The 72089-nt window shown below is 37.4% G+C and overlaps 2 non-coding genes across 2 annotated transcripts; both read right to left on the reverse strand.

Annotated features, from left to right (window-relative positions):
* Positions 1-36534: 36534 nt before the first annotated feature.
* On the reverse strand, positions 36535-36608 carry TRNAI-AAU (transfer RNA isoleucine (anticodon AAU)). The gene has a single exon. It is a non-coding gene; the product is annotated as a tRNA-Ile (tRNA).
* A 28041-nt stretch (positions 36609-64649) lies between these two features.
* On the reverse strand, positions 64650-64723 carry TRNAI-AAU (transfer RNA isoleucine (anticodon AAU)). Its single transcript has one exon. It is a non-coding gene; the product is annotated as a tRNA-Ile (tRNA).
* Between the last annotated feature and the right edge of the window lie 7366 nt (positions 64724-72089).

Raw genomic sequence — 72089 nt, forward strand, 5'->3', positions numbered from 1 at the left:
ATAGCTAGAATCAATATATAAATAATTAACAAATCAATTTAAAATAGAGCGATATATTCAATGTCTTTGCTTGTGAGAAAATAAAAGTACGCGAATTAGGAAAATTAGAAAAAAAATTCTTTGAACATATAAGAAATTTTGTTTAGTTGGTGTGCACTAAAGAATATGATACAAATTTCGCACCTCAAATTATATTTGAGAGCTTTGCATATTATGTTCAAAAGTGATAGAATATCCAGCTCATTTGCGAAGGTTAAAATGTAAAAGGAGAACGTTATGGTGAACAATGCTTAAGATACCAAAGAACTTCCCATTTGCTTTTGCCGACTTCACCCATGGAATATCAAGTTACAATGCATAGAAGAAAACGTTTCATATTTTTCTAACTTTATACCCATGATTTTGATGCCTAATGTGCTAGCAAAACAACAAATATAGCATAGTTATGGTTCACAAATATGAAGTTGTTAAGAAGAAAATGAAATTCGACAAGAATTTTGTTATTACATTTGAAAAAGTTTGTGGCAACTAACTTAACTATAATGATAGATTTTTGGTACGAAGATATCTAAAATTTGAAGTTGTAAGGGTAATGTGTGCTAAATCTTGTACTAAAAAAATACCAATATTACCCCTTGGATTGGATAATTAGCTCTTGTTTTCTCTATGACATTAGAACAGAGACCAAATTTTGATTAGAAAGAATGCCACAAAGCCTTTGCATGGTCAAAAAATGGTTGTTTAAGTTGAATTCTAAAGTCAACGAATGATCGGAACTAAAACTTGGGGTTGAATTCAACCACAATTGAAGTCATCTTTTTATTGTCTTTCTTGGCATTGTTGGTTGATGCATTAAAGCATGCTATGTTTATAAACAATTAACAGAGAGTAAAATTATGTTTTCTTTTTCTGTTTGTCTTTATTTAATATTTATCTCTTTCAACAGGTAAGAAGACAATTTTTTGAGTGATATATTTAACTAATAAAACTGGAATAATCTAAAAATCTTACTTTATTTGATGACATAGTAAAATCCAAACTGCTCCATATAATTCCACATGAAATCTACTTATGAAAGAGATTAAGATTAGAAAGTTTTATAATCTATCCTTCACTATGAATGCATCGAGATATTTAAAAAAATTGGCAAGAGCTTAACTTTCATTTGGATTTTGATTTATGGCCCTGTTAGCAATAAAAGAAGTATGGGATGTAATTGTTACGTCGGTAACATAAAGAGTATACATTTCAAAACACTAATCTAAGTAAATTTTGCAAGAAGTTTTGCTCTTTTTACTAAGGTAAAGAACTTGTCAAATACATGTACTTTTGGGTATTAGGGATAGAGCTTCCATCATTTCCTTACATGTTCCAGCAAACTTTTTTCATAGGAAGAAAATTATGTAGTAGCATAACAAGTGCTATAATTTACTCCATATACATATTGTATGGTAGAAATATGTTTCAAAAACTTTTATTATATCGTTGTTAAGGTTTTATACGCAATTCAATTTCTTTCTTGGAACAAAAACTTATAAAAGATAAAAAGGAACATATCAACACTCGTCGACATGGATAGGTGACGATGAGAGATTCTTGTGTATAGTTTGGAATCAATGGAATAAAAGCATCAATTCGTCGGTAGCATAGTCCAAACCAACAAGAATTCTCACTATCAAATATTAAATTCAAAACATATAAACTGAGAGTAATTAAACCTCGGGTCGTTCTCCCTAGGAGTTGCAATTAAAGTGCTATATTATTGGCTATAAGAGAAATGGGGGTTGGATGATAGCAATTGGCAAGAAATTAAAATTTAAGAAGGTAACCTAACATGCAAGAAATTAAATGAAGGCAAGTAAAGGCAATGAAAATGGAAATTGAAAGCTAAAAAGGACTCTTGGCAAGAAGTGGGTAATTAAGGATTCATATCCTAGTTGTGGACTACAAACATGGTAATTGTGTGTGAATTAATCCCAATTAGTCAACCCTACATCGAGGACAAGTCAACTAAGCATAATTAATCTCAATCCCTAAGTCCTAAGTCAACACTAGTGGGTCGCTTAGAGTCAAGGAAAACCAAATTAATTAACAACCCTCACACAATGTGGAATAGACATCTACCACTCATGTTTGCCCAAACACCCAATTTCTCAACCAAGAGTGTGAAAAACTATGTAAAATCCCAACCAAGTATTTTGTCAAACACTTGGTGGGCATGTAAAGAAAGCATGGTAAAATGACAAGAAATAATAAATGCTACAACTACCAAGCAACAAAAGTAAAGATAGCAACTCAATTAAGCAATAAATGACATGAAACATAAATTGCATTAAATGTAAATTAAAAGAACAAGAGTGTGCTTAAACAAAAGAATAACCGAAATGAGAAATTATCAAGATAAACTAAGGACATTAAAACAATAAAGTAAAGAAAGGTAGAAGAAACTAGATCAAAACAAGAATCAAACATAGAAATTACAAGGGAATTAAACTAAAAACTCTAGGTTCTAGAGAGAAGGGAGAGTTTCTCTCTCTAGAAAATGAACTACATGACTACAATCTAACCCTAATTGCTCCCCCCTTTCACATGGAGTGAAGCCTTATCTAATATAGGAAGAATCAGCTTCAGAGGGTCCAAAAATTGGGCTCTGGAGGCCCAGAAATCACCCCCAGCAATTTGAATTAATGAGGCCACGCGCTGGTACCTGTGCGTACGCACACATGCTGATTTTCTTCTTGTGCGTACGCACAGGTGGTTGTGCACACACACACTCCAATGTGTGCTTCTCCTTTGTTTTTTTCATGTTTTCTCCCTTTGTTCATGCTTCCTTCATCTTTTGCCTTGCCAAACTTGCCTCTAGGACCTAAAATCACTCAACAAACATGTCATGGCACCGAATAGCATAAAAGTGTGATTAACATGATTAAAATAGGCACAAAATAGCATATTTTCGCAATTAGGCATAATTTGGAGAGAAAACATAAAAGCATGCTATTTACATGAATAAATGTGGGTTTATGTGATGAAATCTACTCAAATCAAACCAAAATATATCGTCAAATATAGATTCATCAATTCTCCCACACTTAAACAATAGCATGTCTTCATGCTAATCACAATCAAAGGAGAAGGATAAAGTGGGAAGGCAATTCATTCAATACAACTAACTACATGCATACAACTTCACTAAATGCTATCTATATATATGTACACTATGGTTCCTATTAAATTTGGCAAAAACGAACAAAAGAACCTCAATCAATATAAAGTAGAAACTTAGGGCCAAGACAAAGCAAATATAGTAATATCATCAATGTCCAAAGATTTGATTTGAAATTTTCAAAATTCATTTCAACAACTTGCAAGAAGAAATAAGATAGGCAATGAAAACATAGAATTGAGCAATTGAAACCCTCACCGGATGTGTTTACACTCTAATCGCTCAGTGTGTAGGGTTTAATCACTCAATCCTCTTTCAATCATATTTCTCAAAGATTTGCAAGTCGTCTAACAATCAACTAATATTTGATGCATGAATGCAAATATCATGAGGACTTATCCATGGGTTGTAATGGGGCTAGGGTCAAGGTAGGATGCATATGGTCAAGTGAGCTTGAAATTTGAATCTTTGATTAATCTAAGCTTCCCACCTAACCTATGACAACCTATAGAATTCAAATGCAAACCTAACTACCATTCTTCACTTTTTCACACACTCATTTATTCTCATTTTGATCATCACACATATGCATTGATTCTTATTGACTTCACTTTGGGGCATTTTGTCCGCTTTTTATTACTTTTCTTTTTTCTTTTCTTTTCTATTCTTTTTCTTTTATTTATTTTTCTCATCATCATTTTTTTCTTTTTCAAACTAAAATATATACAAGAACATCAATGCATATGGTTTAACATAATTCATACATGAGTATGTACCCAATTCTCAATATTTTGACAAAAATATAAAAACACCCTTGTATCCCAACCAATATTCCCAAACTTCCCAAACTTAAATGATAAACACACTCACTAGCCTAAGCTAATCAAAGATCCAAACAAGGGACATTTATTATTTTCCGCTTGAGGCTTATGATGTGCTAAAATTAAGAACAAATGGGTTTGGCATAGGCTCAAAGTTGGCTAACAATGGAAGATAAAGGGTAGGCTATTTGGGTAAGTGAGTTATTTGAAACAATGGCCTCAATCATATATATGCATTCATACACAAAATAATGGACATATAGAATCATGCAAATCAAAGATCACAATCATAAAAGGAGTTTATCATACAAGAACAAACTTTATGGTTGAAGATGTGCAACCATACAATTAGGGCTCAAATCTCACAAGGTATGTTGTTCTAGCTCTTTTCTATGTTCTATGAAAAATATTTCAAGCAAGTTTGAAAAATAATTTCTCAATTCAACCAATGGCATGCCCTAAAAATGATTTCATGAAAATATCTTGTTATTTTTACCAAAATTATTTCCTATATGTATGTATGATGTGATGAATGCAATTCTATTCCTAATTTTCAACATCCAAAAATTAACATGAACAATTAGGACAAAATTGAACTAAGCACTATACTATTCACATCATCCAATCACAACTTCTATCTATAAATAAATAATTAAACAAAACTTAAGCTAAATTACCAAAATTAAATAAAGAAAACGAAAATCGAACAAGCAACTATGCATAGAAAGAAAATTAAAGTTAAAATAAGAAAATTAAAAATATGAAGAATAGAAAAGAAAGGGATAGGCAACCAGTGGCACTTGTGTTAGCCACTGTGAGGCTCACGGCGGCAGAACTTTGCCGGAGAAAAGAAGAAAGAAAGAAGAAAAAGAAGAAAGAAAGAAGAAAGAAGAAGAAAAGAGAAGAAAGAGAGGGGGAGAGATAAAGAGATAGTGGCAGTGGTGGTTCCGACGACGGCGGTGGTTGGACGGTGATAGTGGTGGTCGCCAGAAGGATGGGTCGGGTAGCTGGGTCGGGATGAGGGGGTAGAAGAAGAAAGAAGGAAAGAAGAAAAGAGGTGAGGAGTGGCGCAACAGGGCACCATTCCTTACTATTACCCAGACCGCGACCCGTGCGTACGCACAAAGATGTGTGCATACGCACACCAGCCAGAATTGTGGGGCGTTCAGACGCACAAGACGTGCGAGCAGTACTGGCAGAGAGGGTCTAAAGATGTGTGTATGCGCACGCACAGAACACTTTTTTTTGTTGGATCATGTGTGCGTGCGCACACAGGTCCGTGTGCGCGCACAAGAACATAAAGGCCAGGAGTTCACACACACAGGCTGTGCCAACGCTTCCACCAGAGGGGTTGCAAGTTGGTGTGCGGACGCACAAGCCTGTGCGGCCACACAGATAGTGCGAAAAAGGGCATGTGTGCGCACGCACAGGTCGCAGAAAACGGGGGAATGCGTGCGCACAAGGCGTGCTGGCGCTGCGAACAGAGGGCATAAAAGCTTGTGTGTGTACGCACAGGTGGGTGCGTACACACAGGAAGTAAAAAATTGTTGTTGTGTGCGTGCGCACAAGGGTGTGCGCATGCACATGCCCTATTTTTCCCAAAAAAATTTTCTTAAAAAATCTAAGGCACCAAGCCTTAGCTCAATCAAAACTCAACACAAAAACATGCAAGAACCCATAAATTCATGATCCAAACTAAAATTAACTTACAAATTTCAAAATTAAACTAATTCTAAGGTAACAAAGCAAACAAACATGTAATAAATCAAAATATATACAAAAAGAGAAGAGTTAGAACAACGTTACCAAACACTTTTATTTAATGTCTTTAAGTTAGACAATTGGGAGAGCCCTTGCTATGGTGGCTTGTGCTTGATTTCCCCACCAATGCTAGAATGTCCAATGTCCTCCGAGATCCCAATCCTAACCATCAACAAAGACAATCAAAAAGCAAGCTATTTACATTTTAACAAATATACAATAGCCAACGACAACATCATTGCAACTCCCCAACAACGGCGCCAAATTTGACGATGAGAGATTCTTGTGTATAGTTTGGAATCAATGGAATAAAAGCATCAATTCTTTGGTAGCATAGTCCAAACCAACAAGAACTCTCACTATCAAATATTAAATTCAAAACATATAAACTGAGAGTAATTAAACCTCGGGTCGTTCTCCATAAGAGTTGCAATTAAAGTGCTCATATATTGGCTATGAGAGAAATAGGGGTTGGATGATAGCAATTGGCAAGAAATTAAAATATAAGAAGGTAATTTAACATGCAAAAAATTAAATGAAGGTAAGTAAAGGCAATGAAAATGGAAATTGAAAGCCAAAAAGGACTCCTGGTAAGAAGTGGGTAATTAAAGATTCTTATCCTAGTTGTGGACCACAAACATGGTAATTGTGTGTGAATTAATCCCAATTAGTCAACCCTACATCGAGGACAAGTCAACTAGGCATAATTAATCTCAATCCCTAAGTCCTAAGTTAACACTAGTGGGTCACTTAGAGTCAAGGGAAACCAAATTAATTAACAACCCTCACACAATGTGTAATGGACATCCACCCCTCAAGTTCACCCAAACACCCAATTTCTCAACCAAGAGTGTGAAAAAATAGGTAAAAGCCTAACCAAGCATTTTGTCAAACACATGGTGGGCATGTAAAGAAAGCATGGTAAAATGACAAGAAATAATAAATGCTACAACTACCAAGCAAAAAAAGTAAAGACAGAAACTCAATTAAGTAATAAATGACATGAAACATAAATTGCATTAAATGTAAATTAAAATAACAAGAGTGTGCTTAAACATAAGAATAACCAAAATGAGAAATTAACAAGATAAACTAAGGAGATTAAAACAATAAAGTAAAGAAAGGTGGAAGAAACTTGATCAAAACAAGAATCAAACATAGAAATTACAAGGGAATTAAACTAAAAACCCTAGGTTCTAGAGAGAAGGGGGAGCTTCTCTCTTTAGAAAATGAACTACATGACTAAAATCTAACCCAAATTGCTTCCCCCTTCACATGGAGTGAGGCCTTGTCTAATATCGGAAGAATCAGCTTTAGAGGGTCCAAAATTTGGGCTCTAGAGACCCAATAATCCCCCCCAGTGATTTGCATTAATGAGATCACGTGCTGGTACCTGTGCGTACGCACAGGTGTGTGCGTACGCACACATGCTGATTTTCTTCTTGTGTGTGCACACAGGATGTCATGTGTACGTCCACAGGGTTTTGTGGCTTTTGTGCGTACGCACAGGTGGTTGTGCACACGCACACTCCAACGTATACTTCTCCTTTGTTTTCTTCATGTTTTTTCCCTTTGTTCATGCTTCCTTCCACTTTTTCCATGCCAAACTTGCCTCTAGAACCTAAAATCACTCAACAAATATGCCATGGCACCGAATAGCATAAAAGTGGGATTAACCTGATTAAAATAGGCACAAAATAGTATATTTTCGTAATTAGTCACAATTTGGAGAGAAAACACAAAAGCATGCTATTTTCATGAATAAATGTGGGTTTATGTGATGAAATCCACTCAAATCAAACCAAAATATATCGTCAAATATGGATTCATCAATTTCCCCACAATTAAACAATAGCATGTCCTCATGCTAATCACAATCAAAGGAGAAGGATAAAGGGGGGAGGCAATTTATTCAATACAACTAACTATATGCATGCAACTACACTAAATGCTATCTATATATATGTACACTATGGTTCCTATTAAGTTTGGCAAAAACAAGCAAAAGAATCTCAATCAATCCAAAGTAGAAACTTAGGGTCAAGACAAAGCAAATATAGCAATATCATCAATGTCCAAAGATTTGATTTGAAATTTTCAAAATTTATTTCAACAACTTGCAAGAAGATAAGATAGGCAATGGAAACATAGAATTGAGCAATTGAAACCCTCACCGGATGTGTTTACACTCTAATCGCTCAGTGTGTAGGGTTTAATCACTCAATCCTCCTTTAGTCGTGTTTATCAAATATTTGCAAGTTGTCTAATAATCAACTAATATTTGATGCATGAATGCAAATATCATGAGGATTTATCCATGGGTTGTAAGGGGCTAGGGTCAAGGTAGGATACATATGGTCAAGTGAACTTGAAATTTGAATCTATGATTAACCTAAGCTTCCCACCTAACCTATGATAACCTATACAATTCTAATGCAAACCTAATTATCATTCTTCACTTTTTCACACACTCGTGTATTCTCTTTTTGATCACCACACATATGCATTGATTCTTATCGACTTCACTTTGGGGCATTTTGTCCCCTTTTTATTACTTTTCTTTTTTCTTTTCTTTTCTATTTTTTTCTTTTATTTATTTTTCTCATCATCATTTTTTTCTTTTTCAAACTAAATTATATACAAGAACATCAATGCATATGGTTTAACATAATTAATAGATGAGTTTGTACCCAATTCCCAATATTTTGACAAAAATATAAAAATACCCTTTTATCACAACCAATGTTCCCAAACTTTCCAAACTTAAATGATAAACACATTCACTAGCCTAAGCTAATCAAAGATCCAAATAAGGGACAATTATTATTTTTCTCTTAAGGCTTATGATGTGCTAAAATTAAGAACAAATGGGTTTGGCATAGGCTCAAAGTTGGCTAACAATGGAAGATAAAGGGTAGGCTATTTGGGTAAGTGAGCTATTTGAAACAATGGCCTCACTCATATACATACATTCATACACAAAATAATGGACATATAGAATCATGCAAATCAAATATCACAATCATAAAAGGAGTTTATCATATAAGAATAAACTTTATGGTTGAAGATGTGCAACCATACAATTAGGGCTCAAATCTCACAAGGTATGTTGTTCTAGCTCTTTTCTATGTTCTATGAAAAATACTTCAAGCAAGTTTGAAAAATAATTTCTCAATTCAACCAATGGCATGACCTAAAAATGATTTCATGAAAATTTCTTGTTGTTTTTACCAAAATTATTTCATATATGTATGTATGATGTGATGGATGCAATTCTATTCCTAATTTTCAACATCCAAAAATTAACATGAACAATTAGGACAAAATTGAACTAGGCACTATACTATTCACATCATCCCATCACAACTTCTATCTATAAACTATATAGCATGCAAAAATGCATAATACAATAGATATGGATTAACTAAAATGTATATATATACTAAATGCAATACAACAGTCAAAAACACCCCAAATATCTACAAGAGACATAGTAAAAAGAAACAAAAATAAAGTAAAATACAGAGTGTTTGGAAAGAAAGTTTACGCCCCAAAAATGATGAATCCTCTCCCACAATTAAGCAGTGCACGGTTCTCCGTGCACGAACATAATCCGGGGAGAATGTCTCCCAAGTGCTTCCATCTTCGGTTGGTGGATACAGGGGCTCGGGTTGTGTGGAAACCGCCAATGTCCAATGCATTCTTGGCATCTCCATCCTCCGTGTTCTCCTCCTCTCCCGGCTCCTTGCCTCATGTCTCATCCTTAAAAAGAATGAATAAAGTATAATTAAGAATCATAGGGCAAGTGGCACAAAAGGGTAAATGGAGTGAGCAAATAAGCATCTAATTGAGGAAGTTTGCATAGTGGTGTGGAATACACACAACGGCAGGTTAAAGTGGCATCCACACAATAAAAAAGTAAGCATGAGTTTCTCAATTAAATGGCCTAAGATGCAAGAAATAGATGAGCATCAATTAAGGACAAGCAAACTTAAGCAACTACCAACAAGAGCGAATTGAATGTATGAATTATTGGATATTGAAGTTGTGCAAGTGAAAGAGCAAAATTGATATAAAATAGAACAACAAAAAATAACCAATGCAATGATGAGGAGAAACTACTTATTCATCCTTGAGAACAATCAAATAATCACATGGGAAGGTGCTTGCTACAAAAAGTGACAAGTCTTGATAAGAATCAAGTCAAGTTAACTCAAACAAATGCAAAGTATTAACAAGGAGCAAATACCTTGTGATGTGATTATATTGACTTAAAAACCATGATGAACAAGCAATTCCATTCAATTCACTAAACTCAATACGTGCTTGTTAAAAATTGCACCAAATAAGAGACAAAAAGTCAATTTCTAAATCAATTTGGTGTTAGCAACTCAAAGCATTAAACAAGTACATTATTGAAATTTCAATCTCAAATAACATCATCATCATTCAAAAGTGCACAATTCTTGATTAGAATGCCAAACAAGGATATAGTCTAACACATGTGGTCATGACAACATATGAATTAAACAAAAAGTTCATTCAGGAATTATGTCAAACACATAGTATGCAGTGCACATATTCAATAATTCAAGCTAAAATTTCAAGCATAAACAACCCATAAGTCAAAATTGAACACTTGCGAAGCAGCAAACAAAGAATTAAACAAAACTTAAGCTAAATTACCAAAATTAAATAAAGAAAATGAAAATCAAACAAGCAACTATGCATAGAAAGAAAATTAAAGTTAAATTAAGAAAATTGAAAAGATGAAGAATAGAAAAGAAAGGGATAGGCAACAATGGCACTTGTGTTAGCCACTGTGAGGCTCACGGCGGCGGAACTTCGCCAGAGAAAAGAAGAAAGAAAGAAGAAAAAGAAGAAAGAAAAAAGAGAGAAGAAGAAAAGAGAAAAAAGAGAGGGGGAGAAATAGAGAGAGATGGTGGCAGTGGTGGTTCCGGCGGTGGCGGTGGTCGGACGGTGATGGTGGAGGTCGCCGGAAGGATGGGTCGGGTGGCTGGGTCGGGATGAGGGGGTAGAAGAAGAAAGAAGGAAAGAAGAAAAGAGGTGAGGAGTGGCGCAACAGGGCACCCATCCTTATTATTACCCAGACCGCGACCCGTGCGTACGCACAAAGATGTGTGCATACGCACACTAGCCAGAATTGTGGGGCGTTCAGACGCACAAGACATGCGAGCACTACTGGCAGAGAGGGTCTAAAGACTTGTGCATGCACACAGAGCTATGCGCAGCACAGAACACTTTTTTTTGGTTGGATCATGTGTGCGTGCACACACAGGTCCGTGCATGCGCACAAGAACATAAGGGGCAGGGGTTCACATGCACAGGCTATGCCAACGCTCCCCCTAGAGTGGTTGCAAGTTGGCGTGTAGATGCACAAGCCTGTGCGGCCGTACAGATAGTGCGATAAAGGGCATGTGTGCGCATGCACAGGTCACAGAAAACAGGGGAATGCGTGCGCACAAGGCGTGCTGGCGCTGCGAACAGAGGGCATAAAAGCTTGTGTGTGTACGCACATGTGGGTGCGTATGCACAGGTGGGTGCATATGCATTGGAAGTGAAAAATTGTTGTTGTGTGCGTGCGCACAAGGGTCTGCGCATGCACATGCCCTGTTTTTCCCAAAAAATTTTCTTAAAACATCTAAGGCACCATGCCTTAGCTCAATCAAAACTCAACACCAAAACATGCAAGACCCCGTAAATTCATGATCCAAACTAAAATTAACCTACAAATTTCAAAATTAAACTAATTCTAAGGTAACAAAGCAAACAAACATGCAATAAACCAAAATATATACAAAAAGAGAAGAGTTAGAACAATGTTACCAAACACTTTTATTATCTTTAAGTTAGACAATTGGGAGAGCCCTTGCTATGGTGGCTTGTGCTTGATTTCCCCACCAATGCTAGAATGTCCAATGTCCTCTGGGATCCCAATCCTAACCATCAACAAAGACAATAAAAAAGCAAGCTATTTACATATTAACATATATACAAAAGCCAACAACAACACCATTGCAACTCCCCGGCAACGGGGCCAAATTTGACGATGAGAGATTCTTGTGTATAGTTTGGAATCAATGGAATAAAAGCATCAATTCGTTGGTAGCATAGTCCAAACCAACAATAATTCTCACTATCAAATATTAAATTCAAAACATATAAACCGAGAGTAATTAAACCTCGGGTCATACTCCCTAGGAGTTGCAATTAAAGTGCTCATATATTGGCTATGAGAGAAATGGGGTTTTGATGATAGCAATTGGCAAGAAATTAAAATGTAAGAAGGTAACTTAACATGCAAGAAATTAAATGAAGGCAAGTAAAGGCAATGAAAATGGAAATTGAAAGCTAAAAAAGACTCTTGGCAAGAAGTGGGTAATTAAGGATTCTTATCCTAGTTGTGGACCACAAACATGGTAATTATTTGTGAATTAATTCCAATTAGTCAACCCTACATCGAGGACAAGTCAACTAGGCATAATTAATCTCAATCCCTAAGTCCTAAGTCAACAATAGTTGGTTACTTAGAGTCAAGGGAAACCAAATTAATTTAACAACACTCACACAATGTGGAATGGATATCCACTACTCAAGTTCACCCAAACACCCAATTTCTCAACCAAGAGTGTGAAAAACTAGGTAAAAGCCCAACCAAGCATTTTGTCAAACACTTGGTGGGCATGTAAAGAAAGCATGGTAAAATGACAAGAAATAATAAATGCTACAATTACCAAGAAAGGAAAGTAAAGATAGAAACTCAATTAAGCAATAAATGACATGAAACATAAATTGCATTAAATGTAAATTAAAATAATAAGAGTGTGCTTAAACATAAGAATAACCAAAATGAGAAATTAACAAGATAAACTAAGGAGATTAAAAAAATAAAGTAAAGAAACGTAGAAGAAAATAGATCAAAACAAGAATCAAACATAGAAATTACAAGGGAATTAAACTAAAAACCCTAGGTTCTAGAGAGAAGGGGGAGCTTCTCTCTCTAGAAAATGAACTACAAGACTAAAATCTAACCCTAATTGTTCCCCCTTCACATGGAGTGAGGCCTTTTCTAATATAGGAAGAATCAGCTTCAGAGGGTCCAAAAATTGGGCTCTGGAGGTCCAGAAATCGCCCCTAGCAATTTGGATTAATGAGGTCACGCGCTGGTACCGGTGCGCGTTGGTACCTGTGCGTACGAACAGGTATGTGCGTACGCACACATGCTGATTTTCTTTTTGTGCGTAGGCACAGGATGTCGTGCGTATGCACCGATGGTTTTGTGGCTCTTGTGCGTACGCACAGGTGGTTGTGCACACACACACTCCAATGTGTGCTTCTCCTTTGTTTTCTTCATGTTTTCTCCCTTTGTTCATGCCTCCTTCCACTTTTTCCTTGCCAAACTTGCCTCTAGAACCTAAAATCACTCAACAAATATGTCATGGCACCGAATAGCATAAAAGTGGGATTAACATGATTAAAATAGGCACAAAATAGCATATTTTCGCAATTAGGCACAATTTGGAGAGAAAACACAAAAGCATGCTATTTACATGAATAAATGTGGGTTTATGTGATGATATCCACTCAAATCAAACCAAAATATATCGTCAAATATGGATTCATCAATTCCCCCACACTTAAACAATAGCATGTCCTCATGCTAATCACAATCAAAGGAGAAGGATAAAGGGGAAAGGCAATTTATTCAATACAACTAACTACATGCATGCAACTACACTAAATGCTATCTATATATATGTACACTATGGTTCCTATTAAGTTTGGCAAAAATAAACAAAAGAATCTCAATCAATCCAAAGTTGAAACTTAGGGTCAAGACAAAGCAATTATAGCAATATCATCAATGTCCAAAGATTTGATTTGAAATTTTCAAAATTCATTTCAACAACTTGCAAGAAGATATAAGATAGTCAATGGAAACATAGAATTGAGCAATTGAAACCCTCACCGGACGTGTTTACACTCTAATCGCTCAGTGTGTAGGGTTTAATCACTCAATCCTCCTTTAATCATGTTTCTCAAAGATTTGCAAGTCGTCTAACAATCAACTAATATTTGATGCATGAATGCAAATATCATGAGGACTTATCCGTGGGTTGTAATGGGGCTAGGGTCAAGGTAGGATGCATATGGTCAAGTGAGCTTGAAATTTGAATCTTTGATTAACCTAAGCTTCCCACCTAACCTATGACAACCTATACAATTCTAATGCAAACCTAACTACCATTCTTCACTTTTTCACACACTCATGTATTCTCTTTTTGATCATCACACATATGCATTGATTCTTATTGACTTCACTTTGGGGTATTTTGTCCCATTTTTATTACTGTTCTTTTTTTTCTTTTCTATTTTTTTCTTTTATTTATTTTTCTCATCATTATTTTTTTTCTTTTTCAAACTTAATTATATACAAGAACATCAATGCATATGGTTTAACATAATTCATATATGAGTATGTACCCAATTTCCAATATTTTGACAAAAATATAAAAACACCCTTTTATCACAATCAATCTTCCCAAACTTTCCAAACTTAAATGATAAACACATTCACTAGCCTAGGCTAATCAAAGACCCAAACAAAGGACATTTATTATTTTTCACTTAAGGCTTATGATGTGCTAAAATTAAGAACAAATGGGTTTGGCATAGGCTCAAATTTGGCTAACAATGGAAGATAAAGGGTAGGCTATTTGAGTAAGTGAGCTATTTGAACAATGGCCTCAATCATATACATGCATTCCTACACAAAATAATGGACATATAGAATCATGCAAATCAAATATCACAATCATAAAAGGAGTTTACCATACAAGAACAAACTTTATGGTTGAAGATGTGCAACCATACAATTAGGGCTCAAATCTCACAAGGTATGTTGTTCTAGCTCTTTTCTATGTTCTATGAAAAATACTTCAAGCAAGTTTGAAAAATAATTTCTCAATTCAACCAATGGCATGCCCTAAAAATAATTTCATGAAAATTTCTTGTTGTTTTTACCAAAATAATTTCCTATATGTATGTATGATGTGATGGATGCAATTCTATTCCTAATTTTTAACATCCAAAAATTAACATGAATAATTAAGACAAAATTGAACTAGGCACTATACTATTCACATCATCCAATCACAACTTCTATCCATAAACTATATAGCATGCAAAAATGCATAATACAATAGCTATGGATGAACTAAAATGTATATATCACTGCAAGAAAAACACCCATTCAGGTACACTTGAAAAGTTTAGCCAAAAGTGCAAAAAAATGATGCCTTAGGCTACAGCTACGCTTTCTGGGCTACGGCTACGCTTTTTGGGGTGATTCCTATTCGACCGTTGCCTATTCTCAAAGCCTACGCTTTTCTACACCAAGGGCTACGCTTTTGGCATTTGTGAATAGGGTGCACTTTTCAAGTGATGCTGTCTAGGACCAAAGGCTACGCTTTTCAGCTTCCATTTTTACCAGAATAGGCTACACTTTCCAATGCTATTGCATCACCTGTAAAACGTAGCCACATTGTACACCATAGCTACTCTATATAAGTGTAACCTTAGGTCCCTTATTATTTTTTTTATTTTCTGTATAACCATAGCTACTCTATATAAGTGTAGCCTTAGGTCCCTCATTTTTTAATTTTTTTAATTTTCTGTGTGTATATAATATTTTAATAATTTTTTATACAACATAATATTTAATAATATTATTACATATATAATTCTACATTTTTAATTAAATGAGTTAAATATTATAAAATAAAATTAAACACATAATTATACTAAATAATTTCTTTAAATAATAAAAATTATCCTTACACAATTCAAAGATATAATCTTAAGAAGCAATTAACAATCAAAATATAACTTAAGATAATTTAAGTCACATGAAACTTGTATCACATATCAATTAAAATGAAAAGTTTGCACTCTATATCCGAAAAGAGTTTAACAAACAGAAAATCATTAATCTTCTAATCCTGGCATAACGACTAAAAATGTTCTGAAGCACCTTCAGATTCTACTCAAACACATCTTTTTCATACTGATCTTCATCACTATCAAGAAAACTCTTGGCCTTAATAATTGTATCAATGTTCATTCCCTTGTTCATTCCCGGCGGGGCTGTTGCAAAAATACTTGCACTTCTAAGAAGTTTAAACAAAAAAATTCTTCTAAAGGTGCACAAAAAAAGTGTAAATAGAAATTAACTAAACCAAAATAGTAAGATCACAAACTGAGTTGAAATACTAAAATATATATGATCATCATACTAATTGCTGAAGAAATGGACAAAGAAAAAGAAATTAATTGCTGAATATACCATTCCCTATCTTCACTCCAAATAGCTTGAACTTTACTGCTAATAGGATATTTATCACCCAAACCAATCCCAGCATTATTTACCAAATAATCCACTGCAGACAAGAAATACACAAACGAGATGATATAGTAAATTACCTTGCCACTGCTAGCAGGACCTATATTAGGTTGTGCATAACCCATAACACTTTTGTATAATTCAAATCCTGAGTAATCTCCCCTGACCTCTCTGAATCCCAGGAACCTAAAAGACAATTAACAGCACGAAAGGAATCAAGAACTGCAACGGCAATGTAAGCAGTGCACCAAACAACAATGGAAATCAACAATTTCAGGAAATCATATTATGCAATTATCAAATACCAATAACTAACATAAGGAAATATAGAGTGAAAGATATACCTATTATATAATAGAATTTAGCAAGTTGAAGACAACAACATGATGCAATGAAAATGAGAATAGCACAATATCATAATGAAACTAGAGAGTGGGTTTTATTTGTTGATCACTCTGTAAAAACATTAGTTTGAGGCATTGAATAGGCAATCTTTTTCTTTACCCAGTGATGTCACAGTCCCTTTAGCTATCACTCACTCCAGATTTGTCACTGCTCCCATTTCCCTTAATGAAATGCCTAAAAGTAGCTCTTGATGAGGGTCAAAAAGATGCATATTTTGCCCCAACTAGTTAGAATCAACTTGCTTTACTTGTAATGAAGTATTTCTTATAGCTGCCTTGTGCAAAAAAGTTAAATTAAAATAAAATATTGGTGATAAATGATGTCCAAATACATACAATTCTTAATTTACCAAAGTTCTGAAATTGGATAACAGCAACTAGCAGCTTGTTATTCTTGTACAATTCTTGATTTAACAATGTTCTTTCCATGCCTTCATCATCAATCATAGGGTGATATGGAGTCTTAGGCTTAGTAATTTTCTACCTCACGGGTTTGTTTTTCAATGTTAGCCTCATCCCATCTTACACTTGATCTGCAATGTGATGATAAATGAAATATTTGGATATTAAGACTTAGCCATTCATTCCACAGGAACAGAATTCTTAGCTCACCAGATACACAAATTACAGTAATTCGAAGAATTCAACTTAAAGCATGTGGTTTGAATTCAGATAATATACCTATACACCCTTTCTGAAATCCTTCACCTCGACTTCAAGTAACATGTGGTCTGAATACCTACCATTGTCATTAGGGCCAGGATCCTTAAAGATAATAAGAAAAACAAAACTCACATTAGTAAAGTACATTAAGTGATGGTAGAATGCAAAGAAAGAACTATCAACTCAGTAATAACTCAAAATGGACTAGTCAAATACTTCTTGACATACCGATCAACAAAGTTGAAATTTTGAATACATCAGATCACTACAAACATAGTCAAAATTATACAATGGTACATAACTGCAAAACCAATACAAACAAATCAAAGAAACTGAAAAAAATAATTGTAACAGTTACTCACCTTGAACAAAACTAAAAGTATTCTAATAGCTCGTTACCTATCAAAAGTAGTAAGCACTTTGATTTAGCAGATTTGATATCTCAGATAAATAAGATACAATACCACATTATCTATTTGATTGATCACTTACTTTTTCTCTTCTCAGCTTGTTGTTTTTTTATTATTCTCATTAAAGCTGAATGCTAAATTCACAAAATATTTTTGCAATCCTGCAGTTGCTATATAAAATTTTAGGAAGGATTTTTTTAAAATAAAAATATAAATATTTAATCAACAAATTTTATTATCAGATTTAAGTAAAAGCATTTTGCAGGTAAATAGCAATCTCTTGATTTCTATCAAAGATTCTAACAATAGTTTTCCATGAATAGCATCTCTCTATAATAAATCCTTTAAGATTTAGTTCTCTTACGAAAATCCCAGTTTTAAAAGAAGTACATAAATATCATAAAGAAGTACATCCAAGAGTGCCTGATGGAACCCGTGGACTATGTTGGTATAGAATTTCTCAATAAAATCTCGTTGCAAGTATAGCTCTTCCCAACAATAATCCTCGAGTATCAAATTTAAAAGGGAATTCGGTTGTCACAAGTTCAACCGCAATAAAAGTAACCGAAGTATTCAAACCTCGGGTCGTCTCACAAGGAATGGGTAACATGTGCTTCAACATTGGTTAGAAATCCGGGGTTGCAAGTCATGAGCAAGAAATTAAGCTAGGAATCTTAACAAGCAAGTAATCTTGGAATGCAAGAAACTAATTCAAACAATTAGAGCAAAATGTAAATAATTCTAAACTAAGCAAGTAACTATAACTAAAACAAGGCAATCAAGGTTTTTGGGTTTTCAAATATGAATGATAAAAGCAACTCTTGGCTAGACATGGAAATTGGGGTCACTATCCTTGTCTAATAACCATATTTTGACAATTATGAGGAACCAAACTCATTAAGTTTACTTCTATACTTGAAGTATGTTAAATGGTTTGGTTAACATCAACCCATAAAGTCCAACCTAACTACCAATTAACTTGATAGTAGGCTAGTGTCAATGGCTATCAAATTGACCACTAAGGGTTCCCAAATCATCAAATCCATTAGACCCAATGACTCAAGCTTACCCAATTCCCTTAGCCTAGGCCAAGAGTAAAAAGGACTACTCCATAATCATAGGAAATATTTCATCAAACACATGGTAAGCATTAATAAAAGGCCTATTTAAATTGGAATTAAATTGGAACTAACAAGTACCCACTAACAATTATCAACATACAATCACTCAAACAACACAATTAATCATGGAAATCATCAATGCAACAATAACAAATCAAGATCCACAAGATTCATAAAATGGGTATGAAATGACAAACAACAAGGAAACATAAAACTAACACAAGATCTAAACAACATACACTAGGAAATTCAAATTAAACAATTAAAACTAGTAATTAACAATATCCAATTCAAAATTCAACAAAGGGAAGATCAAATTAAAGCTAGATCTAGAGAGGAACAAAGGTTTCTCTCTCTAGAAGAACAAAGAACTCAAACTAGCTAAAAATTATGTCTATGTGTAAAATGATTGATCCCCCCTTTCCCCTAGCATCCTTGGGTCTTTTCCATGCAGAAACAGCTTGAATTTGGGCCTGATGAGCCTCAGAAATCGCTAGGCACGATTTCCTTTAATGAGGTCACATGTAGCCTTCCGCGCGTGCGCGTCATGCGTGCGTGCGCGCCGATTGCTTTTGTGATCCACGCGTGCGCGCCATATGCGCGTGCGCGTCGGTGGGATTTCTCTGATCTGTGCGAATGCATCCATCCTTGCGTGCCACTTCCAACTATCCTCATCCATGCGTGCGCGTGAAGTGCATGTGCGCGCCCATTCTGAAGTTCCCAAAATCCAAATCTTCATGTTCCTTCCTCTTGTGCATGCTTTCTTTCTCTCTTCTAGGCCATCCTTGCCATTTAAATCCTGAAGTCCCTTAACAAATACACCACGGCATCAAATGGCAATAAAAGAGGATAAAAATATAGCAATTCTAAGACAAAATAAGCATGTTTTTCATCATGAAGCAAAATTAGGAAGAGAACACAAAACCATGCAATTCTAGTGAATAAGTGTGGGAAATATTGACAAAACCTCCCAAATTCTACACAATATAAACCACGAAATTGGGGTTTATCAAATCTTCCCACACTTAAACCAAGCATGTCCTCATGCTTAAAATAAAAAGACCAAAGATCATGGTGAGAAAGGGTTTATGAAATGCAAACTACCTAAGTGAATGTATGCAGCTAAGGTAAAATCGTCTATCTACTTGGTCAAGGGTAAATCTATCCTCCAAGAACACATATGAGCATACGGGGTGAGAATGCTATGTAGTTCATGAATCCTACCAATTTGAAAATCAACATGAAGGGCATATAACTTGCTAGATGAACGCTTGTGAAAGCCGGGAACAAGGAGTTGAGCATTGAACCGTCACCGAAAGTGTGTCCGCTCTATTTGCTCAAATGTATAAGGTTCGTCACTCAATCCTCTCCTAATCATGCTTTCCAAGATTTATCTTTCATCTAACAATCAACAATTACTTAATGCATGCTTACAAGTATCATGAGGTCTTATTCATGGGTTGTAATGGGGATAGGGTGAAGGTAAGGATGTATATGGTCAAGTGAGCTTAAAATTTGAGTCCTTGATTAACCTAAGATCCCACTAGACACATAGAACAACCTATACAACTATAATACAATATCTAGCTACCCATGGGTTTCACTTTTCGCATACTCATGCATTCTTTCCAATTCACATCCCATATGCATTGTTATTATTACTTTGTCTTGGGGCATTTTTGTCCCCTTTCATTGCTTTCTCTTTTTTTATTTTTGTTTCTTCTATATTTTTTTTATTTTTTTCTTACATTCTCATATATACACATGAAAATTTTTTTTGGTCCCCTTTTTCTTGGGGTTTCATGTATAAAAGTTCCAATGCATACGGCTCAATCATTCAATACATGAATATGTTCCCACTTCCCAAAATTTCCAATTACAATTACAAATACACACCTTTATATCTACCCAAGTTTCCAAGTACACCCTCCCATTTGAATGACACACACCCTAACTCACCTAAGCTAATCAAAGATCCAAATCTAGGGACATCCATTGTTTTCCACTTAGGATTGTTGATGTGCTCTGTTTAGAACAAAAAGGGTTTATCATTGGCTCAAAACTGGTTAGCAATGGTAGATAAAAGGGTTAAGGCCGTTTGGGAAAAGTGACTATTGAAATGATGGCCTCAATCATGTAAATGCATTCATACACAAAGTAATGGACATATAGAATCAGACAAAGCAAAGATTACATTCATAGAGAGAGAACAATGCACACAAGAATGGAAATTAGTGGTTAAAAGATATAACCACATAATAGGCTCAAAACTTACATGCTTGTGTTCTTGACTCAATCACTATGTTCCAAAATACATTCTTGAAGCAAGTTTATTGCAAAAAAAATTTTCAAAATTGGTAGGGTACCCCAAAACACAGTTTCTTGGGGAAGAAGTCATTATTTTGACCAAGTAACTCTATAGAAACTAACTATCATGCAAGGGGTATTTACAAGAAAAACTAATTACACATGCAATGTACTAACTACTAAGCAAAAGATAAATCCATGGGTGTTGAAAGGAAGAGATTGTTACCCATGGAGATCGGTCGAACGACCTCCCCACACTTAGAATTTAGCACGGTCTTCCGTGCTACTAACAATGCACAAACGACGGTCGGGACCGGAACCTTCACTATCCCCTCCATCAGAGCTTCCATCACTTGGGTTTGAGGTGGATGTGAATATTTTGGGTTCCTCCATGCTAGGGGTAACACAACGCAGAAGCTTCTTGATGTAAGTGTATCGGCGTTGATTGCGCCGCTCATATCTATCAATCTTCCAGTGTAGATCTTCTATCCTTTGATGTGTGGATCTTTGCGGTGGTGGTGATGATGAGGTGGAAGGAATAGTAGATAGAAGGGTTATGTCAAGGCTTAGGTTGTTCATGGGAAGATGTAAGTATTTTTCGGTTAGGACCACATCGCCCTTAGCCGGAATTATAGCCTTCGTATCCATGTCTTCCCAAGGAACACCTGCAACAACAACTAAATCGGATACTAATATTGAAAATGGAAAATTGCCCCAGGCGTGGACTTGTCCCATCGCTTGCTTGATAAGAAGTGGAATGTTCACCGGTCTCTCCGTGAGAATACACCAAACAAGCAAAGCGAGATCCGCCGTGAAGGACGACTTATAAGTGCTAGGTAGCACATAGTGGGATAGGATCTAGGCCCAAGCTCTCGCTTCTACAGTGAGGAAATGTGTGTCAATGCACTTGGGCCTCATCCTGAATCGACCATGGGTCCAAAATGTCTCTGGTTCAGCAATGACTCGGAGGATCGAGTCCCAATCAAATCCAAACTTTTCTCGTTGACGTAAGACCTCTTGGTAGCCATCCATGTCACTTGGTACCGGTAAGATATTAAGCACTTGCTGAATAGCCTCTTCTGAAATTGATACTTGCTTCCGGCGCACGTATACCGATTGAAGAGAGGGAAGATGGTAGTTAGTGTAGAATTCTACCACCCATGAGAGGTTGACCTCTTGTGGTTTTCTCAAAAGAAACTTCCATCCTCGCCGTTCAATGCGGGGTAGAATACAAGGAGCAACCTTGTCCGGCGGAGCGAGTAGATGCTCAGCATGATAATTCCTCTCAACCATGGCGGGGAACACAAGTTCACAGAAGCAGTTGGGGAATTTTGAAGAATCCTTTGCCGGTTTGCTCTTCTCGTTCTCATCAATAGGAGCGGATGCCTTCGCCTTCTTGGATAGGGGTTTGGCTCCTAATGAAGAGTGCGCCTTAGAGTTTGACCTTTGGAGTGCCCTCTTTGCGGCCGGTTTCCTTGAAGCTTTCTCCTTGCCGTTCTTGGTGGCCATCCTGAAAAAGGAAGGGAAAAAGGAATGCATTAAACCCAAAGAATCTTCTCAACAAAAACATGCAAGTGAAGGATAGTGTCCAAAAGAAATATTGCAATAAAGTAATCATAGAGACATAGGTCACAACACTTGGCATAGGATGCAAGAGGGAGTGAAGCATGCATAACGGCATGAAAAGAATAATCTCAACCATCCATAACAAAGAGCAAGTCGTGTTCAATGAGTATCTAATTAGCAACCAGAGTGGACTCAATGCGTATGGAAGACAACAAGTGAGTGAGGAGGAAGTACCAAATTGAAGATACATGATTAAAATAAACCAAGATGGCATTCATGCATTTTCTCGAACACTAGCTGTGCAGTTATCAAGTAATGAGCAATTATGAGATATTCAGCCAATTTGAAGCCCAAAATGAAATATCAATCATCACATAACATCACTTACATGGCAAAGACACTGAAAACAATCAAGAAGAACCATCAAAGAAAATTAAATTTAAATTCAACAATCATGGAAAAACATGAAGGAGGAAAAAGTAAACAAAGAAAAAGTAAGTAGTAAAAGCATGCAACTAAAAGAGAAAATAAGTAAATAAATAAGAAAAATCTAACTAGAAGAAGAGATTATGCAAATAAAGTAATAGATGTGATATGGAGGAAGTAAAACCTTGAGAAGTGTAAAAGAACAAGGTGGCGTTTTCTTTTGTGAAGATGAGAAAGAGATAGAAGAGATGTAGGGCCACAGGAAGTGGTGGTGGTCGCCGGTAAGTAACCGGAGACGGTGGTGGTGGATTGTGGAAGAAAAAAGAAGAAGAGAGGTGATGGAGTAGGAAGAAGAAGGAAATAAGAAAGAAGATGGGAGAGGGATAGAAGCAGGGCACGCTAGCTTTAAAACTGGTTTGCGCGACCAGCGCGCGCGCACGGTGCGCTGGCGCGTCGGTGAGGGTTAGTCAAGGGACGCGTGCGCGTCATTGGCGCGTACGCGTGAATACAGCTGTGCCCCTGGCATAGGACAGGCACAAAGTTGGCCTAAGTCTCGGGTAAATTGTACCAGAGTTGGTATACAGCAGAGGCGCGCGGACGCGCACAGTGCGCGGACGCATGCCTGAGTCAATTGGCGACCGGCGCGGATGCGCGCAGTGTGCGGACACGTCGGTGTGGGCACAGATTGGGCACCAGTATGGCACAATTCTCTGGTTTTTGTACTAGGGAGTTCAGATTGCACCATCGACGCGCGTGCGCATAGTGCGCTTGCGCGTCGATGGTCAAATTGCAAGGGGGCGCTCAAGAGGCACGTACGCTGGCGCGTGGGTGTCTAGCACGAAATGGGCACAAAGTGGGCATGACTCTCGGGTGTTTGGCCCAAGAGTATAAAATGCACCACCGGTACGCGTGCGCAGAGTGCGCTCGTGCGCGAATGCCCTTTTTCCCTTCTTCTTTTTTTTTTATACAACATAGGAAAAAGCTATTCTAACACCTTTTTGGCAGATGTTCAAGCTAATAGTCAAGAAAACACTTATAAATTCATGCAGCATTCAAGACAAAGCATTTTCTCTAACTTCAATAATTCATCCATACCAAAATGATGAAATCTATCTAGATATCCTAGTTATCCAACAAGAACAATAAAACTAGCATTCCTAAGTAATCAACAACATCTAGAAGTCACAAAATTCACAAGAATCTAAGGCTAAAAGCAAAATGGTATACACAAGTAAGATCTTACCATGGTGGGTACCTCCCACCAAGCACTTTTCTTTAACGTCCTTAAGTTGGACGGTCCTCTGCTTAAGCTTCCTCTCCCTTTGGTGCATCCGTTAGCAGGAACACCTCTAGCTCTTTTGGGAGCTTGTAGCCATGGTACTTCTTCACTCTATGTCCATTCACTTTGAAAGTTGCTTCACTTTTAGGGTCAAACAATTCCACCACTCCATAGGGCTTTATCTCCTTCACCTTGAAGGGTCCTTCCCATCTAGAACGGGAGCTTGCCAGGCATGAATCTAAGCCTCGAGTTGTAGAGGAGAACCTCATCACCTTCTTGAAAATCCTTCTTTCGGATGTGATGATCATGAAATGCCTTAGTCTTTTCCTTGTAAATCCGGGCATTCTCATATGCTTCGCTCCTCAAACACTTGAGCTCCTGTAGCTGTAATTTCCTGGCCACTCCTGCCTTGGTTGGATCCATGTTGCACTGCTTTACTGCCCAATAGGCTTTATGCTCGATTTCCACCGGAAGGTGGCATGCCTTACCATAGACGATCTGGAAGGGACTCATCCCTAAAGGAGTCTTGTAGGCCGTCCTATACGCCCATAGTGCATCTCCTAACCAGAAGCTCCAATCCTTCCTTTGTGGATTGACTACTTTCTCCAAGAGTCTCTTGATCTCCCGGTTGGACACTTTCGCTTGTCCATTGGTTTGCAGATGATAAGCAGTAGCAACCTTATGCAATACCTCATAGCACTTGAATAGTGCCTCTACTTTCCTGTTACAAAAGTGGGATCCTTGGTCGCTCACGATTCCTCGTGGCGACCCATAACGGCATACAATGTGATTTCTAATAAAAGAAACAACGGTATTGGCGTCGTCAAGGCGGGTAGGTATTGCTTCTACCCACTTTGACACATAGTCAACTGCTAACAGAATATATAGATACCCACTTGAGTTGGAAAACGGTCCCATAAAGTCAATGCCCCATACATCAAATATCTCATAGAACAACATAGGTTGCTGAGGCATCTCATCCCTTTGGGACGTGTTTCTCGACTTCTGACACTGATGGCAAGACACACAGAACCGGTTAGCATCCTTGAACAAGGTTGGCCACCAGAATACACAATCTAACACCTTTTTAGCTGTCCTTTGTGGGCCAAAGTGTCCACCACATTCGGACGAATGGCAAGCTTCAAGAATGGGTTGAATTTCAGATTCTGGCACACATCTTCGAATTACTTGGTCTACGCCTCTCTTCCACAAGTGAGGGTTATCCCAAATGTAGTATTTAGAATCACTCCTCAAATTGTCCCTTTGGTTTTTAGAAAAGTTGGGAGGGAAGATTTTCGCAACCAAGTAGTTCTCTATTGGGGCAAACCAAGGAAAACTATCCGACACAGCATGCAAACTATCCAATGGGAATGAGTCGTTGATCGAAAATGGGTCAAATTTTAAATTTTCCAGGCGGCTTAAATAATCCGCAACCAAGTTTTGAGACCCACTCTGGTCCCTAATCTCAATGTCAAATTCTTGCAAAAGCAAGATCCAACGTATGAGTCTAGGTTTTGACTCATTCTTTGTCAATAAGTACTTTAAAGCTGCATGATCCGTGTATACCACTATCTTGGATCCTAGCAAATAAGACCGGAATTTATCTAAAGCATGAACAATAGCTAGGAGTTCCTTTTTCGTAGTGGTATAGTTGGATTGTGCAGCATCCAGTGTTTTAGAAGAGTAAGCAATGACATAAGGGAGTTTACCATCGCGCTGTACAAGCGCAGCACCTACAGCATGGTTTGACGCATCACACATTATCTCGAATGGCAACGTCCAATTGGGGCCTCGTATGACCGATGCTGTGGTAAAAACTCTCCTTAACTCTTCAAATGCATTCACATATGCACTATCAAACTCAAAATCCACATCTTTTTGGAGTAGGCGCGACAATAGAAAAGTAATTTTGCTGAAATCTTTGATAAAGCGCCTGTAAAATCCTGCATGCCCCAAAAACGAGCGGACCTCCCTCACAGACGAGGGGTGAGGTAAAGTGGTGATAACATCGACCTTGGCCGGGTCTACATAAATGCCTTCATGAGATACTACATGTCCTAGCACTATGCCTTGTCTTACCATAAAGTGGCATTTTTCAAAATTTAAGGCAAGATTAGTGTCAACACATCTAGCTAAGACCTTGGCCAAGTTCTCTAAGCAACAATAAAATGAAGTTCCATAAATACTAAAGTCATCCATAAAGACTTCCAGTCAATTCTCCATTAGATCGGAAAAGACACTGGTCATACACCGCTGAAAAGTAGCAGGTGCATTACATAGTCCAAATGGCATCCTTTTGTAGGAAAAGGTGCTAAAAGGGCAAGTAAATGTTGTCTTTTCCTGATCTTCAAGAGCAATGTGAATTTGGAAGTAACCAGTGAATTCATCAAGAAAGCAATAATGGGATTTACCCACCAAACGGTCCAACATCTGGTCGATAAAGGGCAAAGGGTAGTGGTCCTTTCTTGTAGCGGCGTTCAACCTCCTATAATCGATGCACACTCGCCACGCATTTTGTACTCTCTTGGTGACCACTTCACCATAATCCTTTTTAACCGCAGTGATGCCCGATTTCTTGGGAACAACCTGGACTGGGCTTACCCACTCACTGTCAGAAATTGGGTATATGATACCCGCACCAAGTAGCCTAGTGACCTCCTTCTTTACCACATCAAGGATGGTCAGGTTGAGCCTCCTTTGCGGTTGCCTAACCGGCCTAGCTCCCTCTTGGAGAAATAGACAATGCATGCACTTGCGAGGGTCAATCCCCACAATATCAGCTAGGCTCCAACCAATTGCCTTCTTGTACTTTCTTAGAACATCTAGGAGATTTTCTTCTTCTTCGGTAGAAAGCTCACTAGCAATAATGACTGGAAACTTTTGGTTGTCCTCTAAGAAAGCATACTTCAAATGAGGTGGAAGAGGCTTCAATTCACTATTTGCCTCAAGTTGAGGTTCCTTTTCATCAGGCTCACGGAGTTCATTCTCAACAACTTTCTCATATTCACCCTCTTGGTCATCTGTCTCTTCAACAATAGGGTAGCATAACTTGTTGTGATCTTCTTCTCGCATTTCCGCTACCACTTCATCGATTACATCACATCGGAGAATGGAATGCTCTTCGAGAGGATGCTTCATGGCTTCTTCCAAATTGAACTTGATAGTTTTGTCTCCAACCTCAAAGGAATATGTGCCGGTGAAGGCATCTAACTTGAATTTAGAGGTCTTGAGGAAGGGTCTACCAAGTAGAACGGAGGATGAGCTTCTATTTTCTGTTGGAGGCATTTCAAGGATGTAAAAGTCAACCGGAAAGACCAAGTCCTTGATTGCCACAAGTACATCTTCTGCTATTCCCATCACAGTGATCACGCTCTTATCAGCTAATGCAAACTTCGCCGCCAACTTCTTTAATGGAGCTAAATTCAACCGCACAAAAAATGGATAGCAGCATGATGCTTACGCAAGCTCCTAGATAAAACCGCACAAAAACTAGCCGTATAATCCAACTGCCGTCTAGCTTGCCGAGTGTGTAACAAAGTCCTTTCAATATCGGGGTCAAACTCGGCTAAGCTAGAATTCGGTTGAGACTGAGTCATCAAACTTGGGAGTCATAGCACACATGCAAAAGAAATCTAAACTATACCTAAGTATTAAAAAAAAGTAAACTATCTACAATATTCACATATTCACATAACCAATATCAAGGCATATGTTGCAACCATTCCCAAGCAATGGCGCCAAAAATTTGATGGAACCCGTGGACTATGTTGGTATAGAATTTCTCAATAAAATCCCGTTGCAAGTATAGCTCTTTCCAACAACAATCCTCGAGTATCAAATTTAGAAGGGAATTTGTTTGTCACAAGTTCAACCCCAATAAAAGTAACCGAAGTATTCAAACCTCGGGTCGTCTCACAAGGAATGGGCAACATGTGCTTCAACATTGGTTAGAAATCCGGGGTTGCAAGTCATGAGCAAGAAATTAAGCTAGGAATCTTAACAAGCAAGTAATCTTGGAATGTAAGAAACTAATTCAAACAATTAGAGCAAAATGTAAATAATTCTAAACTAAGCAAGTAACTATAACTAAAACAAGGCAATCAAGGTTTTTGAGTTTTCAAATATGAATGATAAAAGCAACTCTTGGCTAGACATGGGAACTGGGGTCACTATCCTTGTTTAATAATCATATCTTGACAATTATGAGGAACCAAACTCATTAAGTTTACTTCTATACTTGAAGTATGTTAAATGGTTTGGTCAACATCAACCCATAAGGTCCAACCTAACTACCAATTAACTTGATAGTAGGCTAGTATCAATGGCTATCAAATTGACCACTAAGGGTTCCCAAATCATCAAATCTATTAGACCCAATGACTCAAGCTTACCCAATTCCCTTAGCCTAGGCCAAGAGTAAAAAAGACTACTCCATAATCAAAGGAAACATTTCATCAAACACATGGTAAGCATTAATAAATGACCTATTTAAATTGGAATTAAATTTGAACTAACAAGTACCCACTAACAATTATCAACATACAATCACTCAAACAACATAATTAATCATGGAAATCATCAATGCAACAATAACAAATCAAGATCCACAATATTCATGAAATGGGTATGAAATGACAAACAACAAGGAAACATAAAACTAACACAAGATCTAACCAAAATTACACTAGGGAATTCAAATTAAACAATTAAAACTAGTAATTAACAAGATCCAATTCAGAATTCAACAAGGGAAGATCAAATTAAAGCTAGATCTAGAGAGGAACAAAGGTTTCTCTCTCTAGAAGAACAAAGAACTCAAACTAGCTAAAAATTATGTCTATGTGTAAAATGATTGATCTCCCCCTTTCCCCCTAGCATCCTTGGGTCTTTTCCATCCAGAAACAGCTAAAATTTGGGCCTGATGAGCCTCAAAAATCGCCAGGCACGATTTCCTTTAATGAGGTCACATGCAGCCTCCTCGCGTGCGCGCCGATTGCTTTTGAGATCCACGCGTGCGCGCAATATGCGCATGCGCATCGGTGGGATTTCTCTAATCCGCGCGGATGCGTCCTTCCGTGCGCGCCGTTTCCAGCTATCCTCATCCACGCATGCGCGTGAAGTGCGTATGCGCGCCCATTCTGAAGTTCCCTAAAATCCAAATCTTCATGTTCCTTCCTCTTGTGCATGCTTTCTTTCTCTCTTCTAGGCCATCGTTGCCCTATAAATCCTGAAATCACTTAACAAATACACCACAGCATCGAATGGCAATAAAAGAGGTTCAAAATATAGCAATTCTAAGGCAAAATAAGCATATTTTTCATCATGAAGCAAAATTAGGAAGAGAACACAAAATCATGCCATTCTAGTGAATAAGTGTGAGAAATATTAACGAAATCCCCCAATTTCTACTCAATATAAACCACAAAATTGGGGTTTATCAGTGCCTTAAGTTGTCATATATCCAAGTAAGTTTCAAAGAAGTACATAAAGATCATAAACCCTGAAAACTGATTAGATGAAAAAAATAAATCAGGTATATCCTATATGTTTCTAACATGTAATATTACCACAGTCATACACAGATTAAAATCATTTTCATATAGGGCACAAGACAACTCAAAGTTTCTTTCCAGTTCATTTTAATTTTGTGAAATAGTAACTTGCAAAGTAGTACAACACGAAATGGAAAATCCGAACTGACAATGAGTCTAACTCATTTATTGAACAAATTTTGGAATGGAACTGAGAGGCAAAAACCATAATACCTGGCTTCGATTTATCATCCACAGCCCAGTCAATGGCTTTCTGAGCTTGTTTGGTCAATAGAGGATGCTCGGGGCTAAAGAAATATAGGTCAGATTTCCCAAGTAGCTCTACTGTTTCTTCCGGTACTTTGAAAAGAGAAATTCAATTGGCTCTCAAGAATTTTGTAGCTTTACTTGTTCCTAAAAGAATACAAAAAAAAATTATGTTAGTGCTTATGAGTAGAAGAAAGGCACAGAGCTGTAAATTTAGAAAATGGATTCATTCAACTTCATAAAATCAAGATGGAAGGACATTGCTTTCTGATCAGCGCTAAAACAGCACACACTTCAGGATTGCTGTTTAAGACTGAAGTTGGAAATCAAATTTCATTTAGTATCCAATCCAAATTCTGACCTGATCTTCCCACATTCTACAACCATAAAATTTTACCATTGCATTTCTATTTATTCAAAGAATATCATATTGCTCTTGTTTTAAACACTGCAACAAAACTCTACATCAACAACAGCATGCATGTTATCAAATCTATCGTTCTATTAATAAATTACTAAAAAGTTATGATAAAATAAAAGTACTCTTAAGAGAGAATAGGAAAGCACAAAATGGTCATCATGAGTCCTACAAAGCATATATAAACAAACAAAAATATAAAAGCAATTGAACAAGAAAACAATCAAAATACTCTAAGTCTAAACTATCAACACAATTTCTATTTTTCTTTTGTTAATTGGTTCACCTAAACATGCTTAAGTAAAGACAAATGCAAAAGTAGCATGTCTAGTAGTATTTTTCCCTCATTCCAATATTTAATCCATTTTCAAATCATAATTTTTTCAAATATTTGACCTAAAGATATACTTTGATCATCAATGGTGCACAAGCTGATTATGCTCTCACCTCAGTAGATTGTTGGAAAGCAGTAGCCTCCCTCAGGTAGATGCCCCGTGAAGAAGGATCTGCAATCAGCAATCATGAGCATAAGGGAATTAATATTTTTCTTAAGTTTTCCCTTGTGTCCAATTGAATGAATATTTCAATGAACAAAAATCTTCATCGTTGTTGTGAAAGCCAATACTCTTTTCCCTAACTTCTTCCAGTTTTTACTTATGTCTTATCATGAGCATTCTAATTCTTAATAAATAATAGACTATCATAAACACTTTCCCCCGAATGAGTTAGTTATTTATAAGTACAAAACAGGCAAAAAAATAATCTGTTAAACCACGCATCTTCATCAACAACAGCATGCATGTTATCAAATCACAATTCACAAACCCATATTTTATAGATTAAAACCCCTAAAATTGGAACCCTAAACCTTTGAAATTGCAGAACCAAATAGAAATCAATACATACATACTCAATGATGTGAGGACAGAGAAGATGATTATGAGAAGAACAGCGAAGAAGAGTGATGGTCAGTGCAGCAACAGCGACGATCAACAGCGACGGTGACTGGTGGTGAGTGGTTACTGCGTGGCGATAGTCACCAGCGACGGTGAGAAACTGAGAATGGCGAAGGTGAGGGTTACAGCAATGACAATCGAACTGAAAGGGAAAGGATGATGAGAAGCGCAGAGATAACGATGCTGAGAGCGGCGCAGCTCAGTGTAGGAGGGCGAAGAGGAGCGACGGTCAGTGGCGATAGTGAGTGCTGCGTGTGGTTCTTCGCGATGGTGAGAGGGTTTCAGAAAAGGGATAAAGGCGCTGTGATAACAAAAATTTCACAGAGGGTTTCAGAGAAGGTTCTTCGTGATGATGAGTGATGAGCTTTGGAGGGAACAAAGGCGCTGTGACTCGTGTGGTTCCAAAAAGGGGATAAAGGCACTGTGATTCACTAAGTATTGTGAGTTTCAGAAAGGGGATAATGAGCTTTGGATGGAACAAAAATTTCACTAAGTGTTGTGAGTTTGCTTTCGATCGGGAAAAAGAGGGAAAAACGCTTATTAGGCATCACTTTTGAAGCCCACCCAAAACTTAACAAATAGGCTACCCTCAAAAAGCGCTCTCTTTGATATAAAAAGTGGACTCATAGATATTAACATACAAATACGCTTTACAAGTGATTTCTATAATACCTAAGGCTACACTTTTTAAATGATGCCAGAATTGTGTTTCTTTTTCTCTAAAAAAAGGCAACACCTAGAAAAGCGTAGCCTATTCTATGAATAGGCTAAGCTTTTTAAATATAGCTTAAAAAAAGTGTGGCTGAATGGGTATTTTTCTTGTAGTGTATATATACTAAATGCAATGCAACAGTCAAAAATACTCCAAATATCTACAAGAGACATAGTAAAAAGAAACAAAAACAAAGTAAAATGCGGAGTGTTTGGAAAGAAAGTTTATGCCCCAAAAATGATGAATCCTCCCCCACACTTAAGCAGTGCATGGTCCTCCGTGCACGAACACAATCTGGGGAGAATGTCTCCCAAGTGGTTCCACCTTCGATTGGTAGATGCGGGGGCTCGCGTTGTGTGGAAACCGCCAATGTCCAACGGATTCTTGGCGTCTCCATCCTCGGTGTTCTCCTCCTCTCCCGGCTCCTTGCCTCACGTCTCATCCTCAAAAAGAATGAATAAAGTATAATTAAGAATCATAGGGCAAGTGGCACAAAAGGGTAAAGGAGCGAGCAAATAAGCATCTAATTGAGGAAGTTTGCATAGTGGTGTGGAATACACACAACGGCCAGTTAAAGTGGCATCCACACAATGAAAAAGTAAGCATGAGTTCCTCAATTAAATGGCCTAAGATGCAAGCAATAGATGAGCATCAATTAAGGACAAGCAAACTTAGGCAACTACCAACAAGAGTGAATTGAATGTAGGAATTATTGGATATTGAAGTTGTGCAAGTGAAAGAGCAAAATTGATATAAAATAGCACAACAAACAATAACCAATGCAATGATGAGGAGAAACTACTTATTCATCCTTGAGAACAATCAAATAATCACATGGGAAGGTGCTTGCTACAAAAAAGTGACAAGTCTTGATAAGAATCAAGTCAAGTCAACTCAAACAAATGTAAAGCATTAACAAGGAGCAAATACCTTATGATGTGATTATATTGACTTAAAAACCATCATGAACAAGCAATTGCATTCAATTCACTAAATTCAATATGTACTTGTTAAAAATTGCACCAAATAAGAGATTAAAAGTCAATTTCTAAATCAATTTGGTTCTAGCAACTCAAAGCATTAAACAAGTATATTATTGAAATTTCAATCCCAAATAACATCATCATCATTCAAAAGTGCACAATTCTTGATTAGAATGCCAAACAAGGATATAGTCTAACACATATGGTCATGACAACATATGAATTAAACAAAAAGTTCATTTAGGCATTATGTCAAACACATAGTATGCAGTGCACATATTCAATAATTCAAGCTAAAATTTCAAGCATAAACAACCCATAAGTCAAAATTGAACACTTGCGAAGCAGCAAACAAACAATTAAACAAAACTTAAGCTAAATTACCAAAATTAAATAAAGAAAACGAAAATCAAACAAGCAACTATGCATAGAAAGAAAATTAAAGTTAAAATAAGAAAACTGAAAAGATGTAGAATAGAAAAGAAAGGGATAGGCAACAGTGGCACTTGTGTTAGCCACTGTGAGGCTCACGGTGGCGGAACTTCGCCGGAGAAAAGAAGAAAGAAAGAAGAAAAAGAAGAAAGAAAGAAGAGAGAAGAAGAAAAGAGAAGAAAGAGAGGGGGAGAGATAGAGAGAGATGGTGGCAGTGGTGGTTCCGGCAGTGGCGGTGGTCGGACGGTGATGGTGGTGGTCACCGGAAGGATGGGTCGGGTGGCCGTGTCGGGATGAGGGGGTAGAAGAAGAAAGAAGGAAAGAAGAAAAGAGGTGAGGAGTGGGGCGTTCAGATGTGTGCATACACACACCAGCCAGAATTATGGGGCGTTCAGATGCACAAGATGTGCGAGCACTGCTGGAGAGAGGGTCTAAAGACGTGTGTGTGCGCACAGAGCTGTGCGCATGCACATAACACTTTTTTTGTTGGATCATGTGTGCGTGCGCACACAGGTCCGCGCGCGTGCACAAGAGCATAAGGGGCAGAGGTTCACACGCACAGGCTGTGCCAACGCTCCCACCAGAGTGGTTGCAAGTTGGCATATGGACACACAAGCCTGTGCGTCCGTACAGATAGTGCGAAAAAGGGCATGTGTGCGCACGCACGAGCAGGTGCGCATGTACAGGTCGCAGAAAACAGGAGAACGCGTGCGCACAAGGCGTGCTGGCGCTGCGAACAGAGGGCATAAAAGCTTGTGTGCGTACGCACAGGTGGGTTGCGTACGCACAGGAAGTGAAAAATTGTTGTTGTGTGCGTGCGCACAAGGGTGTGCGCACACACATGCCCTGTTTTTCCCAAAAAAAATTTCTTAAAAAATCCAACGCACCAAGCCTTAGCTCAATCAAAACTCAACACCAAAACATGCAAGAACCCATAAATTCATGATCCAAACCAAAATTAACTTACAAATTTTAAAATTAAACTAATTCTAAGGTAACAAAGCAAACAAACATGCAATAAACCAAAATATATACAAAAAGAGAAGAGTTAGAACAACGTTACCAAACACTTTTATTTAATGTCTTTAAGTTAGACAATTGGAAAAGCCCTTGCTATGGTGGCTTGTGCTTGCTTTCCCCACCAATGCTAAAATGTCCAATGTCCTCCGGGATCCCAATCCTAACCATCAACAAAGACAATCAGAAAGCAAGCTATTTACATGTTAACATATATACAATAGCCAACAACAACACCATTGCAACTCCCCGGCAACTGTGCCAAATTTGACGATGAGAGATTCTTGTGTATAGTTTGGAATCAATGGATTAAAAGTATCAATTCGTTCATAGCATAGTCCAAACCAACAAGAATTCTCACTATCAAATATTAAATTCAAAACATATAAACCAAGAGTAATTAAAACTCGGGTCGTTCTCCCTAGGAGTTACAATTAAAGTGCTCATATATTGGCTATGAGAGAAATGGGGGTTTGATGATAGCAATTGGCAAGAAATTAAAATGTAAGAAGGTAACTTAACATGCAAGAAATTAAATGAAGGCAAGTAAAGGCAATGAAAATGGAAATTGAAAGCTAAAAAGGACTCTTGGCAAGAAGTGGGTAATTAAGGATTCTTATCCTAGCTGTGGACCACAAACGTGGTAATTGTTTGTGAATTAATCCCAATTAGTCAACCCTACATCGAGGACAAGTCAACTAGGCATAATTAATCTCAATCCCTAAGTCCTAAGTCAACAATAGTAGGTCACTTAGAGTCAAAGGAAACAAAATTAATTAACAACACTCACACAATGTGGAATGGATATTCACCACTCAAGTTCACCCAAACACCCAATTTCTCAACCAAGAGTGTGAAAAATTAGGTACAAGCCCAATCAAGCATTTTGTCAAACACTTGGTGGGCATGTAAAGAAAGCATGGTAAAATGACAAGAAATAATAAATGCTACAACTACCAAGCAAGGAAAGTAAAGATAGCAACTCAATTAAGCAATAAATGACATGAAACATAAATTGTATTAAATGTAAATTAAAATAACAAGAGTGTGCTTAAACATAAGAATAACCAAAATGAGAAATTAATAAGATAAACTAAGGAGATTAAAACAATAAAGTAAAGAAAGGTAAAAGAAACTAGATCAAAACAAGAATCAAACATAGAAATTACAAGGGAATTAAACTAAAAACCCTAGGTTCTAGAGAGAAGGGGGAGCTTCTCTCTCTAGAAAATGAACTACATGACTAAAATCTAACGCTAATTGCTCCCCCTTTCACATGGAGCGAGGCAGTGTCTAATATAGAAAGAATCAGCTTCAGAGGGTCCAAAAATTGGGCTCTGGAGGCCCAGAAATCACCACCATCGATTTGCATTATTGAGGTCACACGCTGGTACCTGTGCGTACGCAGACATACTGATTTTCTTCTTGTGCGTACGCACAGGATGTCGTGCGTACGCACACATGGTTTTGTGGCTCTTGTGCGTACGCATAGGTGGCTGTGCGCACGCACACTCCAATGTGTGCTTCTCCTTTGTTTTCTTCATGTTTTCTCACTTTATTCATGCTTCGTTCTACTTTCGCCTTGCCAAACTTGCCTCTAGGACCTAAAATCACTTAACAATCATGTCATGGCACCGAATAGCATAAAAGTGGGACTAACATGATTAAAATAGGCATAAAATAGTATATTTTCGCAATTAGGCACATTTTGGAGAGAAAACACAAAAGCATGCTATTTACATGAATAAACGTGGGTTTATGTGATGAAATCCACTCAAATCAAACCAAAATATATCGTCAAATATGGATTCATCAATAGGCCATTATTTTTATACTCTGAAAATTCATGGCTTTAAAAAACATATTTCCTCTAATGGCCCATGCAGGTCTCGAACCTGCGACCTTCGCGTTATTAGCACGACGCTCTAACCAACTGAGCTAATAGGCCTACATATTTCTTTGCTTAGTTTATCGGCATCTATAAAACTTTTAATTTCCCTGTTAATCCGTGTTAATCAAAGTTTTCATATTCTATTTTAATAAATTATCAGGGTGTACCACAGCACATTAGTGATATCATTATATTTCTGTTGGTGGTATTCCAGTATTAGGTGTATTTTGCCCTACTTGATTCGCAAGAAATAGCTAGAATTAATATATAAATAATTAACAAATCAATTTAAAATAGAGCGATATATTCAATGTCTTTGCTTGTGAGAAAATAAAAGTACGCGAATTAGGAAAATTAGAAAAAAAAATTCTTTGAACGTATAAGAAATTTTGTTTAGTTGGTGTCCACTAAAGAATATGATATAAATTTCGCACTTCGTATTATATTTGAGAGCTTTGCATATTATGTTCAAAAGTGATAGCATATCCAGCTCATTTGCCAATGTTAAAATGTAAAAGGAGAACGTTATGGTGAACAATGCTTAAGATACCATAGAACTTCAATTCCCATTTGGTTTTGCCGACTTGACCCATAGAATATCAAGTTACAATGCATAGAAGAAAATGTTTCATATTGTTCGAACTTTATACCCATGGTTTTGATGCCTAATGTGCTAGCAAAACAACAAATATAGCATAGTTATGGTTCACAAATATGAAGTTGTTAAGAAGAAAATAAAATTCGACAAGAATTTTGTTATTACAGTTGAAAAAGATTGTGGCAACTAACTTAACTATAATGATAGCTTTTGGTACGAAGATATCTAAAATTTGAAGTTGTAAAGGTAATGTGTGCTAAATCTTGTACTAAAAAGAATACCAATATCACACCTTAGATTGGATAATTAGCTTTTGTTTTCTCTATGACATTAGAGCAAAGACCAAATTTTGATCAGAAAGAATGGCGCAAAACCTTTGAATGGTCAAAAATGGTTGTTTAAGTGGAGTTCTAAGGTCAACGAATGATCGGAATTAAAACTTGGGGTTGAATTCAACCACAATTGAAGTCATCTTTTTATTGTCTTTCTTGGCGTTGTTGGTTGATGCATTATAGCATGCTATGTTTATAAACGATTAACAGAGAGTAACATTATGTTTTCTTTTTCTGTTTCTCTTTATTTAATATTTATCTCTCTCAACAGGTAAGAAAACAATTTTTGAGTGATATATTTAACTAATAAAACTGGAATAATCTAAAAATCTTACTTGATTTGATGACATAGTAAAATTCAAACTGCTCCATATCATTCCACATGAAATCTACTTATGAAAGAGATTAAGATTAGAAAGTTTAATAATCTATCCTTCACTATGAATGCATCGAGATATTTAAAAAAATTGGCAAGAGCTTAACTTTCATTTGGATTTTGATTTATGGCCCTCTTAGCAATAAATTAAGTATCGGATGTAATTATTACGTTGGTAAAATAAAGAATATAAAATTCAAAACACTAATCTAAGTAAATTTTGTAAGAAGTTTTGCACTTTTTACTAAGGTAAAGAACTTGTCAAATACATGTACTTTCGGGTATTAGGTATAGAGCTTCCATAAATTTCCCTTTCATGTTCCGGCAAACTTTTTTCATAGGAAGACAATTATGTAGTACCATAACAAGTGCTAATATTTGCTCTATATACATATTGTTTGGTAGAAATATGTTTCAAAAAGGAACATATCAACACTCGTCGACATGGATAGGCCATTATTTTTATACTTTGAAAATTCATGGCTTTAAAAAATATATTTACTCTAATGGCCCAAGCAGGTCTCGAACCTGCGACCTTCGCGTTATTAGCACAACGCTCTAACCAACTGAGCTAATAGGCCTACATATTTCTTTCCTTAGTTTATCGACATGTATAAAACTTTTAATTTCCCTGTTAATCCGTGTTAATAAAAGTTTTCATATTCTATTTCTATAAATCATCAGGGTGTATCACAGCACATTAGTGATATCATTATATATCTGTTGGTAGTATTCTAGTATTAGGTGTATTTTGCCCTACTTGATTCGCAAGAAATAGCTAGAATCAATATATAAATAATTAACAATCATTTTAAAATAGAGCGATATATTCAATGTCTTTTCTTTTGAGAAAATAAAAGTACGCAAATTAGGAAAATTAGAAAAAAAAATTCTTTGAACATATAAGGAATTTTGTTTAGTTGGTGTGCACTAAAGAATATGATATAAATTTCGCACCTCGTATTATATTTGAGAGTTTTGCATATTATGTTCAAAAGTGATAGCATATCCAGCTCATTTGCCAAGGTTAAAATGTAAAAGGAGAACGTTATGGTGAACAACGCTTAAGATACCAAAGAACTTCCCATTTGTTTTTGTCGACTTGACCCATGGAATATCAAGTTACAATGCATAGAAGAAAACGTTTCATATTGTTACAAACTTTATACCCATGGTTTTGATGCCTAACGTGCTAGCAAAACAACAAATATAGCATAGTTATGGTTCACAAATATGAAGTTGTTAAGAAGAAAATGAAATTCGACAAGAATTTTGTTATTACAGTTGAAAAAGATTGTGGCAACTAACTTAACAATAATGATAGCTTTTTGGTACGAAAATATCTAAAATTTGAAGTTGTAAGGGTACTGTGTGCTAAATCTTGTACTAAAAAGAATACCAATATCACCCCTTGGATTGGATAATTAGCTTTTGTTTTCACTATGACATTAGAGTAAAGACCAAATTTTGATTAGAAAGAATGGCGCAAAATCTTTGCATGGTCAAAAAATGGTTGTTTAAGTGGAGTTCTAAAGTGAACGAATGATTGGAACTAAAACTTGGGGTTGAATTCAACCACAATTGATGTCATCTTTTTATTGTCTTTCTTGAAGTTGTTGGTTGATGCATTAAAGCATGCTATTTTATAAACGATTAATAGAGAGTAACATTATGTTTTCTTTTTCTGTTTGTCTTTATTTAATATTTATCTCTCTCAACAGGAAAGAAAACAATTTTTTCAGTGATATATTTAGCTAATAAAACTGGAATAATCTAAAACTTGGGGTTGAATTCAACCACAATTGAAGTCATCTTTTTATTGTTTTTCTTAGCGTTGTTGGTTGATGCATTAAAGCATGCTATGTTTACAAACGATTAACAGAAAGTAACATTATGTTTTCTTTTCTGTTTGTCTTTATTTAATATTTATCTCTCTCAACAGGTAAGAAAACATTTTTTTGAGTGATATATTTAACTAATAAAATTGGAATAATCTAAATATCTTACTTGATTTGATGACATAGTAAAATCCAAACTCCTCCATATCATTCCACAAGAAATCTACTTATGAAAGAGATTAAGATTAGAAAGTTTAATAATCTATGCTTCACTATGAATGCATCGAGATATTTAAAAAAAATTGGCAAGAGCTTAACTTTCATTTGGATTTTGATTTATGGCCCTCTTAGCAATAAATTAAGTATGGGATGTAATTGTTACGTTGGTAAAAACAATATTATAAATTTCAAAACACTAATCTAAGTAAATTTTGTAAGAAGTTTTGCTCTTTTTACTAAGGTAAAGAACTTGTCAAATACATGTACTTTCGAGGATTAGGGATAGAGCTTCCATCAATTTCGCTTTCATGTTCCGGCAAACTTTTTTCATAAGAGGACAATTATGTAGTACTATAACAGGTGCTATAATTTGCTCCATATACATATTGTTTGGTAGAAATATGTTTTAAAAACATCCATCATATCGTTGTTAAGGTTTTATACGCAATTCAATTTCTTTCTTGGAACAAAAACTTATAAAGGATAAAAAGGAACATATCAACACTCGTCGACATGGATAGAACTTCCCATTTGCTTAAGATACCATAGAACTTCCCATTTGCTTTTGCTGACTTGACCCATGGAATATCAAGGTACAATGCATAGAAGAAAACGTTTCATATTGTTCGAACTTTATACCCATGGTTTTGATGCCTAATGTGCTAGTGATGAGCGGATAATTTATACGTTTTTTGGCATTGTTTTTAGTATGTTTTTAGTATATTTTAGTTAGTTTTTATTATGTTTTTATTAGTTTTTAAATAAAAAATCACTTTTCTGGACTTTACTACGAGTTTGTGTATTTTTCTGTGATTTCAGGTATTTTCTGGCTAAAATTGAGGGACCTGAGCAAAAATCTGATTCAGAGGCTGAAAAAGGACTGCAGATGTTGTTGGATTTTGACCTCCCTGCACTCGAAGTGGATTATCTAGAGCTACAAAAGCCCAATTGGTGCGCTCTCAATTGCGTTGGAAAGTAGACATCCTGGACTTTCCAGAAATATATAATAGTCCATAATTTACCCGAGATTTGATGGCCCAAACAGGCGTTCCACGTCAGCTCAAGAATTATGGCGTTTAACTCCAGAACTGGCACAAAAGCTAGAGTTAAACACCCAAACTGGCACAAAAGCTGGCGTTTAACTCCACAAAAAGTCTCTATACATGAAAGCTTCAATGCTCAGCCCAAGCACACACCATGTGGGCCCCGGAAGTGGATTTTTACACTAAACACCCTAGCTTACTCATTTTCTGTAACCCTAGGTCACCAGTTTACTATAAAAACTACTTTTAGTAATTCATCTTGTACCTCATGACACTTTACACGTTTCATATTGTATTCTCTATTTGATGAGTCTCTAAACCCCATTGTTGGGGGTGAGGAGCTCTGCTGTTCTTCATGAATTAATATAATTACTACTGTTTTCCATTCTATCACGCTTGCTTCTATTCTGAGATATTCATTTGCACTTCAACCTGATGAATGTGATGATCCGTGATACTCATTATCATTCTCACCTATGAACGCGTGCCTGACAACCACCTCCATTCTACCTTAGATTGAATACATATCTCTTAGCCTCATGATTCAGACCAGAGTCTTCGTGGTATAAGCTAGAATCATTGGCAGCCATTCCTGAGATCCGGAACATCTAAACCTTGTCTGTGGTATTCTGAGTAGGATCTGGGAAGGGATGACTGTGACGAGCTTCAAACTCGCGAGTGTTGGGCGTAGTGACAGACGCAAAAGGATCAATGGATCCTATTCCGACATGATCGAGAACCGACAGATGATTAGCCGTGCGGTGACAGCGCATTTAGAACATTTTCACTGAGAGGACGGGAAGTAGCCATTGACAACAGTGATGCCCAACATAAAGCTTGCCATGGAAGGAGCCTTGCGTGCATGAAGAAGAAGATAATAGGAAAGCAGAGATTCCGAAGACAAAGCATCTCCAAAGCCTCAACATGTTCTTTATTACTGCATAACAAGTATTTATTTCATGTTCTTTTACTTTTTACAATTAAATCTGAGAATTATTGATATCCTAACTAAGAGTTACAAGATAACCATAGCTTGCTTCAAGCCGACAATCTCCGTGGGATCGACCCTTACTCACGTAAGGTATTACTTGGACGACACAGTGCACTTGCTGGTTAGCTGTGCAGAGTTGCAAAAGTGTGATTGTAATTTCGTGCACCAAGTTTTTGGCGCTGTTGCCGGGGATTGTTCGAGTTTGGACAACTGACGGTTTATCTTGTTGCTTAGATTAGGAATATTTTATTTTTGTTGGTTTAGAGTCTTTTATTTGAGTTTAGTTTCATATTTTAAGTTTGGTGTCAATTGCATGCTTTTATTTTCTTTTAATTTTTTGAAATTTCATGTCCTTAGTTCTTTCTTGATTTTTAAAAAAAATCTAAGTTTGGTATCTTCTTTGTGTTTTCCTTTAATTTTTCAAAAATTTGTGTTTGATTTTCTAAAAATTTTAAGTTTGGTGTGTTTTTGTGCTTTTATTTACTTAAAAATTTTTTAAAAATTTGTTCTTGGTGTTCATCTTGATCTTCAAAGTGTTCTTGGTGTTCACCTTGACATTCAAAGTTTTCTTGTTTGTCCTCTCTGTTTTGATCTAAAATTTCTAAGTTTAGTGTCATTTTGTTGTTTTTCTCTTTCCTTAATAAAATTCAAAAATAAAAAAAAATATCTTTTCCTTATTTTACTCATAATTTTTAAAATTTGGCATTAAAGTAGTCAAAGATTTTCAAAATCATATCTTTTCTTTTTCGTCAAGTCAAAATTCTAATTTCAAAAATTGATCTTTTCAAATCTTTTTAATTTATTGCAATCATATCTTCTCAATCAAATCTTTTTTAAAATAATTTTCAATCATATATTTTTTATTGCTAATTTCAAAATCTTTTTAATTAATTAATTAATTTAGTCTTCAATTTGCTTTTATTTTATTTTCTTTTTTTCGAAATTTTATTTTATTTTATTTTTCATTTATTTTATTTTATTCTATTTTAATTTCGGTCACTTTTAATTAAATAAATAAAAAATAAAAATATAATTTATTTGCAATTCATATCAATTCCCTTTTCTCCCTTATGGACATAAGTGAAAATGAACAGTCCAGAAGGACTCTGGGGTCATATGCTAACCCCATTACAGCTGCATATGGGAGTAGCATCTGTATACCCTCCATCAAAGCAAGTAGTTTTGAGCTAAATCCTCAACTCATTATCATGGTGCAACAAAATTGCCAGTATTCCGATCTTCCACAGGAAGAACTTACTGAGTTTCTGGCACATTTCTTAGAAATTGCTGACACAGTACGTGATAAAGAAGTTGATCAGGATGTCTACAAATTTTTACTGTTTTCATTTGCTATAAAAGATCAAGCTAAGACGTGGTTAAATAACCAACCCACAGCAAGCATAAAATCATGGAGACAGTTATCAGACAAATTCCTGAATCAATTTTACCCTCCAAAAAGGATGACACAGCTAAGGCTGGACATCCAAGGCTTTAAACAAGAGAATCATGAATCCCTTTATAATGCCTGGGAGAGGTATAGAGGGATGCTAAGGAAATGCCCCTCTGAAATGTTTTCAGAGTGGGTACAGTTAGACATCTTTTACTATGGGCTTACAAAAAGAGCTTAAATGTCTCTAGACCACTCAGCTGGTAGATCTATACACATGAGAAAAACAACTGAAGAGGCTCAAGAACTCATAGATACAGTTGCTAGAAATCAACATCTGTACTAAAACAGTGAGTCCTCCATAAAAGAAGAGGCTATGGCAGTAACTACTGATCGTAATCCTCAAGAACTCATAGATACAGTTGCTAGAAATCAACATCTGTACTAAAACAGTGAGTCCTCCATAAAAGAAGAGGCTATGGCAGTAACTACTGATCGTAATCCTCAAGAACAGATTGTTGAACTTAATCAGCAATTACTCCTTATGACAAAACAATTAGCAGAATTCAAAGAGATGCTCCAAGATACTAAAAATGCTAACAAGAATATAGAAGCACAATTGAATCAAACAAGACAGCAGCTATCTAAATAGATAACAGAAGAATGCCAAGCTATCCAACTAAGGAGCGGAAAGACATTGAATAACTCAGCTCAAAGTAGCAAAAAGTCAAGAAAGGAACAAATGACAGAGGATGACCAAACCACTGCCCAAAATCCCTCTGAGGACACCAAGAGCCCAGAGAGGAATAACTCTGGCGTTCAAACACCAGAAAAGGGGGAAAAGTTAGCGTTAAACGCCCATTCCTTGTCCAGTTCTGGCGTTCAAACGCCAGAAAAGGGTGGGAAGCTGGCGTTAAACGCCCATCTAGCACCCAATCCTGGCGTTCAAACGCCAATGGGGGATCAGACACCTACAAGTGCTGATAGTAACCCCTCTAAGAAGGCTTCTCCAACCACTTCTGTAGGGAATAAACCTGCAGCAACTAAGGTTGAAGAATATAAAGCCAAGATACCTTATCCTTAGAAGCTCCACCAAGCGAAATAGGATAAACGATTTTCCCGCTTTGCAGACTATCTCAGGACTCTTGAAATAAAGATCCCGTTTGTAGAGGCACTTGAGCAAATACCCTCTTATGCTAAGTTCATGAAAGAGATCTTAAGTCATAAGAAGGATTAGAGAGAAACTGAAAGAGTGTTTCTCACTGAAGAATGCAGTGCAGTCATTCTAAAAAGCTTACCAGAAAAGCTTCAAGATCCAGGAAGCTTGATGATACCATGCACATTAGAGGGTGCTTGTACCAAGACAGCTCTTTGTGACCTTGGAGCAAGTATCAACCTAATACCTGCATCTACTATCAGAAAGCTTGGGTTGACTAAAGAAGTCAAACCAACCCGGATATGTCTTCAACTTGCTGATGGCTCCATTAAATATCCATCAGGCATCATTGAGGACATGATTGTCAAGGTTGGGCCATTTGCCTTTCCCACTGACTTTGTAGTGCTGGAAATGGAGGAGCACAAGAGTGCAACTCTCATTCTAGGAAGACCTTTCCTAGCAACAGGACGAACTCTTATTGATGTACAAAAAGGGGAAGTGACCCTGAGAGTCAATGAGGATGAGTTCAAGTTAAATGCTGTCAAAGCTATCCAGCATCCAGACACATCAAATGACTACATGAGCACTGATATTATTGACTCTTTGGTGGAAGAGATCAATATGAGTGAGAGTCTTGAATCAGAGCTAGAGGACATCTTTAAAGATGTTCAGCCAGATTTGGAGGAACCAGAGGAAATAAAAGAACCTCTAAAAATCCCTCAGGAAGAGGAGAAACCTCCTAAACCAGAGCTCAAACCACTACCACCATCCCTGAAATATACATTTCTGGGAGAGGGTGACACTTTTCCAGTGATCATAAGCTCTGCTTTAAATCCACAAGAAGAGAAAGCACTAATTCAAGTGCTAAGGACACACAAGACAGCTCTTGGGTGGTCCATAAGTGATCTTAAGAGCATTAGCCCAGCAAGATGCATGCACAAGATCCTATTGGAGGATGATACTAAGCCAGTGGTTCAACCACAGAGGCGGCTAAATCCAGCCATGAAGGAAGTGGTGCAGAAAGAGGTCACTAAGTTACTAAAGGCTGGGATTATTTATCCTATTTCTGATAGCCCCTGGGTCAGCCCTGTCCAAGTTGTCCCCAAGAAGGGAGGCATGACAGTGGTTCATAATGAAAAGAATGAACTGGTACCCACAAGAACAGTTACAGGGTGGCGTATGTGTATTGACTACAGAAGGCTCAATATAGCCACCAGAAAGGATCATTTTCCTTTACCATTCATAGACCAGATGCTAGATAGAATAGCAGGCTATGAATACTACTGCTTTTTGGATGGCTATTTAGGCTACAACCAAATTGCAGTGGATCCTCAAGACCAAGAGAAAACAGCATTCACATGTCCATCTGGAGTATTTGCTTACAGAAAAATACTTTTTGGTCTGTGCAATGCACCTGCAACCTTTCAGAGATGCATGCTCTATATCTTCTCTGATATGGTAGAGAAGTTACTGGAAGTCTTCATGGATGACTTCTCAGTATTTGGAGACTCATTCAGCTCCTGTCTTGATCATCTAGCACTTGTCCTGAAAAGGTGCCAAGAGACTAACCTGGTCTTAAACTGGGAAAAATGTCACTTTATGGTGACTGAAGGAATTGTCCTTAGGCACAAAATTTCAAGTAAGGGGATAGAGGTGGATCATGCCAAGGTAGAGGTAATTGAAAAATTACCACCACCTGCCAATGTTAAGGCAATCAGAAGCTTTCTGGGGCATGCAGGATTCTATAGGAGGTTCATAAAGGATTTTTCAAAAATTGCAAAACCTCTAAGCAACCTAGTAGTCGCTGACACGCCATTTATGTTTGACACAGAGTGTCTGCAGGCGTTTGAGACCCTGAAAGCCAAGCTGGTCACAGCACCAGTCATCTCTGCACCTGACTGGACATTACCATTCGAATTAATGTGTGATGCCAGTGACCATGCCATTGGTGCAGTGTTGGGACAAAGGCATAACAATCTTCTGCACGTCATTTACCATGCCAGTCGTGTTCTAAATGACACACAGAAGAATTACACAACCATAGAAAAGGAGTTACTTGAAGTGATTTATGCCATTGACAAGTTTAGATCCTATTTAGTAGGTTCAAAAGTGATTGTGTATACTGACCATGCTGCTCTTAAATATCTACTCATAAAGCAGGATTCAAAACCCAGGCTCATAAGATAGGTGTTGCTTCTGCAAGAGTTTGATATAGAAATAAGAGACAGAAAAGGGACAAAGAACCAGGTAGCTGATCACCTGTCCCGGATAGAACTAGTAGCAGAGGCGTCCCTCCCTTCTACTGAGATCTCTGAGACCTTTCCAGATGAGCAACTTTTTTCCATTCAGAAAGCACCATGGTTTGCAAACATTGCAAATTATAAAGCTGTGAGGTTCATACCCCAGGAGTACAGCAGGTTGCAAAAGAAAAAACTAATTTCTGATGCAAAATACTACTTATGGGATGAACCATATCTCTTTAAGAGATGCGTAGATGGAATGATCCACAGATGCGTCCCTAGAGAGGAGGCACAGAAGATCCTGTGGCATTGCCATGGATCACAGTATGGAGGACATTTCAGAAGTGAGCGAACAGCCACTAAAGTCCTCCAATGTGGCTTCTATTGGCCTACTCTCTATAGAGATGCCCGAGAGTTTGTGCGTAACTGTGACAGTTGCCAAAGAGCTGGTACCTTGCCTCATGGTTATGCCATGCCTCAACAAGGGAGCTTAGAGATTGAGTTGTTTGATGTATGGGGTATTGACTTCATGGGTCCTTTCCCACCATCATACTCAAACACTTACATTCTGGTGGCAGTAGACTACGTATCCAAATGGGTGGAGGCAATTGCCACACCCACTAATAATACCAAGACTGTGCTGAAGTTCCTCCAGAAACATATTTTCAGTAGATTTGGTGTTCCCAGAGACTAATCAGTGATGGGGGTACCCATTTCTGCAATAAACAGCTTTACTCTGCTATGGTTCGATATGGAATTAGCCACAAAGTAGCAACTCCGTATCATCCACAGACAAATGGGCAGGCTGAAGTCTCTAATAGAGAACTAAAGAGAATCCTGGAATGGACTGTAATTTCCCATAGAAAGGATTGGGCAAAGAGCTTGGATGATGCTCTGTAGGCATACAGAACAGCATTCAAGACTCCTATAGGAACCTCTCCATACCAGCTTGTGTATGGCAAGGCCTGTCATCTGCCCGTGGAACTGGAACATAAAGCCTACTAGGAAACCAGATTCCTAAACCTGGATGCTATGTTAGCTGGTGAGAAAAGATTGCTCCAGCTAAATGAGCTAGAGGAGTTCAGACTCAATGCTTTTGAAAATGCAAAAATTTATAAGGAAAAAGCAAAAAAGTGGCATGATAAGAAATTGTCATCCAGAGTCTTTGAGCCAGGACAAAAAGTTCTGCTGTTCAACTCTAGGCTCAGATTATTCCCCGGGAAATTAAAATCCCGGTGGAGGAGACCATATGTGATTACAGGAGTGTCACCATATGGATATGTTGAGCTTCAAGATATTGATTCTGACAAAAAGTTCATTGTTAATGGACAGAGAATCAAACATTATCTTGAAAGCAATTTTGAGCAAGAATGCTCAAAACTGAGGCTTGAATGAAGCTCAGTAAAGGTCCAGCTAAAGACAATAAAGAAGCGCTTGCTGGGAGGCAACCCAGCCATTAGCAAGTTATTTGTTTTAATATTTGTAGAAGTTTGATATACATTTTTCTTCAAAGGTTAATCATCAAAATTGAAGGAATTCACAGAGTTACAGAAGGATTCAGTGCAAAAAGCAGAGAAAAAGAGCTTGCTGGCAAGAAAACGCCAGTAAAGAGCATTTTGGGCGTTAAACGCCAGTAAAGGTACCATTTTGGGTTTTAAACGCCAGAATGGGTACCATTCTGGGCGTTTATTGCCAGAATTGCAGTATCCTGGGTGTTCAAAAAAATGCCCAGTGATAAAGGGGTTTCTGGCGTTTAACGCCAGCCAGGGTACCTGGCAGGGCATTAAACGCCCATAATGGCCAACAATTGGGCGTTAAACGCCAGAATGGATACTGTTCCGAGGGTTACCTGAAACTGGAGGTTGATCTCGGTTGAGATACTCTGTACGGATCGGTACCGACGTGTCCGGCTAGTAGGAGACGACCGAAGCTGTCGTGTCCGACTTGTTGGACTGGTTGTACTGCTGATCCTTTGTCACCGGAGGGTGGGGGTACTTGCAAGAGACTCCGATGCTTAAGTTAGCATGGGTATTAAACAGGTGTTATGTAGAATCAGAGTATGAGTTATACCTGGGTGTTCCAGTGTATTTATAATGGTGAGATGTGACCTTTGGATAAGATAAGTTAGTTATCTTATCTTATCTTTATCTTTTGGGTTAAGGTCAGCGTATCTTCAATGGAACCGCCCTTCTCTCTGTAGGCCTGAACGACCTTTGGATTTGGGTCGTATTCCTTGAATTGGGCCCTTTTTGGGCTTTCCTATCGATTTGGCCGAGTTCTTCATAAAGAAGTCGGTCTGCTTGACCTAAAGAGGTCGGTCGCTTTATCGTCGATCACCCCAGGTCGGATATCTCGACCGAGCGTATGAACAGTGCCCCTGCTTAAGCTCGGTCTTCTTTGTTGAGGTCGAGTCCTTGACTTTGGTCCTTCTTATAGCGAAGCTGAACTCAAGCATCTTTTCGGCTCCTTTTTGTAGCAGCTTTTGAATGTAGAACGTTTTCCTCTACAAGCGCGCGCTTTTGTATTAGTGCTTTTTTGGGAATGCAAGCGGTTTTAATATCTGCATTTAATTGCCCCGTTTCTCCTAACTTCTCTATTTTTGAATTTTGCATTCAAGAAACGGTTTCTCTCCTTCGCCCTTTTCGTAACTTCTTCGCACTTATTCATTTTCTGCCTTTCACCCACATTTCAAATTTTCTTGCGACGTCGCTTGGTGATTTTTCTGAAGCTTCTGTTTTCGCCTGGAATTTTGTGGTTTCGCGTTTCTCTCTGTGATACTGCTTTTGTTCGTGCTTTTTTGCTCGTGAGAGGGCAATTCCAGATTTCGTCTTCCATCCTCAATTTCCCTGAAGCTTGCTTCTTTTTCCAGGTTGGTATTAGCTTTCTTGCTTCTTTCATAGCTTCGTCTTCAGTTTTTTAGTGAAGCTTTGATTTTGCATGTTTGAAAGTTTGAATCTTTTTCGTGGTCTTGTATTTGCTTGTCACTGTAATGTGTTTTCCCTGACTTTCTTTTACGCATTCTCTTGGCATTTCCGTCGAGGCTTTCTAGGGTTTTGTTGTTGCTTCTGGTTGTTTCCTGTCTGATATCGATAGAGAATCTGCATCTGTTCCTCGCTTTGTTTGGAGATTTCTTTTTGATTCTGACAAAGTTTGCACCTTTGATGATTTCTACTTGGTGTGTTCGATGTTAGTGCTTGCTCTTTGCTGATGATTTTTTGCTTGATTTCGAAAAAGTTTGCGCCTTTGCTGTTTTTCCGCTGATAAACTGTAGGAGGGTGGACCTTTTGCATTTTTTGCTTCCTTTGTTTTCTTTCTGGATTTTATTTTGATGAGTGTCGGGATGTAGGTTGTAGAAATAACTTAAAGACCTTGCTTTGTTTACTGCCTCCAAGGGATGCCCCAAGACCTTTGTCTTGAGTCTTGGGGTTTTCCCTTTTTGTTTATCCGCCCGTCGAGATGTTTTGCCCTCTATCCGAGATGTTTTTTAAGTAATCCATTCTTCTTTTCTTTTTGTAGGATTTAGTTGACCTCATGTCTTCCCAAAATAACGTTGTAGAGATGCCTTCCTAGGTTCCCGCGGGTATGGCTGATTGGGTGGACTCCATGGTTCTCATGTGTGTCTCGCTGGTTGATTCTGAATTTTGTGCTCAGCTTAGGCAGTTTCATAGTGTCTGCAGTAACTCTGGTGATGAGAAGAACTATGAACTTGTCCCTCCCTCTTCTGACGAGAGAGTCTGCTTTTCAACTCGGGTTGTTGATGGTCGCCCTTTCTTTTATGCTTATGATTTTTTCTTTGGTCAGCTGGGTATCACCCTTCCTTTTACCAATTTTGAAACCGACCTGTTATGGTCTTGTAATGTTGCCCCTTCTCAACTTAACCCCATATCCTGGGGTTTGATTAAAATTTTCCAATTGTTGTGCAATGGTTTTGGTATTCCTGCTTCCCAATCTCTCTTTTTCTATCTTTTTGTCTTGACTAAGCCCGGTGTGGTAAAAAAGAAGTCAGCTTGGGTCTCCTTTCGCTCTACCCAGGGAAAGAAGGTTTTTTCCATGTTTGACGAGTCGTTCTGTGATTTTAAAAACTACTTTTTCAAGGTCCGAGCTGTTGAAGGAGCTCGGCCCTTTTTTCTGGATGAAAATGACGAACCTGCTTTTCCCTTGGAATGGCAAAAAGACGTGAGGGTCTCCAGGTATTCGTGGGAGATGTTGGATGATGCTGAGCGAGCCTTTGTGACTATCTTGGAAGAACGCTGTGGTCAACCTCCCCATCTTGACACAAAGAAATTTCTAACCAATTCTTCTCTTCTTCAAACTGAACTGGGTATCTTTGTGTTTTCTTTATTATCCGTGTATGTTGCTTGTAGCTGTCTTTCCGACTTGTCTGACTTGTAACTGATTTTCTATTTTATTTGCAGAGGCAATAAAGAATAGTGAATCCATGAAAGCTTTTAAGAGGGCGCAGAGGGCGACTGCTGCCAGAAATGTTGCTGCCAAGGCGGCTGGGGAGGGATCCTCCCAAGTGCGCGAGAAGCCATCAGTGCAGAGTTTTGTCGGGGTGAAGAAGGTGATCCCTACACCCCGAGTTCGTTTGGTAGATGCTGACGTCACCTCTGCTGCTCCTTCTGTTGCTCCTCCCAATAAAAAACAAAAGACTGCTGAGCCCTTTGACCTCAATGCTCCTGATTTTAATGCTATTGAATTCGTGGATCAACAAATCGGTCCCTACGGCGCTCTCTCCATGGACGATGTGTCCATCCTCCATCACTTGGAGTTTATGGCCCGAAATTATGTGAAGATGGCGTATATGTCGGCTACCATATATCGGACTGCTCAGAATCTCCCTCTCCACGCTACTAAGGCGTTTATGGAGGAGGCGAAACAAGAGTTTGATCGGATGAAGGAGTTAAAGGAGGAGCTTGAGACGAAGGTAGCCAAGCTGGAGAAGGACTTGAAGAATGAGGAGGCGAGTTCTCAGTCATTGGCGGCTTCTTTGAGGTTGGCTGAGGACGCAGTCCTGATGCACAAGAAGAGTTACCTTCATCTTATCGGGAGGTGATACGCCTGAGGGGGGAGCTTGACAGTGTTCGGGAAGATTATGCTGAGCTCCAAAGTCATCTCGTTGGCAGCGTGACTGCTGCGTATGAGAACTTGAAGGAGCAAGTTCAGGTCATTGCTCCCGAGGCCGACCTCACCCTTTTTAGCCTGGATAATATAGTCAGGGATGGCAAGATTGTCCCTGATGATGAGGGTGATGATGATGATGTTGTTCCTCCCCCTATGTCCTCTACCAAAGTGCCGACCTCTTCGGTTCCCCCTGCTGTGCCCGACTCGGATTGCCAGATCCTGAATCGGGAGGATGGAACTGTGGATGCTGTGCCGATCCAGACTCGCCCTCCTTCTCCTTGTCCTGATGCTGCCAAGAAGGCTCCTGACGCTTGCTGATCTCTTCTTGAAAATTTGTGTAGTTGGCCCGGCTTGTGGGCTCTTTTAGAACTTTTTTATTTATTTGCTGACGCTTCTTAGAAACTTTTTATGAGGAACAAAAAGTAACTTATTATCTCTTCGTGGTAGGTTTTGGTGGCCTTCCAGGCCTTATAACTTTATAGAGTAAAAGTAGTTGTTTGACTTGACGTCTTTTTGTTTTTCTATTGATGTTCGAAATCTTGCTGCTCGACCTCCTTGGATTACTTTGCTTTATTTGCTTGTATCTTGGATCCTTTGAGGCTGTGATTGTATAGATCAAACTTGTTTCTCGATTTTCTGTATTTGTGACTGATTCCTTTGCGTTGGTCCCCTTCTAAGTTATTTTGGTAATCCTCTTTTTCGGACCTTTGTTAGGTCTCTTTCAGGGATTACTTTGATAACTTTTTCGATAGTAGGAGTCCGACTTGGTTATACCGGTCTCCTTTAAGTTATTTTTTGTAGTCCTCTTTCTTGGATCTTTGTCAGATCTCTTTTAGGGACTACTTTGATAACTTTTCAGTAGTAGGAGTCCGACTTGGTTATACCGGTCTTCTTTAAGTTATTTTTTGTAGTCCTCTTTCTTGGATCTTTGTCAGATCTCTTTCAGGGACTACTTTGATAACTTTTCAGTAGTAGGAGTCCGACTTGGTTATATCGATCTCCTTTAAGTTATTTTTTGTAGTCCTCCTTCTTGGATCTTTGTCAGATCTCTTTCAGGGACTACTTTGATAACTTTTTTGATAGTAGGAGTCCGACTTGGTTATACCGGTCTCCTTTAAGTTATTTTTTGTAGTCCTCTTTCTTGGATCTTTGTCAGATCTCTTTTAGGGACTACTTTGATAACTTTTCAGTAGTAGGAGTCCGACTTGTTTATTCCGGTCTCCTTTAAGTTATTTTTTGTAGTCCTCTTTCTTGGATCTTTGTCAGATCTCTTTTAGGGACTACTTTGATAACTTTTTAGTAGTAGGAGTCCGACTTGGTTATATCGGTCTCCTTTAAGTTATTTTTTGTAGTCCTCTTTCTTGGATCTTTGTCAGATCTCTTTTAGGGACTACTTTGATAACTTTTCAGTAGTAGGAGTCCGACTTGGTTATATCGGTCTCCTTTAAGTTATTTTTTGTAGTCCTCTTTCTTGGATCTTTGTCAGATCTCTTTTAGGGACTACTTTGATAACTTTTCGTTTTGAGCTGACTTTGTTATGTCGGGCCCTTCTAAGTTAAAGTAATCCTCTTTAATAAGGTTGGCCAGACCTCTTTCCAGGGTTTACTTATAACTTAGGTTGACTTGGTTCGACATCTTAACGTTCGACCAGTCTTTAAGTTATTATTTTAGCGATCCGTAAGACCTCGTCAGGTTCTTTTTTAGATCACTTTCGATAACTTCTTACGTTATTTTGTGTTCATCTTTGCCGATTTGTAGAAAGTGGTTGTCATCTCTAGATCGTCCTTTGGGTGAATCGCGTTTTCACCTTTATCGGACGGTTTGTCTTTATCGTGATCGTGCAGTGAAATTGTTTTTCACTTTCTGCCGATCTGTTGCTTTATAATCGGATGATGAATGCTTCAGATTAATGCATCTTGAAATCTTTCTAGAATATCTAAAATGTATTTTATTTAAAAGAAAAGTGCAAATATATACATATGGGATTGTCTGAGTCTCAACTTGGTGCCTCATTAAAAAACCTTTTAAGGAAAAATAGTGCATCCAATGATGAGATCTTTTATCTCTTCTAACTATAGTACCTTCTTAGGTTGCAGGCGTGCCATGACCTGGGAAGCTCTCGTCCATCGAGTTCAGACAGTCTGTAGTAGCCCTTTCCAAGTACTTCTACAACTCGGTAAAGTCCTTTCCAGTTTGCTGCCAGCTTTTCTTCTCTTGGTCGAGTTGTTCCGATATCATTTCGGATTAGGATGAGATTATTCTCTGCAAAACTTCTCAGCACTACCTTTTGATTATATCTGGAAGCCATTCGGTGCTTTAGAGCTTCTTCCCTGATCCGAGCTCTTTCCTGGATTTCGGGTAACAAGTCGAGTTCTTCTCTCTGAAGTTGGGAGTTTGCTTCCTCATTGTAGTGAACTACTCTAGGCGACCCTTCCTCAATCTCTACTGGCATCATTGCCTCTATTCCGTATGCTAATCGGAAGGGAGATTCCTTCGTGGTGGAATGTGGCGTTGTTCGATATGCCCATAGGACCTGTGGAAGCTCTTCTGCCCAGGCTCCTTTTGCATCTTGTAATCTCCATTTTAATCCGGCCAGTATGACTTTGTTAGCGGCTTCGGCCTATCCGTTGGCTTGTGGGTGTTCAACGGAGGTGTACTGGTGCTTTATATTCAAGTCGGCTACTAGTTTCTTGAAGCCTGCATCTGTGAATTGAGTGCCATTGTCTGTGGTTATTGAATATGGAATCCCGAACCTCGTGACAATGTTTCTATATAAGAATTTCCAGCTTCTTTGAGCGGTGGCATTGGCTAGGGGCTCTGCCTCGATCCACTTTGTAAAGTAATCTACCCCTACTATGAGGAATTTGACTTGTCCTGATCCCTGTGGGAAGGGGCCGAGAAGATCGAGTCCCCATTTTGCAAACGGCCAAGGCGAGGTCATGCTGATGAGCTCTTCTGGCGGGGTGATGTGAAAGTTGGCATGTTTCTGACATGGTGGACATGTCTTTACAAATTCTATGGCTTCCTTCTGTAGAGTTGGCCAATAAAATCCCGCCCGGAGTACTTTTTTGGCGAGAGCTCGTGCTCCGAGATGATTGCCACAAATGCCGCCGTGTATTTCTTCTAGCACTTCCTTTGTGTTGGAGGTCGGCACGCATTTTAGTAAAGGTATTGAGATTCCTCTTTTGTACAAGATGTTGTTTATGATGGTGTAGTACTGTGCCTCCCTTTTTAACCTCTTTGCCTCCTTTTCTTCTGTGGGGAGAATTCCTGTTTTAGGGTAGTTGGTTATGGTGGTCATCCATCCTTGGTCCTGACTTGTTATAGTCATGACTTTTTTCTCTTCCGCGATTGACGGGTTCTGCAACATTTCCTGGATGAGGCTTCTATTGTTGCCCCCTGGTTTGGTGCTGGCTAGTTTTGAGAGTGCATCAGCTCGGGCATTTTGTTCACAGGGTATGTAGCAGATCTTATACTCCCCGATTTGTCCGAGCTGTTCCTTGGTTTTATCCAAATACTTTTTCATGGTGGGATTTTTGGCTTGGTAGCTCCCTATTATTTGTGATGTGACCACTTGTGAATCGCTGTAAATGTTAAGTTTTTGAGCTCCGACCTCTTTAGCCAGCTTCAAACCAGCTAATAATGCTTCATATTCCGCCTGGTTGTTTGAGGCCGGGAACCCGAACTTGAGGGAGAGCTTAACTTGGGTTCCTTGGTTGCTTTCTATTATCACGCCTGCGCCGCTTCCAGTTTTATTTGAAGAACCATCCACGTAAAGATTCCATTCTGTGGGGGTTTCTAGGGCATCTATGAATTCTGCGATAAAGTCGGCCAGATACTGTGATTTGATGGCCGTCCGAGTTCATATTGGAAGTCAAACTCTGACAACTCGACTGCCCATTGTAGAATTCTGCCTGCTAGATCTGTTTTCTACAATATTCCTTTTATGGGCTGGTTAGTTCGAACCTTAATGGTGTGAGCCTGGAAGTACGGGCGGAGTCGTCGAGATGTTAGGATAAGAGTATAGGCAAATTTTTCTATTTTTTGGTAGTTCAGCTCGGATCCCTGTAGTGCCTTGCTAATGAAGTAGACAGGTTGTTGCCCATCTTCGTCTTCTCTGACTAGTGCTGAGGCTATTGCCCGGCTCCCTACTGCGAGATATAATATGAGCGGTTCTCCTTCTCGTGGTCGAGATAGGATAGGTGGCCGTCCTAAGAACCCTTTGAAGTCTTGGAAGGCTTGCTCACATTCTGTCATCCATTCGAACTGTTTTCCCTTTCTTAAAGTAGCATAGAAGGGGAGGGATCTTATCCCAGCTCCTGCTAAGAATCGGGATAGGGCAGCCAGTCTCCCGTTGAGTTGTTGTACTTCTTTGACACAGGTTGGGCTCTTCATGTTGAGTATGGCTTGACATTTGTCTGGATTTTCTTCAATTCCCCTTTGTGTGAGCATGAAACCTAAGAATTTGCCTGCTTCTACTGCGAAAGTGCATTTTGCGGGATTGAGTCGCATGTTGTGCTTCCTTATGGTGTCGAACACTTGAGCCAGGTCGGATAATAATGTATCTTCGCTTTGTGTCTTTATCAACATGTCGTCCACATAAACTTCCATGATTTTTCCGATGTGATCTGAGAAGACTTTATTCATTAGCCTTTGATAAGTAGCTCCTGCGTTCTTGAGACCGAAAGGCATCACGATGTAGCAGTAGTTTGCCTTTGGTGTTAAGAACGAGGTCTTTTCCTGATCTGGTAGATACATGGGGATTTGGTTGTATCCCAAATATGCGTCCATAAACGAGAGGTATCTGTATCCGGAGGAAGCATCTACCAGAGCGTCGATGCTTGGGAGTGGGTATGTATCTTTTGGGCAGGCTTTGTTGAGATCGGTGTAATCAGTGCACATTCGCCACTTCCCATTTGATTTTTTCACCAAGACGACGTTAGCTAGCCATAGTGGGTACTTGACTTCTCTTATAAATCCTGCCTCCAGTAGTGCTTGTACTTGTTCTTCCACAGCTTTGGATCGTTCTAGCCCGAGTTTTCTTCGTCTCTGCTGCACCGGCCGAGATCCTGGGTAGACCGCCAACTTGTGGCACATTAGCTTAGAGTCTATGCCTGGCATGTCTGCGGCTTTCCATGCGAAGAGATCGACATTATCTCGTAAGAATTGTATCAGTAATTCTTTTGAGTCTCCTCTTAGGATCGTGCCAATATTGGTCATTTTGTCCGAGGTGTCTCCAATTTGAATCTTCTCTATCTCGCCTTCTAGTTGCAGACGGAGTTCTTCTTGTTGTTGGACTCCGCCCAGTTCAATTGTATGAAACTCTTCTCATTTGCCTCTGAGGTTTAGGCTTTCATTATAACAGCGACGTGCCATCTTTTGGTCAGCTTTTATCGTGACTATCCCTTTCGGAGTTGGGAATTTCATACATAGGTGTGGGGTCGAGACTATTGCGCCGAGTTGGTTGAGTGTTGTCCGACCTATGAGATCATTGTAAGCTGAACTTACATCGACTACGATGTAATCTATTTTGAGGGTCCTGGATTGGTCCCCTTTTCCGAAGGTTGTATGTAGTGGTATGTATCCTAGTGGTCGAACCGGGGTATCTCCTAACCCGAACAGACTATTTGGATATGCTTTAAGTTCTTTTGCTTCTAAGCCGAGTTTATCAAAGGCTGTTTTGAATAAGATGTCGGTAGAACTTCCTTGGTCTATTAAGGTGCGGTGTAGGTTGGCGTTTGCCAATATGATGGTGATAACCATGGGATCGTCATGTCCTGTGATGACGCCAGACGCGTCTTCCTTAGTGAATGTTATCGCTGGGATGTTGAGCGCTTCTTCCTCTCCTTCGACATGATATACTTCTTTGAGATATCTTTTACGAAAGGATTTGGAGATCCCTCCTGCTACGAATCCGCCATGTATCATGTGGACATGTCTTTCTGGTGTCCGAGGTGATCGTTCAGTTCGTCCGTCATCCTCGTCCCTTCGTCTTTTTCTTTGGTCATCATCTCGGGTAGCCAGAAATCGATCTAATCTTCCTTCTCTCACTAATTTTTCTATGATATTCTTTAAGTCGAAGCACTCGTTGGTGGAGTGCCCTCGAACTCGATAGTATTCACAATATTCCTTCCGGTTTCCCCCTCCCCTTTTGCCTTTGAGTGGTCGCGCTGGGGGGATTTTCTCTGTATGGCAGACTTCTTTGTACACGTCGACCAGGGATGCCCTGAGAGGGGTGTAATTATGGTACTTTTTGATTTTCTCCCCCTGTCGATCTTCATTCTTTTTGGATTCCTTGTCTTTATCCCGGTAGGGGTTCCCAGATTTTGAGGTTTCTCCCAACCGAGCGTTTTCTTCCATGTTGATGTATTTTTCTGCTCGCTCCTGTACTTCGTCTAATGAGGTAGGGTACTTCTTTGATATAGATTGGCTAAATGGTCCCTCTCGTAGGCCATTGATGAGTCCCATGATGGCGGTCTCTGTTGGTAAGCTTTGTATGTCCATACATGTTTTGTTGAATCTTTCCATGTAGTTGCGGAGGCTCTCCCGATCTCCTTGCTTGATCCCTAGTAGATTGGGGGCGTGCTTGGCCTTATCTTTCTGGATGGAGAATCTGGCCAAGAACTTTTTGGCCAGGTCATCGAAGTTTGAGATGGACTTTGGAGGTAAGTTGTCGAACCATCGGATCTCGAGGGTTACCTGAAACTGGAGGTCGATCTCGGTTGAGATCCTTTGTACAGATCGGTACCGACGTGTCTGGCTGGTAGGAGACGACCGGAGCTATCGTGTCCGACTTGTTGGACTGGTTGTACTGCTGATCCTTTGTCACCGGAGGGTGGGGGTACTTGCAAGAGACTCCGATGCTTAAGTTAGCATGGGTATTAAACAGGTGTTATGTAGAATCAGAGTATGAGTTATACCTGGGTGTTCTAGTGTATTTATAATGGTGAGATGTGACCTTTGGATAAGATAAGTTAGTTATCTTATCTTATCTTTATCTTTTGGGTTGAGGTCAGCGTATCTTCAACGGAACCGCCCTTCTCTCTGTAGGCCTGAACGACCTTTGGATTTGGGTCGTATTCCTTGAATTGGGCCCTTTTTGGGCTTTACTGTCGATTTGGCCGAGTTCTTCGTAAAGAAGTCGGTCCGCTTGACCTAAAGAGGTCGGTCGCTTTATCGTTGATCACCCCAGGTCGGATATCTCGACCCAGGGTACGAACAGATACCATTCTGGGTGTTTAACGCCAGAAAGGCAGGGGGAGGAGATTTTGTTTCCAACTTCAAATTTTTTTCAAATTTTCATGTTTTGACTCATAATTTTCTGCATAAACAAGTTTCAAACTTTCATTATTCACCCTCAATTTTCCAAAATTCAACAATTTTCTAAATCTCTTTTCAATTTTCTTCAAATCCTTCCCAAATCTTTTCAAAAACTCAATTATCCTCTTAATTTCTTTCCAAATATTTTTCAACTCATCATATCATCTCTTATATCTTAGATGCATAACCAAATTTTTAGATTTAACATCTTTATATCTTTTTCAATTACAAATCTCATCTTTTTCATATCATGATTTTATTTTCTTCCATCTCTCATATCTCTATGTCATATCTCTTTCAAATTTTTCGAAATCCCTCCCCTCCTCCTATAAATATACATTCGGCTATCCCCTCCTCTCCACCATTCGTATTTGGCTCTTCTCCTCTCTCTCCCCTTTCCTTTCTTTTGCTTGAGGGCAAGCAAACCTCTAAGTTTGGTGTATTTTTCTGTGATCACTGAGCTAAGACTCATCAAGATCATGGCACCTAAGGAAAAACAAACCAATTCAAGAGGCAAGAAAGAGAATACTCCAAAGAGTCTTTGGAATCAAGAGAGGTTCTTAACCAAAGAGCATGCAGACCATTACCACAAAATAATGGGTCTGAGGTCAGTGATCCCGGAAGTTAAATTCAATTTGAAAGAAGATGAATATCTGGAGATCCAAGAGCAAATTCGAAATAGAGGATGGGAAATTCTAGCCAATCCTGAGATAAAGGTTGGAAGAAACATGGTTCAGGAATTCTACTCAAATCTGTGGCTAACAGATAAGCAGAGAATAACTGGAACCGCCTTTCACACCTACCGAACTATGGTTAGAGGGAGGTTTATTTACTTCCATCTGGACAAAATAAGAGAGGTCTTCAAACTGCCTCAACTACAAGATGATCCAGAATCCTTTAATAGGAGAATGGTGAGAGTAGATAAGGGGTTGGATCAAGTTCTAGAGGACATATGCCGCCCTGGAACTAAGTGGATAACCAATTCAAAAGGTGTCCCAAACCAACTCAAGAGGGGAGATCTCAAACCAGTTGCAAGAGGCTGGTTGGACTTCATTGGGCGTTCTATATTGCCCACTAGCAACCGCTCTGAGGTCACTGTCAAAAGAGCAGTGATGATTCATTGTATTATGCTGGGGAAAGAAGTGGAGATTCATCATCTGATTTCTTGTGAGATTTACACAATTACAAATAAGAACTCCACTAAAGCCAAACTGGCCTACCCAAGCTTAATTTCTCTGCTATGTAAAGATGCTGGGGTGAGGATGGAAGTAGATGAATTCATCCCAATCGAACACCCAATCACCAAGAAGTCAATGGAAGGACAAGTGCAAGACAACTCCATCAAAAGGAGGGCGCAGGAGTTGCTCCCAGAAATTCCTAAATTGACTACTAGACCCGCCTAGAAGCATCTGTTACCAAGCTACAAGAAGTTATGGAACAACTTAAGGAAGAACAGCAGAATCAAAACTACATGCTCTGCAAGCTGCTGAAGGAACAGGAGAAGCAGGGGCGTGAGCTACAGGAGCTGAAGCGCCAGAAGCTCTCCCTTGAAGGACCAAGCACCCCACAGATTGAGGGAGCATCCACTTCTCAAAATCAAGGTTGTTGAGTCCTAACTCTGTGATAACCTTTTTTATTAAGAGTCTATTTTAAGAGTCATTAATTTTTCTGCTTTTAATTTTCTGTCTTCTATTATTATGGATCTGCTCTTATATTTATTTTTGAGTCTTATTTTTAGTCCATAATCAATAAAATTTAAAGTTTATGTCTTAAAGCTATGAATGTCCCATGAATCCATCACCTTTCTTAAATGAAAAAAAAATGTTCTTAATTGAAAAAGAAAAAGAAGTACATGAATTTTGAATTTTAAAACAGTTTAATTATTTTGATGTGGTGGTAATACTCTTGTTTTCTAAATGAATGCTTGTACAGTGCATATTTTTGAATTTGTTGTTTATGAATGTTAAAATTGTTAGCTCTTGAAAGAATGATGAAAAAGGAGAAATGTTATTTGATGATCTGAAAAATTATAAAATTAATTCTTGAAGCAAGAAAAAGCAGTGAATAGAAAGCCTGCAGAAAAAATAATGCGAAAAAAGAAAGAAAGAAAGAAAAAAAAAGAGAGCAAGCAGAAAAAGCCAATAGCCCTTTAAACCAAATGGCAAGGGTAATAAAAAGGATCCAAGGCTTTGAGTATCAGTGGATAAGAGGGCCCACAGGAATAAAATCCTGGCCTAAGCAGCTAAACCAAGCTGTCCTTAACCATGTGCTTGTGGCGTGAAGGTGTCAAGTGAAAACTTGAGACTGAGAGATTAAAGTCGTAGTCCAAAGTAAAAAGAGTGTGCTTAAGAGCTCTGGACACCTCTAATTGGGGACTCTAGCAAAGCTGAGTCACAATCTGAAAAGGTTCACCCAGTTATGTGTCTGTGGCATTTATGTATCCGGTGGTAATATTGGAAAACAAAATGCTTAGGGTCACGGCTAAGACTCATAAAGTAGCTGTGTTCAAGAATCAACATACTTAACTAGGAGAATAAATAACACTATCTGGATTCTGAGTTCCTATAGAAGCCAATCATTCTGAACTTCAAAGGATAAAGTGAGATGCCAAAATTATTCAGAGGCAAAAAGCTAAAAGCGCCGCTCATCTAATTAATACCGATCTTCATAGATGTTTTTGGAATTCATTGTATATTCTCTTCTTTTTATCTTATTTGATTTTTAGTTGCTTGGGGACAAGCAATAATTTAAGTTTGGTGTTGTGATGAGCGGATAATTTATACGCTTTTTGGCATTGTTTTTAGTATGTTTTTAGTATATTTTAGTTAGTTTTTATTAGTTTTTAAATAAAAAATCACTTTTCTGGACATTACTATGAGTTTGTGTATTTTTCTGTGATTTCAGGTATTTTCTGGCTAAAATTAAGGGACCTGAGCAAAAATCTTATTCAGAGGCTAAAAAATGACTGCAGATGTTGTTGGATTTTGACCTCCCTGCACTCAAGGTAGATTTTCTGGAGCTACAGAAGCCCAATTGGCGCGGTCTTAATTGCGTTAGAAAGTAGACATCCTGGGCTTTCCAGCAATATATAATAGTCCATACTTTGTCTGAGATTTGATGGTCTAAATAGGCGTTCCAAGTTAGCTCAAGAATTCTGGCGTTTAACTCTAGAATTGGCACAAAAGCTGGCGTTTAACTCCAAGAAAAGTCTCTACACATGAAAGCTTCAATGCTCAGCCCAAGCACACACCAAGTGGGCCCCGGAAGTGGATTTTTACACTAAACACCCTAGCTTACTCATTTTCTGTAACCCTAGGTCACCAGTTTACTATAAAAACTACTTTTAGTGATTCATCTTGTACCTCATGACACTTTACACATTTCATATTGTATTCTCTACGGCATGAGTCTCTAAACCCCATTGTTGGTGTTAGGAGCTCTGCTGTTCTTCATGAATTAATGCAATTACTATTGTTTTTCATTCTATCACGCTTGCTTCTATTCTAAGATATTCATTCGCACTTCAACCTGATGAATGTGATGATTCGTAACACTCATCATCATTCTCACCTATGAACGCGTGCCTGACAACCACCTCCGTTCTACCTTAGATTGAATGCATATCTCTTAGCCTCATGATTTAGACCAGAGTCTTTGTGGTATAAGCTAGAATCATTGGCGGCCATTTCTGAGATCCAGAACATCTAAATCTTGTCTGTGGTATTCTGAGTAGGAGTTGGGAAGGGATAACTATGACGAGCTTCAAACTCGCGAGTCTTGGGCGTAGTGACAGATGCAAAAGGATCAATGGATCCTATTCCGACATGATCGAGAACCGACAGATGATTAGCCGTGCGGTGACAGCGCATTTGGAACATTTTCACGAAGAGGACGGGAAGTAGCCATTGACAACGGTGATGCCCAACATAAAGCTTGCCATGGAAGGAGCCTTGCGTGCATGAAGAAGATAGTAGAAAAGCAGAGATTCAGAAGACAAAGTATCTCCAAAGCCTCAACCTGTTCTCCATTACTGCATAACAAGTATTTATTTGATGTTCTTTTACTTTTTACAATTAAATCTGAGAATTATTGATATCCTGACTAAGAGTTACAAGATAACCATAGCTTGCTTCAAGCTGACAATCTCTGTGGGATCGACCCTTACTCACGTAAGGTATTACTTGGACGACCCAATGCACTTGCTGGTTAGTTGTGCGGAGTCGCAAAAGTGTGATTGTAATTTTGTGCACCAGCTAGCAAAACAACAAATATAGCATAGTTATGGTTCACAAATATAAAGTTGTTAAGAAGAAAATGAAATTCGACAAGAATTTTGTTATTACAGTTGAAAAAGATTGTGGCAACTAACTTAACTATAATAATAACCTTTTGGTACGAAGATATCTAAAATTTGAAGTTATAAGGGTAATGTGTGTTAAATCTTGTACTAAAAAGAATACCAATATCACCATTTGGATTGGATAATTAGGTTTTGTTTTCTCTATGAAATTAGAGCAGAGAACAAATTTTGTTTAGAAAGAATGGCACAAAACCTTTGCATGGTCAAAAAATGGTTGTTTAAGTAGAGTTCTAAGGTCAATGAATGATCGGAACTAAAACTTAGGGTTGAATTCAACCACAATTGAAGTCATCTTTTTTTTGTCTTTCCTGGCGTTGTTGGTTGATGCATTAAAGCATGCTATGTTTATAAACGATTAACAGAGAGTAACATTATGTTTTCTTTTTCTGTTTGTCTTTATTTAATATTTATTTCTCTCAACAGGTAAGAAAACAATTTTTTGAGTGATATATTTAACTAATAAAACTGGAATAATCTAAAAATCATACTTGATTTGATGAGATAATAAAAACCAGACTCCTCCATATCATTCCACATGAAATCTACTTATGAAAGAGATTAAGATTAGAAAGTTTAATAATGTATCCTTCATTATGAATGCATCGAGATATTTAAAAAAATTTGGCAAGCGCTTAACTTTCATTTGGATTTTGATTTATGGCCCGCTTAGCAATAAATTAAGTATGGGATGTAATTGTTACGTTGGTAAAATAAAGAGTATAAATTTTAAAACACTAATCTAAGTAAATTTTGTAAGAAGTTTTGCTCTTTTTACTAAGGTAAACAACTTGTCAAATACATGTACTTCTGGGTATTAGGTATAGAGCTTCCATCAATTTCCCTTTCATGTTCCGACAAACTTTTTTGATAGGAAGACAATTATGTAGTACCATAACAAGTGCTATAATTTTCTCCATATACGTATTGTTTGGTAGAAATATGTTTCAAAAACTTCCATCGTATCGTTGTTAAGGTTTTATATGCAATTCAATTTCTTTCTTGGAACAAAAACTTATAAAAGATAAAAAGGAACATATCAACACTCGTCGACATGGAGAGGCCATTATTTTTATACTCTGAAAATTCAAGGGTTTAAAAAACATTTTTCCTCTAATGGCCCATGCAGGTCTCGAACCTGCGACCTTCGCGTTATTAGCACGACGCTCTAACCAACTGAGCTAATAGGCCTATATTTTCTTTTCTTAGTTTATCGACATGTATAAAACTTTTAATTTTCCTGTTAATCTGTGTTAATAAAAGTTTTCATATTCTATTTCTATAAATCATCAGGGTGTATCACAGCACATTAGTGATATCATTATATATCTGTTGGTGGTATTCCAGTATTAGGTGTATTTTAACCTACTTGATTCGCAAGAAAAAGCTATAATCAATATATAAATAATTAACAAATCAATTTAAAATAGAGCGATATATTCAATGTCTTTGCTTGTGAGAAAATAAAAGTACGCGAATTAGAAAAATTAGAAAAAAATTCTTTGAACATATAAGGAATTTTGTTTAGTTGGTCTGCACTAAAGAATATGATATAAATTTTGCACCTCGTATTATATTTGTGAGCTTTGCATATTATGTTCAAAAGTGATAGCATATCTGGCTCATTTGCCAAGGTTAAAATGTAAAAGGAGAACGTTATGGTGAACAACGCTTAAGATACCATAGAACTTCTCATTTGCTTTTGCCGACTTGACCCATGGAATTTCAAGTTACAATGCATAGAAGAAAACGTTTCATATTGTTCAAACATTATACCCATGGTTTTGATGCCTAATGTGCTAGCAAAACAACAAATATAGCATAGTTATGGTTCAAAAATATAAAGTTGTTAAGAAGAAAATGAAATTCGACAAGAATTTTGTTATTACAGTTGAAAAAGATTGTGGCAACTAACTTAACTATAATGATAACTTTTTGGTACGAAGATATCTAAAATTTGAAGTTATAAGGGTAATGTGTGTTAAATCTTGTACAAAAAAGAATACCAATATCACCCTTTGGAATGGATAATTAGGTTTTGTTTTCTCTGTGACAATAGAGCAGAGACCAAATTTTGTTTAGAAAGAATGGCGCAAAACCTTTGCATTGTCAAAAAATGGTTGTTTAAGTGGAGTTCTAAGGTCAATGAATGATCGGAACTAAAACTTGGGGTTGAATTCAACCACAATTGAAGTCATCTTTTTATTGTCTTTCCTGGCGTTGTTGGTTGATGCATTAAAGCATGCTATGTTTATAAACGATTAACGGAGAGTAACATTATGTTTTCTTTTTCTGTTTGTCTTTTATTAATATTTATTTCTCTCAACAGGTAAGAAAACAATTTTTTGAGTGATATATTTAACTAATAAAACTGGAATAATCTAAAAATCCTACTTGATTTTATGACATAGTAAAATCCAAACAGCTCCATATCATTCCACATGAAATCTTCTTATGAAAGAGATTAAGATTAGAATGTTTAATAATGTATCCTTCATTATGAATGCATCAAGATATTTAAAAAAAATTTGTCAAGAGCTTAACTTTCATTTGGATTTTGATTTATGGCCCTCTTAGCAATAAATTAAGTATGGGATATAATTTTTACGTTGGTAAAATAAAGAGTATAAATTTTAAAACACTAATCTAAGTAAATTTTGTAAGAAATTTTTCTCTTTTTACTAAGGTAAAGAACTTGTCAAATACATGTACTTTCGGGTATTAGGTTTAGAGCTTCCATCAATTTTTCCTTTCATGTTTCGGCAAACTTTTTTCATAGGAAGACAATTATGTAGTATCATAACAAGTGCTATAATTTGCTCCATATACATATTGTTTGGTAGAAATATGTTTCAAAAACTTCCATCGTATCGTTGTTAAGGTTTTATACGCAATTCAATTTCTTTCTTGGAACAAAAACTTATAAAAGTTAAAAAGGAACATATCAACACTCGTCAACATGGATAGGCCATTATTTTTATACTCTGAAAATTCATGCCTTTAAAAAACATATTTAATCTAATGGCCCATGCAAGTCTCGAACCTGCGACCTTCGCGTTATTAGCACGACGCTCTAACCAACTGAGTTAATAGGCCTATATATTTCCTTGCTTAGTTTATCGACATGTATAAAACTTTTAATTTCCCTGTTAATCCGTTTTAATAAAAGTTTTCATATTCTATTTCTATAAATCATCAGGGTGTATCACAGTACATTAGTGATATCATTATATATCTGTTGGTGGTATTCCAGTATTTGGTGTATTTTGCCCTACTTTATTTGCAAGAAATAGCTAGAATCAATACATAAATAATTAACAAATCAATTAAAAATAGAGTGATATATTCAATGTCTTGGCTGGTGAGAAAATAAAAGTATGCGAATTAGGAAAATTAGAATAAAAATTTCTTTGAACATATAAGGAATTTTGTTTAGTTGGTGTGCACTAAATAATATGATATAAATTTTGCACCTCGTATTATATTTGAGATCTTTGCATATTATGTTCAAAAGTGATAGCATATCCAGCTCATTTGCCAAGATTAAAATATAAAAGGAGAACGTTATGGTGAACAACGCTTAAGATACCATAGAACTTCCCATTTGATTTTGCCAACTTGACCCCCGTGGAATATCAAGTTACAATGCATAGAAGAAAACGCTTCATATTGTTCAAACTTTACACCCATGGTTTTGATGCTTAATGTGCTAGAAAAACTACAAATATAGCATAGTTATGGTTCACAAATATGAAGTTGTTAAGAAGAAAATGAAATTCGACAAGAATTTTGTTATTACACTTGAAAAGATTGTGGCAACTAACTTAACTATAATGATAGCTTTTTGGTACGAAGATATCTAAAATTTGAAGTTGTAAGGGTAATGTGTGCTAAATCTTGTACTAAAAAGAATACCAATATCACCCCTTGGATTGGATAATTAGCTTTTGTTTTCTCTATGACATTAGAGCAGAGACCAAATTTTGATTAGAAAGAATGGCGCAAAACCTTTGCATGGTCAAAAAATGGTTGTTTAAGTGGAGTACTAAGGTCAACGAATGATCAGAACTAAAACTTGGGGTTGAATTCAACCACAATTGAAGTCATCTTTTTATTGTCTTTCTTAGCGTTGTTGGTTGATGCATTAAAGCATACTATGTTTATAAACGATTAACAGAGAGTAACATTATGTTTTCTTTTTTGTTTGTCTTTATTTAATATTTATCTCTCTCAACAGGTAAGAAAAGAATTTTTTGAGAGATATATTTATCTAATAAAACTGGAATAATCTAAAAATCTTACTTGATTTGATGACATAGTAAAATCCAAACTCCTCTATATCATTCCACATGAAATCTACTTATGAAAGAGATTAAGATTGGAAAGTTTTATAATCTATCATTCACTATGAATGCATTGAGATATTTTAAAAAAATTGGCAAGAGTTTAACTTTTATTTGGACTTTGATTTATGACCCTCTTAGCAATAAAGGAAGAATGGGATGTGATTGTTACGTTCGTAACATAAAGAGTATAAATATCAAAACACTAATCTAAGTAAATTTTGCAAGAAGTTTTGCTCTTTTTACTAAGGTAACGAACTTGTCAAATACATGTACTTTCAGGTATTAGGGATAGAGCTTCCATCAATTTCCCTTACATGTTCCGGCAAAATTTTTTGATAGGAAGACAATAATGTAGTACCATAACAAGTGCTATAATTTGCTCCGTATACGTATTGTTTGGTAGAAATATGTTTCAAAAACTACCATCGTATCGTTGTTAAGGTTTTATACGCAATTCAATTTCTTTCTTGGAACAAAAAATAAAAAGGAACATATCAACACTCGTCGACATGGATAGGCCATTATTTTTATACTCTGAAAATTCATGACTTTAAAAAACAAATTTCCTCTAATGGCCCATGCAGGTCTCAAACCTGCGACCTTCGTGTTAGTAGCACGACGCTCTAACCAACTCTGCTAATAGGCCTATATATACTTTTCTTAGTTTATCGACATGTATAAAACTTTTAATTTTCCTGTTAATCCGTGTTAATAAAAGTTTTCATATTCTATTTCTATAAATCATCAGGGTGTATCACAGCACATTAGTGATATCATTATATATCTGTTGGTGGTATTCCAGTATTAGGTGTATTTTAACCTACTTGATTCGCAAGAAATAACTATAATCATTATATAAAGAATTAACAAATCAATTTAAAATAGAGCGATATATTCAATGTCTTTGCTTGTGAGAAAATAAAAGTACGCGAATTAGAAAAATTAGAAAAAAATTCTTTGAACATATAAGGAATTTTGTTTAGTTGGTGTGCACTAAAGAATATGATATAAATTTCGCACCTCGTATTATATTTGTGAGCTTTGCATATTATGTTCAAAAGTGATAGCATATCTAGCTCATTTGCCAAGGTTAAAATGTAAAAGGAGAACGTTATGGTGAACAATGCTTAAGATACTATAGAATTTCCCATTTGCTTTTGCCGACTTGACCCATGGAATATCAAGTTACAATGCATAGAAGAAAATGTTTCATATTGTTCGAACTTTATACCCATGATTTTGATGCCTAATGTGCTAGCAAAACAACAAATATAGCATAGTTATGGTTCACAAATATAAAGTTGTTAAGAAGAAATGAAATTCGACAAGAATTTTGTTATTACAGTTGAAAAAGGTTGTGGCAACTAACTTCACTATAATGATAGCTTTTTGGTACGAAGATATCTAAAATTTGAAGTTGTAAGGGTAATGTGTGCTAAATCTTGTACTAAAAAGAATACCAATATCACCCCTTGGGTTGGATAATTACCTTTTGTTTTCTCTATGACATTAGAGTAGAGACCAAATTTTGATTAGAAGGAATGGCGCAAAATCTTTACATGGTCAAAAAATGGTTGTTTAAATGGAGTTCTAAGGTCAACGAATGATCGGAACTAAAACTTGGGGTTGAATTCAACCACAATTGAAGTCATCTTTTTATTGTCTTTCTTAGCGTTGATGGTTGATGCATTAAAGCATGCTATATTTATAAACGATTAACAGAGAATAACATTATCTTTTCTTTTTTTGTTTGTCTTTATTTAATAATTATCTCTCTCAACAGGTAAAAAAACAATTTTTTAAGTGATATATTTAACTAATAAAACTGGAATAATGTAAAAATCTTACTTGATTTGATGACATAGTAAAATCCAAACTCCTCCATATCATTCCATGTAACAACCTTCGCTTCTAGAAACAAAATTAAATTTGAAGTTTGAAAATCAGTTAGGAGATAAGTTTAGAATTTTGAAATTTTGGATAGGAACCTGGTAACCACCCTCAGTTTGAAATTTAAAATATCCCAACCACCCCATCCCCAAATGTATATAAATAGGGGAGCACCTATAGGTAGAAAATCACTTCTCTCAAAAACTTATCCTCTCCCTTCTCTCTCTACAAAGAAATAACATTCTGTGGGCAAACACAAGAGGCAAGCTCAAAGAAGTGTTAGAAAAGAAGGTAGGGAATTATGCCTTTCTTACTTATGTTGGCATGTAGTATGCTTTATTTTGTTTTCTTCCATCCATGCATGGCTACCACCTTTCATGTATTTTATGGCATGAATTATTCTTTTTTTATCTCTCATCTACATTGAGCATGATTATCTATTTTGTCAATTATACCCTCTTGAATCCATTAATATGCATCCCATATCTTTTCCATGTGCATTTACATGACCCTTTAATCACTATTCCTTTTATGTTGAGAGTACATGCCCCTTTATAACGTTTTATTAAATTATTTAACATTCCCTAATTTTACTATGTGCCCTTACATGACCTTTGATACCGTTACATTATTATTATTCCTTTTATGTTGAGAGTACATGCCCCTTTATAACGTTTTATTAAATTATTTAACATTCCCTAATTTTACTATGTGCCCTTACATGACCTTTGATACCGTTACATTATTATTATTATTCCTTTAATATTGAGAGTACATGCTCCTTTTTATATCTTGTTCAAGGAACCCTATTTTATTATATGCAACTAAAATAACCCCTTATATCATTATTGCTCCTTTATTTTAAAGATCAAGGGTACATACTTCTTATAATATCTAATCCAAGTATTTCAAATACTCACTTTCTTACTATATGCACTTAGATTATACTTTTTACATTATATCATTAATATCTTCTTAGGGTCAAGAGTACATGTTTTCTTATAATTGTTTTATTCAGCTAATTAATATCCTATATTATTATATTGATATTCCCTTAGGGCCAAGAGTACATGCCTTCTTATGTCTTGTTCAACATATAGGTATATGTGTGATCTCTTACATGGTTATATTATTATTTATAATATTTTAATTCAATTATTTAAATTACTCTATTCCATCATGTGCATCCATGTAACCTATTATACCATTATGTTATCATCATTCCCTTAAAGTTAAGAGTACATGCTTTCTCAAATATTTTATTTAAAAATTTAATCCTATGTGCATCTATGTGATCTCTTCTATCATTATTCCTTTAAAGTCAAGAGTACATGTTTTTCATCAAAATATTTAATATTCTTATAATGTGCACTTATATGATTTTTCCCTTGTGTACGTTTAAAACAACCTAAATGTAAATTAAACTGAGGGAATGATCCTTCGGTAAGGGAAGGTGACCCCCGAAGACAAGATATCGATATGATCCTTCGGTAAGGGAAGGTGATCGATCGAGATAATCCTTCGGTAAGGGAAGGTGATAGAAAAACGTTTGGGATAAGAACCTTCGGTAAGGGAAGGGGACTATCCCATCAATTTTATATAATAATATATCTTTTTATATGACTCTCTTCTTGTGTATGTCTAAATAACCTTGATTGTAAATTAAACTGAGGGAATGATCCTTCGGTAAGGGAAGGTGACCCCCAAAGATAAGATATCGATATGATCCTTCGGTAAGGGAAGGTGATCGATCGAGATGATCCTTCGGTAAGGGAAGGTGATCACCAAAACGTTTGGGATAAGAACCTTCGGTAAGGGAAGGGGACTCCCACTTATACCGGTTTGAGCTTAATACCCTCCATATAAGTTATAAATTAAGAAAGAAAGAAGGCACGAATGAAAGCTTGAGTTCTATGTTTTCCTTAGATTTAATTATGATTTTGTTGATGTTATCCTTCTATTTTCCTATATGTTTCCCCTTTCTTTTACACACATGTTTTATAAAAAAAGAAGATGCATATTACATGCCATGTTATACGCTTGTTTTTAAAATCCCGCACGTGGGCTGGAGATGGATTTGGAGGTGTTACATAGCACTCCTACTGAGACGTTAGGTTCTCACTCCCTTTCTTTTCCCATACTATCTTCAGAGGAACATGGCACAGCGGATAGAGACGACGCAGTGCCCCCTCGAGGGTAACTTCTGAGTATGACCCCTCGAAGCACGCGTGGGTAATTGCGACCACTACTACCGTGCTCCAAACTATCTACTTAGGTCGAGAACTCGTGGAAGAAGAACCCCAGCTACCCGTCATAACCTT

This window comes from Arachis ipaensis, chromosome B5 (genome assembly GCF_059453495.1).
Source record: "Arachis ipaensis isolate K30076 ecotype BB chromosome B5, ASM5945349v1, whole genome shotgun sequence".
Taxonomy (NCBI): Eukaryota; Viridiplantae; Streptophyta; class Magnoliopsida; order Fabales; family Fabaceae; genus Arachis; species Arachis ipaensis.